Source organism: Carassius carassius, chromosome 49 (assembly GCF_963082965.1).
Source record: "Carassius carassius chromosome 49, fCarCar2.1, whole genome shotgun sequence".
NCBI lineage: Eukaryota > Metazoa > Chordata > Actinopteri > Cypriniformes > Cyprinidae > Carassius > Carassius carassius.
The window spans coordinates 16,625,158-16,678,152 of NC_081803.1; the positions used below are offsets into that span (position 1 = coordinate 16,625,158).

At 38.3% G+C, this 52,995-nt stretch overlaps 1 protein-coding gene across 2 annotated transcripts; it reads right to left on the reverse strand.

Annotated features, from left to right (window-relative positions):
- Positions 1 to 523: 523 nt before the first annotated feature.
- LOC132132898 (nuclear receptor-interacting protein 1-like) lies at positions 524 to 37,621 on the reverse strand. 2 transcript variants are annotated; one of them, XM_059545462.1, is made up of 2 exons: positions 37,406 to 37,621; positions 524 to 5,679 (listed from the first exon to the last, which is right to left on the reverse strand). In XM_059545462.1, the coding sequence occupies exon 2, from the start codon at positions 5,310 to 5,312 to the stop codon at positions 2,142 to 2,144; it is 3,171 nt and encodes a 1,056-aa protein (XP_059401445.1). In that variant the 5' UTR covers positions 5,313 to 5,679; positions 37,406 to 37,621; the 3' UTR covers positions 524 to 2,141. The 2 variants fall into 2 exon arrangements, with proteins under 2 accessions (XP_059401445.1, XP_059401446.1); XM_059545463.1 differs by lacking the exon at positions 37,406 to 37,621 and adding an exon at positions 37,195 to 37,349.
- Positions 37,622 to 52,995: the final 15,374 nt, after the last annotated feature.

The following is a 52,995-nucleotide window of genomic DNA, read 5'->3' on the forward strand; positions in this document are numbered from 1 at the left end:
TTGCTTCTATTGTTCCCATTTGTAAATCGCTTTGGATAAAAGCGTCTGCTAAATGATTAAATGTAAATGTAAATATATTGTGCTCAAGTATGTCTTCGAGAAAAAGAAACAGAGACGACTGTCATTATGAATGCTGCTAGTTTAAATGTTAAGTGTTGGTTTACCTGATTCACACATCTAGGTGGCTGGAGATGCTCGGTGTACATCTGAGCAGTTTAAAACATTGAAGAAAAATCCCTTCTAATAAAAGCTTGTTTTCAACAGGTTCGCTCATATTCATCTGTAAAACTGACAAATATCAAGGGCTAAAAACTAACTCTGGCCTCATGTAAGGTTATTTATTAAAAAGCTATGTAACCTTGCATATGTAAATAAGAAGACAAACCTTCATTCAGTTCTGTGCATTTCAATATTTTATTACGCCATCAGTGCAAATAAACACCAAAGACAGAACAAAGGAAAAAACTGAAAGGCTCCAGTCATCACAGGAGTATATGAAAACAAATATTTTTTTTTTTGGTAGTTATTCACAATGCAGAGCTACAACATTGCCGAGTGACTCTAAATTAAAATCAAAGCAATGTCGTTTTTAGTGTGTTTTTTATTTTTATTACCAAGAACAAACAAAACCATTCAGAAAAAAATATGCAAGTATTTCCTCAGGTTTGAACAGTCATGGACTGCATTTGCAGACAGATTATGGTTTCAGTACCCATCTCTCCATGATAAAAACATCTATTTTAAGACTTGACATTTCCCCATAATACAGGGACTCCCCATGCGTGTGCATGCTACAGGCAGCAAAGAGCCTCAGATAGAGCAGTAGATGTGAACAAAGATTATCGTAGGCACAACACAGACATGCAGAAAAGTGTCATCATCAAGTACCAATATTTACATTATAACAGTTTTTTTTTTATGTACAATGCAAGAAGTTAAAAACTTTTTTTTTCTCTTGAACAATACAAAATAGTCATCTTGAAAGCAATATGTACATAAATGTATCTAATTGTCAAAACATGAATCGTACAGAGAATATGGAATAAAATCTGCAATTTTCTTGTTGGATAATGTTTAAGACTAGAGTGATGTGCCTTTATATGAAAAAACTAAAGATTCAGACTGAATTCCAATCCCTTCTCACAGTAGAGCATATGATTCTCACAGTATCCTGAAACATTTATATTCCAGAAATATCATAATTACCTATCATGACTTTGGTGGACAAATTGTATCATCTCTTTCTATATTCAACTTCTTGTCGACACCGTAAATACGTGAATGCTTCATACAGGATATTTAGATAAGATACAAAACAACAAATTATACAAAATTGTAAAGACATTTAATTGGATAAAAATATGACACTCAGGTTTGTTCAGTTTTTTTTAAACTTCATGCCATTATCGCCACATAACAGCTATAGTTTCATTCCTGATAAAAAATAAAGCACTGTAAATCTAAGCTACGATTATAGAACATTCCAGTAAATCACGATCATGTGTGAAAACCCTCTTGACCTCAGCTAGCTTTCCAAGAAAGATACCCGATAGATTACACTAATGTTTCATTAAATTCCGCTGTAAGAAAATATACTTTATAACTGGACATTTCAATGCCAAAAATCCTATGTTGTGCTTAGACTATACAGTTTTCTTTGCCTCAATAAAATGGAAAGGGTCCTCATTTGGCTGTAGATTAATATAGTGTGAAATTAACAGTAACATATCTGGATTCATCAATAATACACATACAGTAATGGGATGTTCTTCATAAATGTTTCAGTTGTGGAAAAAGGAAAAGCTTTTGGTGATGGACATTTTACATAGTATGGGAAAAAGAAGTTAGCTCAGCATACATTCATAAAAAAAACAACAACATTCCAATATGTGCATACAAAATAATTATATCATGGAGAATCATCTCATTATGACATTAATAAAAATAACAAATCAAACAAATGTACAAATGAAATAATTGAAAAGCCAATATTTTAAACTGAATTGTTCCATGGTTAGATTTATTCAGTTTCTGCTTCAAAATGGAAAAAAATGACCATAAACACAATTCTTAAGCTTATCTCGGTCTTTGGCAGTTCATATCTACCATTTTTCCACAAAGCAGTTCAGGCTCTGTTTTCTCTAGCTGTGAGTCTGTCTGTGGACTGGAGAGTTTATCCTGTGCTCATAATCAATACGCGGCTCCACTTTTGCACCCATTACACGGTGGGCAGGCACCATCTGATCCTGCATCTCAGATCTGAGCTGACCGTTTCCCCTCTGAAGCATGTAGTAAAGAATCGGATTAGACCTGGTTAAAGGGGGTGAGTCTGGACTGGATCTCTCCTCTCTGCTAAAAGTTTCTCCATGGAATCCCTCAGGTTCATTTTTAACAGGTATAGGACTGGATTTGGGAGAGCCCTTAGCCCAAACTAGCGACCCCCCAGTGGTATCAACAGAAGCAGGTGCTGTCTTTGGATTTGTATTGAGATAACAGGGGTACCACGGTAAGTTCGACAACTCCTGAGGGAAACTAGACTGGGTTAAGCTTCCATTTGCTGCAGAGTTTGCCTGAGGGATGAAGGGACTTGGGGTCCCTCTGGGTTGGGATAGCTCTTTCAGACAGTTTTCTGACAGGAGGAGTTGCTTAAGAACATTGAAGCCTTGGCTTTCTCTGGAGAGAGGGGTTTTACTCCTAGGACTTCCCATTAACTCTTCTTCTTTTGGTTTTACCAGCCCTCTACCATTAAACTCAGGTGTTCCAGACACCAGATTGTCACTAATGATATCTCGAGATGTTTGACAGAGTTTATTACTTAGGTGCTCTGCTAGCTCAATGCAGAGTTTTCTTTTTTTAGGAACAGGGCTCTGAAAATGCACTGGCTCCTCTTTTATGGAGTTCCTGAGGAGCCTGGTATGTGGGTTTGAATGATAGGTAGCAGTCTGCTGTTTCAAAAGCTGGCTGAGAAGTCCAAATTTAGCAGCGGTTTCTGTAGGACATAGTTCAGATTTTGTGTGCTGTGCTTCAGCAGTGGGTGAGTGTTGTGATGATCGTCTCTGATGGTATAACCCATCATCGGAGCTATTGGATGAAAGATTTTCCTCTACTGGCTCGGTTTTGATCTTAAGGTCCGGAGAAGGACCATTTGAGCGGTCACAGTTGACCGAGCCCATCTGAGGTTTCTCCAATCCCCCCGAGGTTACTTCCAAGACTCTATGCCCACTGGTTCTTTCCTTCTGTGAAGCTGTTCCCAGCAGAAGCTGCAGCACAGTGCGCTTCTCGAGAAGGTTTTCTATATGTGTTGATGCAGAGGGTGATCGCTTACATTTGTGAGCTGGGAGAGCAGGAGGGGAAACTCCATCCAGCATGGAGTCTCTGTTCCGCTTGTGTGGAACAACAAGTCGATCCAAGAGGGCCTTCTGCTTGTCAAGCTCAAGTTCTGGGCTTTGCCTTCTGCTTGTCGGCTTGTGAGAGTGTAGAGCAGGGGGAGAAGGGGACAAGTTGTTTATACCACTCTGGGCCAGATTCTGTAGTAGCTTGCTGGCACTAAAAGGAGGCTCCAGCATCTTTTCACTTGAGTGAGCTTTAGACTTACACAGATCTAAGGGACTGGACTGGGCATGGGGTGAAGGGAAGGAGTATGAAGGGGAGATCGAGCTGTAGGTAGCTGTTTGGGGGTCCAGAGGACTCCACGTTCTGCTGTCCTCAGGTGTGCCAATCAGTTTAAGCGGACCTGCAGTCAAGCTGCTGATTATTGCGTCAGGCCGCAAACTAGGATGATCTGAACTTTTGTTTACCTTCTCGCTATTTCTGCGGTCCAGCAGTAACTGCATTAGAGTGACCTTATCATGGGATTTCATGTCCGGGCTGGTATCCAAATCTGTGGCCTCAAGGACCTTTGGCACAGAAGATTCCAGCTTCCATTTGTTTATGTAAGACTCTGTGAGCTTATCCACAGAGGAGGTTAAGGAAGAGCAGGCCTCTGAGTTTTGGCTAGGCGCTCTGCTTTTCATGGAGAGGTCGATGGGGGAACAGCTGGAGAAGCTCTCAGCATCACTGCTGTCTTTGGTCAAGCTGTTATCCTGGTTGGAGTACTCGCTGTCAGACTGCAGGGAGGAGGCCCGGCTCGGGAGGATGCCATTGTCATCCTCCAGATGTCCGTTCCTGGTGAGCTGCTGCTGGGAGTTGTGATTGTTCAAAAGTAGAAGCAACAGGTTGCTGCAGTTTTGCGGTGGTCGACCATGTCTGTCGAAGGGCCGTCTCTCTTTGGGGGTTCTCTTGGAGGGAGAGGAAATGGAAGGGCTTTTTGTGCTGGAGTTTACCGCTGGTGGGGGGAGTGTTCCGTTTTGAACATTTAAGGAGCTTAGCATGTCTAGGGCAGTTGTTGGCTGCCCCATGCTGGGGGGCCTATTATCCTGTGTTTGTTGAGTAGCCATGGCAGCTAGCCTCTCGCTGGCTGACCGGCTGGTTAATTGTGCTTTTACGGCCTGCTCTCTGGAGTACTGCTGAAGATGAGCCTCGCTGGACAGCAATAAGGCCAGCTGACTGCAGGCGACACTGGGCTTGGGTGAAGGGGCCGGACTGGACCTAGTCCATACCATATTGGCAACAGCCTTGAGTCGCTCTGTACAGGACATGGATTCAGAGCTAGTGGGCTGGGCAGAACTTTGAGAAGAATGAGGAGAATCAGAGCTTCGGTTCTGGTTGCTCTGACGACAATAAGGCACAGTGTTATGGTTGTGTTGCTTGCTTTTCCTCATGAGGCTTTTTAGGTGACCTGACGCAGTGCTGTAACTCTGGTAGGTTTCCTTATCAGCAGGAACACTTTTTCTGCTGTCCCTGTTGAGTGGTTTGTGGCTATGAGAAATGTGTTGTGACAAGTTGACACTTGTCCGAGAGCTGAAAGACTGCAGCAGAGAAGCCAGCAAGGTGCTCTCCCCCTGGCCAGAGCCATCCAGGCCTCCTTTGTAATGCTCCTTTCTCGGTCCATTCACTTCCACTACAGTGCCTGTTCGTTTCTGGCTGTTATCTTCACTCCATGTTCCTGAGCGAAGCAGCCTGGCTTTTTTAAGGTGCTGTGAGGCAGCACTAGGTGGGCTACCCTTGTCTGGCGAGGGGGAGCCATGTTTAGGAAGCTGGAACACCCTAGTCACCCTGTTGGCATTCTCTTCATTGTTGTGGACCGGTTCTGATCTCTGTGTAGCAGTGGCAGCAGGTCCAGTGGTGACCGGATGCATTAGCAAACCTTCCAGATATGTTAAAGCAGCAGAATCCTGGTGAGTTTCAGGGACAGACTCCACCCCATGAGTCATGTTCAACAGTAGGATGCCCTGATGTGATATTTTACAGCTAATGAAAATGTCTTAAGATCTGTGCCATAAATGAATAGAGCAGAGAACTCCAGCAGTACTTTGGATTTTGTTTCTTTTCAGTCAAAGAGCTTTACATACATGAGCAGTGGGCATTTTTGTAATGTCAAGCACGAAAACCCAGCTGGCATTACTGTGCATTTTATGAGTAAATCCACACTGCTTTAAAATATGTTGTAAGCACAGTCAGAGGAATGAAGTTTCTCTGTCATAATGAACCATAAGCTGTTTGGGAGATCTTCGGGGAGGAAACAAAAGGCTTAGTGATGCCTGTTTGGTCTTCTGATCTCAGATGTCGCCACACAGGAACCTACAGCACAAGAAAAAAACACTACATGAGTGACAGGCATCAACATCCCAGCATCATCAAAACAACCACTCAAACTTTCTTTGAGGTCTCTGTCAAAACCAATTAGCACAAAACTAATTAAATAAAAAATTAAAACTTCAGAGTGACCATAAACCTTCTGTTTGACAAACACTATAGGGACTCCAGCAACTGTCAATCAAACTGCTCTGACACCCAGCTGAGGCTATCCTTAAAAATATTCTTGTTTGCCGTAACCCGACCGACCTTGTCAATTTTAATTTTTTTTTGCTTTTAGTCCGACCGACTTGCAGATTGTAAATTTGCGTTAAGACCGACCAATTATTTTTTTACTCTTCAAACAACTAATACAAACGCAATAAAATACTATTAATTATATTTAAGTAAGTATTGTAAATATATAAATTGCCTTGGCCTACATACAAATGAAGGCTATCTTCTTTAAAGAGACTGTAAGTAGGAATTACTCCCATCTAGTGGTGAAATTGTATTTTGCATTCAAACTAATTTTGCTCTCCAGCGCCTCGCTTTTTCAAATGCGCGTTGCATCTACGGTAGGCGATATGTACCAAAAAGCTTTGACAGGATGTCTTCTAATAGCACTTCGTTTTGGCGACGATGTTTTCTTCTCCTGTGGCGCGGCATATGTATGGTCCATAATAAGAATGCAATCCAGACTTTTAAACTTGCCGGTGCAGTTTCAAGCGCCTCTCACTGCTCTGCACCTGCGTTTCTGGCTCTGACCGAAAACGCGTTGTGGAAACGCGTTGGCTTAGTACTTTTTGTCCCTCTCTGCTATTATAGTTTTGCAAGATGGCGGAACTACATGGAAGCCTCCGTCGACCTACCCGTCCCATGTATATAAAGATAATAAATTCTTCATTTACGAGGATTAGTTTAAACATTGGCATAGGTATTTGTACACCATTGAGGGCATATTTATGAATAAAAATATTGATTTTAGATAATAAAATACCTAAAAAGTTACTTATTGTCCCTTTAATTAAAAAAAAAACCGTGACGTCATCTGTGTTTACATGGATCTGGAAAAACTGTGCCCAGATCTTTTACCATCCCTTCTCCTCTCTATCTATTGCATGAATCAAGCACGATTCAACCAACACAAGTTTCGAAAACGAAAATAAGAAAATGATTTTAACGGCCTTTTCTCGGAGCGCGTCCAGGTTTTTTTTTTGTTTTTTTTTGAACAGGCGTCACACAGCAACTGCAGCTTCAGACAAACACGCATAACAGCAAATAATACTTCTGCACAATGTTTCTCTTTTTACAACAGAAATGTGAATTCATTAGAACAAATACATGACTGTGAAAAAACATAATATTTAAAATAATGTTTATGAACCAATTATTATTAATTAAGTTGCTTAAAGAACTATAAACAAAACAGCATCATGTATGCATGCATTGTTAAATAAATAAAAAGGGCGGAAAACCAGTCACACAGGATAAAATTTTTCATTTAAAAACATGAGATGCACGAAATATGCGTTCTGTGTGAACGGCTTGGTTTCAGTTTGGATGTAAACAAGATCTTCTCCACATTGATTTTTTTTTTTTTAAGTGGCTTCAACTGGATAGGCTAACATAACCTTATAATGCAATGACACATATATTGTCATCGCATCTCGTGCACGTACACGAGGTGAAAGATGAGAAAGCAGATGTCGAGCTCGTCCGCCTTTGAAAGTTGTGTAGACACAGCTGTGCGCGCGGCGAGATGGATTATGGAACACGTACCGGGGCTCATAAGGCAGCTTCATTAATGCACACCTAAAATTCATATGCGCATTCGAATGTGGATTTTTATTTTAAATTCGAAGAATATTCGAAAAATATTTTTTTTGATAGCCTAAGAAAATCGCCTATGCGATTTTTTTTGTTGTTGTTGAAATTTAATCGTAAACACAGCCATGTTGAAGCCTGCAGTAAATGTTTTGCATTATAGCAGTCCACTCTGCTTATTGTTTTTCGAAAATGTTGCGCTCCTGTTTGTCATTTTGCACGTAACTTCACGCCAATAAATCATCAGAAATATTGGTCTTTACCAATATATTGAATCTTTACATTCCTCCTGCCTGTTGTCCGTGGATTTACCTATATTTGGTGTTATTTGCCGTATAAAACTTTAGACATGCAAAATCGACTTCAATGAACACTCGTCACTCAAACAGGATTTTTTTTCACAAAAGTGACAACCCAAGAAAGCAAAGTAAACGTTCTCTCATTTGTAGGTTGCATTGATACGTAGCAGTGGATGCAAGTAAAACAGTACCTCATTTTTTTCTCACCTGAAATTCATGCAATAAACATTTTTTTGACAAAGATTTAAATTAGTTTGTGGTCTATATAGCCTGCATCAAAATGAGGTTTGCAATGATGCGCCCGAAGGCACGGGTTGAAGACCCAGTCAGTGACGTCACGATATGCTAAATGGTTTAAATTCATACCGACGTCATCACCATCACAAAAATGTACTTTTTTTTACATTGAAACTTGAAAAAAAAAAAATATAGACCGACCTACCGACCCTTTTTAAAAAAAAAAAAAATTTACTGTTACTGCAAACCAAAATATTTTTAAGGATGGCCTGAGATTCCTCTTAAAGGCCTCTAAATTTTTGCTCTCATGTGTAAAGAAGGTCTTTAAACATCCATTATTTCTTATTTTGCTGAACATTTATGATAATTATCAGTTCACAGATAAAGAACAGTCAATGGGCATCTTAAGGTTTCTTAAATAATGGACAGTGTTGTTGGTTCATACCATAAACATCCAAAAGAAAGATATGTGCTTAAACTTTGTTAGTATGATGAACAACTTCTTGTTTGCTATGCTTAAGCATTTTTAAATGACCACTAAAATGTAATTCGCAAAATGTTGCAATGACTAAATTCACTTGCAGCATTTAATACTGCTCTCTTTCACATGTGTGCAAATACATAAATACAAAAGTTACAAAAGTTACAAAACTATATGTGCAAATACAAAACTATTGTTAAATTCAGTACAATAAGACTACATCATAAATAACCCTTGCATAACAGGATTAAAGAAATGAATACCCATTCAAAAAAGGTTGTCAGCAGCCCCTCACGCTCAGGCCAGTAGTTGCTCAGCAGGGCTGGCAGGTGTAGAGGGGCACACATGGCACACCTGCCAGACCGCTCCTCCACTGAGCCACGGCATCAGATAGCATGACAGCACCGCTGGCTGCTCGCTCGACGGGTCTGAACCCTGTCAGAATTGCTTTCATAAACACTCCAGACTTCCTACTGTCAGGGCCACCACCACAAAGGTTAATTAATACAGGATTCCAGCTCCCCTAAAGCAGTGCTCAGCTGCCAGAGAACATCTTACCCTCCATGTCCTGCCCCTTCAGCAACAGGGTAACATGTTACAGCGGTTTGCTGAGGAGATAAGCTCGACCTTGAGCTGGGGATATCTTGGAATATCCTGAATGTGACGTAGTAACTTAAGATCCTTAAAATGACGTGACAGGAAAGTCTTGTGAGAAGCAGCAGAAGGTCAGATGCATTTAAATTTAATGCAAACTGATTTAAGTTGCAAAGGTCAGGTGCAAGAGGTTACGACTGCAGGGACGGCAATGAGGAAATCAAATTTATTAACTAATTCAGTCTCAGTTACATGAACGGGGCCATCCGACGTCCCCCGCTAATCTTAATGGGCCAGATTAAGATTAATTTCCCACCAAAGGAGGTGCTGCTACCCCACAATCTCAAAACAATTTTGACCGACAGAGGAAGATGACAAAAAGACAGGCTGAAAAAGTGGACCATAAAAACAATATAGTAAACGCATCATTCAAGGCAAATCAATACTGAGATACAATCAGATTAGACCTCATCTATTAAAACAAAAGGAAAACATTAAGGGATAGTTCATCCAAAAATGAAAATTCTGTCATTATTTACTCACACTGATGTCACTCTAAACCTATATGACTTACTTTCTTCAGAGTTTCAATCCGGAAATTAAAGTCATTTAGGTCCAAAACAACATGAGTCCAACAAGTAAAACTTATATGAACACTTATAATTTAAGTATTTCTTATTTCCTGAGAGTCTATTTTGGGAGGAAGCAGGGATACAAGGGACAGGAATACAGGTTTAAGGTCCAATCTCACAGAATACCCTCCATTTGCCCCTTGCCTCACATGACACAAGAAATACAAAATAAGTGATAATCCATTATATCTCTGACAATGTCAAACATTCACACAGCATTTTAAGTGAATTCACTAGCCAGTGGTCAAGGGAACAATGGCAGATATGAACCTTTATCATGGCAGGGTGTCTTTCTTTGCTCACCCAGACGCCACAAGCAGGAAGGTCAAACCATCATCAGTGGCTGAGAGGCAATTTCCCTTGAGGAGCTGAACAAAAAAATTGGCCTTAACTGCGAAACGCCAGACTTCTTGACACAAATGTCAGGGATTTTATATGAAAAGCCAATCCGGCGATGCTCACATGTGGGGTATGAAATTAAATGGAATACAACCAGTCCCACAAAGTACCCTAACAAAAGAAAAAAAAAAAGGTTAATGAATGATCCCCATTATAAGGAGCCATAATCCATTTGCACCATTTAAAATGCATGATTAAAAATAGGGTGAGCCGCAGGAACTGCGCTGCAAGTCAAGGTCAAGTACTCCTGAGTCTCGGTGCACCCAACAGCTGAAGTCCATGCAAAGCGCTCAGTGTTAATAAAAATTGACAACCCAGCCTTTGCTATGCATATCACTAATATCTGACACCAGACTGGCAGACGCTTCCCTGGCATTAAAGGTAAGCCAAGGTTAGATAAATTTTAAAGGAAAGGGAGCCGTGTGAACCACTTTTCATCATGTTATCGTAGGCAGCTGGTGTTCAGCCAGGCTACGGGAGCTCACTCAGATACACAGGACAGAGTTTGTAAATCCAATATGGCTCAAGAAAATTAAATAAGAGGACCGACGTGCCATCTAAACAAACACAACTTTAATGGCCAAGACTCCACACCAGTGAACTTTTGCTTTTTTGGAATACAGCGCAAAGAACAAATAAACAACTGCTGCAATGCCATGGAGCTCTGCAAACGGAGTCTGCTATAAATCTAAAACCAAGTCAATCAGAACAAACAAACTTAAAACAAACAGAAAATAAGAAAGAAAAACAGAAGTAGAAGACCAGGACTGCACAATAAAATTGCATGCGTTTATCATACGCATCTTGCCAGTAAAGCTGGTTCTGTGATTTGTAATAATTTATCATATACATTCATATAATCAAAAAATAAAATTCAAGTTTAAGATTTATGTTATATTATGTTATATTATATTACAAAAAATCATCATCACATAAGATCAATATTGCTTTTCAGCTCATTATAATTTTGCTGCTTGGCTCATAAGAAGATCCAGAACTTTAATATTTATAAACTTCAGTGTACAGCTAGAAATTACATTCAAAACGGAGATTGTATAAAAAATGTATTAATTAAAAATGCACTTTAACAATGAAAAGACAAAGCACCTGGGTTCCTCCTCTTGGCACATCATTTCAACTGGCAATAATGCTGGTAAAACATGCCAAAGAAATGCCACCCGAGCGTGATTACAACATCTCATTCGCTCTCCTCTCTTATCACGGGCTGTAGAGCATGCACACTCTCCTGCTACTCACAGAAAACACTTTGACTCCACCTGTAAAAAATTCCTCCATATCTACTCACCCACTGTCTTCTTAATCACAACACAGGCAGTTCCAAATCGATCTTACCCTGCTCCTCCTACTACTACACCACAGATCCTGCTACACCTCTAAGCTTTGAATTGATTTGGGCATTCCAACAAGTTGTTGAATTGTAATTTGAATTGCAAAAGATAGGAAGTGGAATTTACTGAATTGCAATTCAAAGAAATTTAAAATGGAAGAGGTCTTCCATTTTGATCCAAACATGGCCTTTAAACCGTCAAATTTTGGTAAACGTTTTCCCTAAATGTTCTTGACAAACATTTTTATTTATTTTTTGCTGTTGAAAATTTTGTTTTATTTTTTGCAAAGGTTTTTAACTCTACTATTCAAATTTAAATTTCACTTTTAGTTCAAATTTAAACATCAGTCCTAGTTCAAATTCAGATTTCAGTTCTAGGTCAAAGTCAAGTTGGAATACTGTACTAAATGACGTGCAACTCTCGTGCATTCAGGTTCATTCCTCAGCAAAAGTGTTTAGCACAGATGTGATTTCCCATGTTACTGCTGTCTTACTTCAAAAGGTCACCTAGACAGATGAGTCAATTTAAAGCACACGCAAATGCACAAACAATCTATCCCTCTGAAGAAAACACCTATAACAACCTCTAGAAATCTCCACTTGAACAAAGCCCTCAGGACTACAGGAGCAATCTTTACACTTGCTAGAACTACGTAAAACAACAGTGTCCCGACTATAAGCTTCATTTTTAATGACGGCTAATGAGAGCAGCCCTCCGTTACGGAGGCGAGGGGAGCGCAGACAGAACGGACGTCTTCTCTGTAGATCTCGAGGCTCAGACAGGTGAAGTGTGGTAAATAATTTGCTCTACCGGCAGGACTCCTCATCAGAATGCTAATAAATCTCTCTCTCTTCACACACTCACACATACAAAATAATCCCAGTCACGCTCTCACAGATTCACTCAAACACACATTTCAAATCTTTCCTTGGCTGGAGGGAATGAGAAAACAGCTGGGCTGATTACTGTGGTCTTCAAGGCTGTGCGTGAGCGTCAGAGTACAGATGATATGGTCATTCCACTCAACATTTCGGGGGGAAATGAGGTGAAAGTCATACCTGTACTACAACAACCCCAGCTGCACGGCCCCGTTTGAACACAAACACATGAAGGTGGACACATTTACAGTCAGGAATATACAAAACAGAAACCAAACACACACCTGCAGCTGCCACACACAGCTACAGATGCGTCTGGGGTAAACAGAAAGAAACACGTGAACAGTCACTCATATAAACACTCAAGGGGAAAGGTATGTCAGAGGAGAAAAACAATTAATCATTATTTTAGGGATGGATATGAATTTTTAAAACCCCACCTCCCAGAATCACTCTCTATCTGTATGAAAAAAAAAAAAATAAAAAATGAAATGATTTGTCATCAACACAAATTCACACCCAGCTCACAGCATTTCCCTGATCTCATTCCTGCCTTCTTTTCCCATCCTCTTTTTATAATCAAGACAATAAAAGTGTAAAAAATCATGCTGCTTTTATAATTAAAATAAGGGCTCTTTGGAATTCAATCATTATATAACCCTGATAATTCAATCCCTGATAGAAATGCACACAGATATTTTAAAGCTTTTTATAGGTCCACTACATTTCAAAACTTCATGAAATTCAAAACCATTCAAAAAATGGTTAGTACCATTTTTACTAGTACTATTTTAATACTTTTATTTATCATGCATATACTTTTCTTTCCAATAAATGAAAAAAAAAAATAAAAAAAATAAAATCATGTTAATCTACACCCCGCCTCTTTGCCTCCAAACGAAGAACGAAAACAAAAAAAACTTTGTTTGAAATATTATACATTCACTAACTGCCAGGCCATGTCTCTTATCGATATGAAAATGAAATGATGAAAGAAAATGAATGGCAGAAGAAGAAACAGGATGTGAAATGTTGACTTGATGTGCTGAGCTGGATTCAAAATCACATCACCACATGAGTTGTAGGCCTTAATGTGTGAGAATATGTAACAGATAGGCCATGGCTAGCCACTGTGCTGTTAGTCCCCTCTGCAGCGCGGTCAACAGGTAAGCGGTACAGTAAAGCCATCAGCACATTTTACATCAGCAGGAATAATTCACTTTTTACTCATAGAGTGTCATTAATCGCCTCTAACAAGAGGACACAACCTCACCTTGGCAGTTTAACACACAGCTGGAGAGTAGAAAGAGAAACTGCACAGGAACACACAGGAAAATGCCATCCTCTACGAACTGACATGTGAAGACAGCCAGGAGCTATAAAACTAGAGTGAAAACCTCAAAACGAATGAACAGAAAAAACAGGCTGTCGCAGCGTTGCAATGTCTGCGCCCTTGACACACTGACACTGTCATGTGACACTCTGTCATCCGCCACCTGGCTGAACCCCACCATCTCACTTCCTCCTCATGGTAACCCAACGGCGTTGAACTACATCACAACGACATCACAACTACTCCAACGGAAGCTAGAGAGGGTCACCATGTCCTCATCTGTAATCCTCTGCCATTCTTCAGCAGCCCGGCTGGAGGAGGCGGCACCTACCACAAGGGAAGAATACCCAATTAGGCAGCTGTCACGCAAGGCAGAGGCTCCAAACTCATCCCTGTTGAACTGGAGAGCAGCTGTGGGTGCCAATTACAGCGAAACATTAACCACTTTGGTTCCAGGAAAAGGCAAGTGCCTGGGCAACACATGATGTTCGACGCTTCCAGGTTTCTAGTCTGTGGGCACTGGAACCTGATTACAGGCATTCCCTGTTCATCCCGAACCAGTCACCAAGACCAACACCTTCTCTGAAAAATACCCAACATGAACGGGGCTGATCCAATCATATATCAATATATAAAAGGGTCTAAAAGGTTATTTTACATAATTTAGCAAAAATGCTAATATGATAGATATATATATAAGCTCCTTATATCAATATTTACTTACTCATTTGCTCATTCATAGTTTCTTCAAATAAGAAGCAGGTACTCTAAATGAGTGAAAACTCTGAAATTAGGCAAAATAGTACTGTCCAATAATATATTGATATATAATAGGGACTACAAGGATATTTTGCGTAATTTAATAAAACTATTTAACTACAATTTATTGGAAAAACTTTTTTTTAAATGTTTTTTTTAAATATTAAAAATGATATGTATCACATATATGTTTTTTTGTTGTATTACACATTTAAAAATTGTTTCGTAAAATGTTACTTTTTTAATTACTTTTTACATTTAAATTTTTGTGTTCTGTTAGATGTTTTATGTTCTGTTTATTTCCAGGTTTAAATGTGGAAAAACAATTGTCTAAATTAGTAACAACTCTGCTTTTCTTAGTTTGGCCAAAGACATAAGGTGATACAAAAGTGACATGAAATGGCCAAAACATACTTCAGATTTTATCCGTACTTTACAAGCACCACCTGATTTGGGTAACCACATGTAATTTGTAAGCGCAGGTCACACATGACGATTGACTTGGTTGTGCACTAATAAGTTGTTCCATAAGGTGGCAACAGTGGTCCAGGCCGTTGTTTCACAGTAGAAAAGAAAACAACAACAACAACAACCACAACAACAAATAGCGGAGACTGCAACAACAACAGCCGTCCGCATTGAGAGGGTTATAAAATAGCAGCATAATTATGATGAATCTCTCTCTAGATTGCATGTGTTAACCACCTGCATTCACATACACCTCAAATGAACTATACTAACTGAACCACAGCTTCACTTCCACACACATGCTGTGGTTTCGATTGTGATCCAATTATGATACTCTTAATCACTGTGATGCATTAAATCAGGATTTCTGTATCATAATACATATATTGTGAGGTATTTTGTGGTACCTAACACTAATGTGGAGGACCGGAGGGCCAATCATCTATTTACTTCCTCTTCAAACTTTCTCTGCCAAAAGAGCGACAGTAATGTACCATTTCCATGTTTAAATCAGATCTTCACAGGCCTGGGGCCTCCATAATCTCCCTACTGTTAATTAAATGACGAGGGAGCGTAGGCGAGCTGAGAGGAGAGAGGGACAAAGCTGCTGGGTCTCCTGCCACAGCAAGACTCATTAATATTAAAGATTTATGCTCATCCCCTGCCACATTCCTGTGCTGTGTGTGGCTGTTTGGGTTTGTGTGTTTTAGGACAATGCATTGCAATGCAACTAGATGATCGCTCTCAATAGTGTGTCAGGGAGCACAGAAACTGTTGACAAATTTGTTCTGATTGTATAATTTATAATCTCAAAACACATCTGTTTTGAGTAAAATGGAAACTAATCTGCAACTGTGAAATGAAATGAGCTGGACGCCAGCCGGTGGAAGACAGATTTACAACAGAGAGAATCCGGAATCATGACAGTGGTTATTTATCATTTGGTCTCCATGGTTTCTCGGTTTAATCGAAAAGTCGCAAAACTGTGATAACGGACGCTTGAGGGACAGATTAGATTACCATAGATACCTCAAGCACACAACCGCTGCTTTTTGATAGGCTCTTTCTCGAAGTCAACATCAGGTCAAACAGGGTTCACTCTAAAATTAGAGTGATTAGAGTTCTAAGAAAAACTACTCTGACTTATTCAGAACATATGACTTACTTCTGTGGAACACCAATTGAGAAATGTGAAATGATATACTGATCAATAAACTGAAGCTTTCAAACTCAAAAGGGACTAAATAGCATCATATAGGTAGCTCGTACATTTGTACAAATGCTATAATTAAAGTGCTCTGAAGACACACACAACTGGTTTATGAAAAGTACAAAATTAAGGCTGGTATTCACTGACTATCATCCGATACATTAGGCTGTTAACCTCTCTAACTGGATTATTGAGCTAATTTGTACGGTCCCATTTGTAATAGATTCATTCACAGCAGTTCTGTGAAATGGATCAAAAGATTCATTAAAAAAATACAGCTCAAAGAATGATTCATTCATGAATCCGATAATGCTACTTTTATTAGGAACTCTTATGAACATGGCAAGGCCGTTTTTCACACAAAAGCAATTGTTCGCTTTAAGAACATCAAAAATACAATGCACAACATTTATTTACAGACATATATATATATATATTTATATATTTATATGTGCATTAGTATGATCCCTACAGTCCAAACTACTTAAACAGTGGTGACGTAAAATGGGAATTTTACACTAAGCTTATGTGTGACCGCAGGGCACTAGGGCAGTGAGAATGCAGACTTAACAGAGGTTTAACCATTAAATCACCACAGATAAAAATGGATGCACGAGTTAAAAGCATGAGAGGAAGCAGTTAACATGCCCATTTGAATGGCTAAGTTACATTAAAATCTCTCCCACTCCATTTCAGCCCCATTTTAAAACCGCACACACTTTTACAGGATGCACCGGAATATGTGGCACTACAGATTAGTTTCAAAGCATCCGAGGATAAACGAAGACAGCCCTTGACTGGTGCCTCAACACAGCCACAATATTCGTGGTCACGGGAATTAAGCGGGGATAAGCAGGGTGGGGGTAAATGAAGGATTCTACAGTGCCCCTGATTCCCCCCGCTCCCCACTTTTCCTGTTGTGGCTGAGAGTCACAGGGTGAGCGCATGTGACCTTGAGATGCATCACTGGCACAGTCAGGGCTGCCTTGCCTGGAGGCGTCCTTGAACTGGATCTGCAAGACAAAAACCTTCACACTGCCAGATAGACATCTCAAATCCCCAGCCCCCTCACCCCAAACGTCTCTCTCTCTTTTCAATCTGCGTGCCTGTTATCTCCTCCCCAGCGGGGAAGTCTTATCTGAATGCTGGATCTTTAACCTTAACACTGAACTCAGACAGAGGCAGAATTTCAAAATGTCTCACTGGTGTATTTTTAACCTTCTTTCAGATTGTTTGTCTCAGTTTCAGGGGATTAGATGACTCTCCACGGCATTTGAGACACTAGCCAGGCCGACTTGGAACACAAGGGTTTTTTCTACTTGACGTTCCCAGAAGCCCCCCAACAAACTCTGAGATGTCATCCACCACAAAGCTTTCATCGAATTGCAGGTTTTAATCATCTTGAGTTCTACATGAGTGGATTTGTAAGGAAACAAAAAGTGTCCTAGCATGTTGGAATCCACAAAAGGCTTCTTACAGGAATATTGTGGGTTCATTACAGGTTAAGCTCATTTGAAAGCATTTGTGGTAGAACACTGATTACCACAAATTAATTTCGACTCGTCACTTGTTTTATTTCAAGAGATGTGAGGTTACAGTGAGCCACTTACAATGGAAGTGCATGGGGCCTAACTTTTGGAGGATTGAAAAGCAGAAACATTATATTTCTAAATGTTAAAAGCACTTATATTAATTGTTTTATTAAAATTATTATTTGAGCTGTAAAGTTATCACTTTTATGGTCATTTTTGGGTTTTAGGAAATATGTTTTAATGGAAAAAGTTTTCAATTCAATATAACATGAACAAAAATGTATTTTAACATGCATATTGTACATCTTTTGACTAGTATTTTAATCATTATATAGATCAACACTTTTACTTCAGTTGTAAATGTATCACTATAACCTATAGCTTTTTGCTTCTGTTATTTAAGAAAAGTAGCAGCCATATCACCCTGGAGCCCAAAACCCCTTTCCCACTGAAGCAAAGCAGGGCTGAGCCTGGTCAGTACCTGGATGGGAGACCTACTGGGAAAACTACAAAACAACTGTTTGTTGTTGGCGGCTGTACTGCGTTTGAGCTCCGTCACTATATTCTTTTCATTGACTATTTTTAACTCAAAAAACAATTGTATACATCATCGTTTCCGTTTATATAACGTGTGAATATATCCTCTATTGTATTCTACAACAAAAACAATCAGAGCGCCTCGCTATCACTAGTTTTATTTTGATCTCCCGGGTCCGCTATTAGCTTTTAGCCCGTTAGCATCAGCGGCGTGGTTGCAGCTAACTGCGCTAACATTGCTAATACTCTATTCACACACATTACCACTGCTGTACTCACTGTTACTTGCTTTAATGGCGGATGAATGTCTCCACTCTGTGCAGCTCGAGCTCGAGGCCGTGGGAAAGCAGATTCGCGACCTGGAGGTGAGGCAGGCCCAGCTGAGAGAGCGGAGAACCGCGCTGGAATCATCCCGGGCTGACGCTCACAAGTCCGGGGTAAGTATACAGCGATCTGTTAACAGTCCCACCACGTCTACTCCGTGTGTTTCTCTGCACAGGCCCGGTGCACCCAGGACGCGATCTTCCCAGATGTCCTTCACTGCGACGCCGGGACACCACTGACCCTGGGTGCATCCACAGCGGAGGACGCGAGCCGGGTCCCGGGCGACGACTTCTCCCCCTCCTGCCTTCGACATCTCCATCCGGAACCGCTTCGCTCCCCTCCGCGAGACAGGACGCGACGCTGTGATCATCGGAGACTCCATCGTCCGACACGTAAGTGCTACGTTAGCCGAAGGTAAAGTGCATACTCATTGTTTGCCTGGTGCTCGTGTTCTCAATGTTTCTGCGCAGATACCCGCGATCCTGAAGGTCGACGAGAGCCCCAGAGCGGTCGTGCTTCACGCCGGGGTTAACGACACCACGCTGCAGCAGACGGAGACGTTGAAGAGGGACTTCAGCAGCCTGATCGAGACGGTTCACAGCACGACGCCCGCGGCGACGATCGTCGTGTCAGGACCACTGCCCACGTATCGACGAGGACACGAAAGGTTCAGTAGACTTTTTGCTTTAAATGAATGGTTGTTGTCATGGTGTAAAGAACAGAAACTGCTATTTGTTAATAACTGGAATCTTTTCTGGGAGCGTCCTAGGCTGTTTCGCGCTGATGGATTACACCCCAGCAGAATCGGAGCGGAGCTGCTCTCTGACAACATCTCCAGGACACTTCGCTCCATGTGACTAGTAAGACAATTCTCTAATAACTATTATGATGAGTTTTGTTCCACCCGCTTAAATGATAAAAGTACTTGTGCTGTAAAAACTATTAAGACTGTGTCTGTTCCCCGAATAGTGAGGTCAAAATATAATGTAGGATCTAGAAAAAATCTTATCGTAATTAAACCAGAAAAATGTAAAGTAAATGAACAAAAACAATTTTTAAAGTTTGGGCTCATAAATATTAGATCACTCACACCCAAAGCAGTTATTGTAAATGAAATGATCACAGAAAATAGTTTTGATGTACTCTGCTTGACTGAAACCTGGCTAAAACCAAATGATTATTTTGGTCTAAATGAGTCTACTCCACCAAACTACTGTTATAAGCATGAGCCCCGTCAGACTGGTCGTGGAGGAGGTGTTGCAACAATATATAGTGATATTCTCAATGTTACCCAGAAAACAGGATACAGGTTTAACTCTTTTGAAATACTTCTGCTAAATGTTACACTGTCAGACATGCAAAAGAAATCTAATGTATCTCTTGCTCTGGCTACTGTGTATAGACCACCAGGGCCGTATACAGAATTCCTAAAAGAATTTGCAGATTTCCTCTCAGACCTTCTAGTTACAGTTGATAAGGCGCTAATCATGGGAGATTTTAATATTCACGTTGATAATGCAAATGATACATTAGGACTTGCGTTTACTGACCTAATAAACTCCTTTGGAGTCAAGCAAAATGTCACCGGGCCCACTCATCGTTTTAATCATACACTAGATCTAATTATATCGCATGGAATCGATCTTACTGCTATAGATATTGTACCCCAATGTGATGATATTACAGACCATTTCCTTGTATCGTGCATGCTGCGTATAACTGATATTAACTATATGTCTCAGCGTTACCGTCTGGGCAGAACTATTGTTCCAGCCACCAAAGACAGATTCGCAAATAACCTGCCTGATCTATCTCAACTGCTATTTGTACCCAAAAATACACATGAATTAGACGAAATTACTGACAACATGGGCACTATTTTCTCTAATACATTAGAAGCTGTTGCCCCCATCAAATTGAAAAAGGTTAGAGAAAAACGTACTGTGCCATGGTATAACAGTAATACTCACTCTCTCAAGAAAGTAACTCGTAGTCTTGAACGCAAATGGAGAAAAACTAACTTGGAAGTTTTTAAAATTGCATGGAAAAACAGTATGTCCAGCTATAGACAGGCTCTAAAAACTGCTAGGGCAGAGCATATCCACAAACTCATTGAAAATAACCAAAACAATCCAAGGTTTTTATTTAGCACAGTGGCTAAATTAACAAATTACCAGACGCCACCTGATTCAAATATTCCACCAACGTTAAATAGTAATGACTTTATGAATTTCTTCACTGATAAAATAGATAACATTAGAAATACAATAGCGAATGTAGATTCTACAGCGTCTAACACTTCAGTTTCATCCATCGCACCCAAAGATAAACTGCAGTGCTTTACAAATATAGGACAGGAAGAGCTAAATAAACTTATCACTGTATCTAAACCAACAACATGTTTATTAGATCCTGTACCCACTAAATTACTAAAAGAGCTGTTACCTGTAGCCGAAGAACCGCTTCTCAATATCATTAACTCGTCGTTATCTTTAGGTCACGTCCCAAAACCATTCAAGCTGGCGGTTATCAAGCCTCTTATTAAGAAACCAAAACTAGATCCTAGTGTACTGGCAAATTATAGGCCTATTTCAAATCTTCCATTTATGTCTAAAATTTTAGAAAAAGTTGTGTCTGCTCAATTGAGCACCTTCCTGCATGAAAATGATCTGTATGAAGAATTTAAGTCAGGTTTTAGGCCCCACCATAGCACAGAAACTGCACTTGTTAAAATTACAAATGACCTGCTTCTTGCGTCAGATCAAGGCTGCATCTCATTTCTAGTCTTACTTGATCTTAGTGCTGCGTTCGACACCATAGATCATGACATACTCATAGATCGATTACAAAACTATACAGGTATTCAAGGGCAGGCTCTAAGATGGTTTAGATCCTACCTGTCCGATCGCTACCATTTTGTTTACTTAAATGGGGTGTCATCTCATTTATCATCAGTAAAATATGGAGTGCCACAAGGATCCGTCCTAGGTCCCCTTCTATTTTCAATATACATGTTGCCCCTTGGTAATATTATTAGAAAATACGGAATTAGCTTCCACTGTTATGCTGATGATACTCAGCTATATATTTCAACGAGACCAGATGAAACTTCCCAATTATCTAAGCTAACAGAGTGTGTTAAAAATGTAAAAGATTGGATGACAAATAATTTTCTCCAATTAAATTCGGATAAGACAGAGATATTAATTATTGGACCAAAAAACACCACACAGAATCTTGTAGATTACAATCTGCAACTAGACGGATGTACTGTTACTTCCTCTACAGTCAGAAATCTGGGTGTTATATTAGACAGCAATTTGTCTTTTGAAAATCATATTTCCAATGTTACAAAAACCGCATTCTTCCATCTTAGAAACATTGCCAAGCTACGAAACATGTTATCTGTTTCTGATGCAGAAAAGCTAGTTCATGCTTTCATGACCTCTAGACTGGACTATTGTAATGCACTTCTAGGTGGTTGTCCTGCTTCGTCAATAAACAAGCTACAGGTAGTCCAAAATGCAGCAGCTAGAGTCCTTACCAGGTCAAGAAAATATGATCATATTACCCCAATTTTACAGTCTCTGCACTGGCTACCTATTAAGTTCCGTATCTGTTACAAATTATCATTACTTACCTATAAGGCCCTAAATGGTTTAGCTCCTGCGTACCTAACTAGCCTTCTACCACGCTACAACCCATCACGCACCCTAAGGTCACAAAACGCTGGACTTTTGGTAGTTCCTAGGATAGCAAAGTCCACTAAAGGAGGTAGAGCTTTTTCACATTTGGCTCCCAAACTCTGGAATAGCCTTCCTGATAATGTTCGGGGTTCAGACACACTCTCTCTGTTTAAATCTAGATTAAAAACGCATCTCTTTCGCCAAGCATTCGAATAATGTATCTCTTAAATTGTGAGTGTAGTTGCATCTGCATTTTTATTCTTTAGCTTGGGTTAAACTAATTTTACTTTGTTGGATCAGCAGCTATGCTAATGATGTCTCTATTTTGTTTCTATGTTTTGCCACGGGATTTACATCCCGTGGTAACTAGGATTTACACAAGCTCCAGTCTGGATCCAGAACACCTGAGAAGAGATGATGCTGACCCTCAGAGGACCCCAGATGATCCTAACCTTGAATCAACAAACAGAACTAACAATTATTGCTACATGTGTGACTGCATCATATAATTACTATTAATTAATAATATTGATAGTTCATCATCTAGCTGACTACGTCTTGTATTATTATTATTTTTCTAAAATCCTGTCAAACGTGCACAAACTACTAGCTACTACTAAATATTGTAGAAACATAATTTTCTGTAAAGTTGCTTTGTAACGATTTGTATTGTAAAAAGCGCTATACAAATAAACTTGAATTGAAAAAATTGAATTGAATTGAACTACAGTCGTGGCCAAAAGTGAGAATTACATAAATATTGGAAATTGGAAAAGTTGCTGCTTAAGTTTTTATAATAGCAATTTGCATATACTCCAGTAGGGCTGGACGATTAATTGAAAAGTAATCGAAACCGAAATTCAGAACCTCTAACCGACGTAAATTTTCCCATGTCGGTTATTTCGGTTTTTTAATCCTGTTAATACTTCCCCCTTAAAAGCATACTACCGCGTGTGTAGCCACATGACTCTGCCCGTCCAGTCAATGGCATAAAAGCAAAACACGGAGGTGAACGCCGGTTCAACACATAGTGATGGCCTTGTGTCTTCACTAAACTTTGTCAGTTGTATTTGTTTTATGGTTTGGACATTCAAGCGATTAGATGATCGGATGTGTATTATTATATCGAGCTACCATGTTCACGCTAGGGCTGTAAAAAAAATTAGAATTTCGAATATTCGTCGAATAAAATTAAAAAAAATTCCACATTAGAATGCAAAAATGTTGCATTCGAATTTTAGGTGTCCGTTAAGGAGGCTGCATTCGGGGTTCTGTTCTGTCTCACATAGCCTCATCCGCACAGCTTTCAGAAGGAAGACGAGCTCGACAAGCAGTACCACTTCTGTCATCATTCACCTCGTGCATGTGCTGTTGACAGCAGCGCACCCCGTCCGCGTGCAGGCACTTTTTGAGATCGCGTGGACTGATGCGCGGCTGTCTGCAAGCCCTTGTGATGACGAAAATTACATAAATGCGGACGGTGCGCGGATGCGGACGGTCGAATTCTACTTGGCCTTTATCAGTGGCGCACGAGATGTGATGACAATATAAAAGTGTCATTGCATTAGAATGTTTTCGTTAACCTATACAGTTGAAGAAACTAGATGCAGCGCTGCTGAGATGTTCTTTCAAAATATTGCGGAAAAAGAGAACATCAATGTGGAGAAGATCTTGTTTACGTCAAAACTGAAACCAAGCCATTCACACAGAACGCATATTTCACGCATTTCTAGAGGGACATCTTCTGTTACCCTTGCACTGGCGTCTCACACAACAGAGCCACATGTGTAGAAAGCCATGTAAAATTAAGGTGGGTTCAATTTTTTTCAAAAACTTTATGGTGGGTTTTCCCCATCCTACTGCATCTTGTGTTTAAATGAAAAATGTACTCTGTGTTATTGGCTTTCACCCCTTTGAATTAAACTATGCATGCACACATGGTGCTGTTTTGTTTATAGTTCTTAAAGCTACTTAATTATAATTGGTTTATAAACATTATTTTAAATATTATGCACTTTTTTCACAGTCCGATTTTCTTATGCTTTGAATAAACGTGCATTAGTAATATTTTGCTCAATGCGCCCTTTTATGGCCACAGAAAAGAAGCCAAAAGCTTTTCTTCACCCTAACTAAAATTATGCACTTTAAATTTGAATATAATTTTGATAATATTTATCCCTAAAGTAGCTTAGAATCTCAAAACTTATTATAGCATATTTTTCTACCTTTGAAGCAACTAGGCTATTTACAACCCACAGCTTCACAATAATATAGAGACGGTATGACTAATTCACACACGCAATCACTCGTACTGGTACTGTGCTAATTTATCTTTATCTGATCTTTATTTATCTCTTACACCGAGCAATAATCTGTAAGAAATGCTACGAACATAGATAAAATAACTGCTGATAGTGAGCTATGATATCGCTTTTTCAACAGGAAAAAATATCTCACCTTTAATAGTCAATCATATTTAGAGTACAAACCTTGTCAGTAAACTATGAGGGCAAAAAAACAAAACAGAAACAAAATAATCGTTCATTAACCGTAATCGAGGTAAAATGTTCAATTAATCGAGGTTTTGATTTTAGGCCATAATCGTCCAGCCCTATAATCCAGAATGTTATGAAGAGTGATCAGATGAATTGCATAGTCCTTCTTTGCCATGAAAATTAACTTAATCCCAAAAAAACCTTTCCACTGCATTTCATTGCTGTCATTAAAGGACCTGCTGAGATCATTTCAGTAATCGTCTTGTTAACTCAGGTGAGAATATTGATGATCACAAGGCTGGAGATCATTATGTCAGGCTGATTGGGTTAGAATGGAGGACTTGACATGTTAAAAGGAGGGTGATGCTTGAAATCATTGTTCTTCCATTGTTAACCATGGTGACCTGCAAAGAAACGCGTGCAGCCATCATTGCATTGCATAAAAATGGCTTCACAGGCAAGGATATTGTGGCTACTAAGATTGCACCTAAATCAACAATTTATAGGATTTTCAAACAATTTTAGAGGATTCAGCTGCGGGATCGGAGTGCCACCAGTGCAGAGCTTGCTCAGGAATGGCAGGAATCGCATCTGCACGCACAGTGAGGCCAAGACTTTTGGAAGATGGCCTGGTGTCAAGAAGGGCAGCAAAGAAGCCACTTCTCTCCAAAAAAAAACATCAGGGACAGATTGATCTTCTGCAGAAAGTATAGTGAATGGATTGCTGAGGACTGGGGCAAAGTCATATTCTCAGATGAAGTCCCTTTCCGATTGTTTGGGGCATCTGGAAAAAGGCTTGTCCGGAGAAGAAAAGGTGAGCGCTACCATCAGTCCTGTGGCATGCCAACAGTAAAGCATCCTGACACCATTCATGTGTGGGGTTGCTTCTCATCTAAGGGAGTGGGCTCACTCACAATTCTGCCCAAAAACACAGCCATGAATAAAGAATGGTACCAAAACACCCTCCAACAGCAACTTCTTCCAACAATCCAACAACAGTTTGGTGAAGAACAATGCATTTTCCAGCACGATGGAGCACCGTGCCATAAGGCAAAAGTGATAACTAAGTGGCTCGGGGACCAGAATGTTGAAATTTTGGGTCCATGGCCTGGAAACTCCCCAGATCTTAATCCCAGTGAGAACTTGTGGTCAATCCTCAAGAGGCGGGTGGACAAACAAAAACCCACTAATTCTGACAAACTCCAAGAAGTGATAATGAAAGAATGGGTTGCTATCAGTCAGGATTTGGCCCAGAAGTTGATTGAGAGCATGCCCAGTCGAATTGCAGAGGTCCTGAAAAAGAAGGGCCAACACTGCAAATACTGACTCTTTGTATAAATGTCATGTAATTGTCGATAAAAGCCTTTGAAACGTATGAAGTGCTTGTAATTATATTTCAGTACATCACAGAAACAACTGAAACAAAGATCTAAAAGCAGTTTAGCAGCAAACTTTTTGAAAACTAATATTTATGTAATTCTCAAAACTTTTGGCCACGACTGTAGGTTGCTGATTGAGGAGGTGAGGCCAGCAGGGGGTGCTCACCCTGAGGTCTGTGTGGGTTCTAGTGCCCCAGTGTAGTGATGGGGACACTATACTGTCAACAAGCACCGTCCTTCGGATGAGACGTTAAACCGAGGTCCTGACTCTCTGTGGTCATTAAAAAAAATCCCAGGATGTCTTTCGAAAAGAGTAGAGGTGTGACCTCGGCATCCTGGCTAAATTCGCACATTCGCCTCCAACCATCATGGCCTCCTAACAATCCCCATGTCCGCTGATTGGCTTCATCCCACTGTCTCCTTTCCACCAGTAAGCTGGTGTGTGGTGGGCGTTCTGGCGCACTATTATTATTAGAGATGATGATTTTATTTTTATTGTTTTATTTTTGGGGGGTAATCAGTATTGCTATTCCTAACTAAAACTATTAAAAATGTTTCTGTTAACTGAAATAAAGCTGAAATAAAATATACACATTAGATGAAAACTTAAATGAAAATTTGAAATATTGCCTTAGCAATTAACTAAAATAAAATATGCTTACTGTAGAAGTTGAATTACTAATATTACTAATAGTGAGAAAATATAAATTAAAGCTAAAAAGAAATTAAAAAAAAAAATTATAATTGACAAAACCAAAATACTAAAAATGTAAATAAACCTGAAAATATAAAATAAAAGCTAATTCAAGTGCGGTCAAATCAGCTTAACCTGTTTTGGACTGGGTATATTCCTTTAAATAGCTAAACCAATCCTTGGTGAACATGCATGTTTTGCTGCTGAACATCGTGGCTTTGCTGGTCCACCAGCGAGATCTGCTTTCTGGTATGTGTCATTTCACTCCTCTTCTCCCCATCACTTCATATCACTATCATAAAAGTGCAAAACAGGAGAGCATGAAGCGCCTTTTATCATCATGCAAATGCAGTGCCCTTGGTTGCACAAAGTTCATCACTTTAAACAAATATTTGGACTGTCCTCTGTACATTGACACCGAGGTGGGGGAAGAGGGGAGAAATGTCATGTTTAAACACAAACCCTGCCTCGCAGCTAAAAGGAACACAACGTGCACATGCATCCCACTGCCTTCCCGGGAACGTGTGGATCGTGTCCTTCGCTGGAGACACTGCAGTGCCTTGCCGACATGCCAACTGACCTTTCCTGACTGTAACGTTATCGAATGTCATATGTGATCCTGCTGGAAACCATCTGCCATGGACTCCTCTGACAGCACGCAGGAGTCCGAGACGTCACTGCTCTCCTCACCTTCGCTGGAGTTCATCAGATTACCACGGGAACACCCACCTGGCCCTGTTTGGGATGTGATCCTTGAGGAACACGATACACTCAATTAGATCAAAGGTCATTCATGCCAAGGCATCAGTCCGTGGGCTATTATATCAGACTCAGAGAAGGGAAGTGTGCATTGAAGCAATATGTCATGAGAGACATTATAGTGATTATACCACGGTTTAACAGTGCTGAGCCTGGCAACATATACATGATAAAAGACACTCACTACAGATATGGACGATGGAAAGCATATTATTATATATATATATATATATATATATACACATAAAACTACACTGAATTTTTTTTAAACAATTCTCACTCAGAAATTGCTAGAAACTTTACAAATAATTACAAAGAAACAGCAAGTAACACATTGAATTAAACATTAAATTAATAAGTAGAAATACGAAGATTTTATTAAATGTACTCCAAAAATCTTTTAAAACTTTAAACATATACATATACATATATATATATATATACACATACATATATACATATATATATATAAAGCAGCTAACAAAATCTGTCTTCAGCTAGATACAAGATATTTAGGATAAAATCATGTTTAAATCAAAGAATTTCTGTCAATTCAATTCAGTGTTATGATTGCTCCCGACATGGATAAAATTAAATCCTGTACTGTATGTAGCAGCAAAAGCCCAAGTTGTCATTCACGTTAACTTTTAACCAACAACCTAGTATATAACAAATAATTAGTTCATTTTCAAAGTTTTTTTTAAACTTTGCACTGTCTATAAACTATAAAAACCAGAAATAAAAAACAACAACAACACCCAAACATTTTTTTTTTTTGTCAAACATTTCTCACAAAGTTGAAGGAAAGAGTTCTTACAGAGTCATTTCTGGAGTAATGTGTCATTACTCTGAAACTACTATTGAGGTTGTTGCATTTGACATGTTTTACAGTTGCCCCCTACACTTCCAGTGCAAGCCGACCTGCTTTCCATTACTCACAGCACTCATGATAAGAACGGAATCTCAAATACTGAAACTCTGGGTCAGGTCAAAGTCTCCCTGTGCCTGTTAGATGCAGAACAGTTCGCCTAAATCAAATATTGAATTTTCTCTCAGCATGCTGAAGGATCCGTTGACCTTTTAAGTTCCACAAAAACAACAATCCATCATAAAAGGCCACACCCACTGGGATCTGTGTCCAAGAGTGTAATGATGATGCAGTGAATCTCCCATGACTGCTGGCTTTCACCAGTGTGGTGCTAATGATGTCATCTTAATTACCCTGTGCCGTGGAAAAAAAACCTCGACCAGTGAGAGAACAATAATAAATAATACAAATAAATGGTAACACTTTATTTTAAGGTGTCCTTGTTACATGTTACATGTACTTACTATTATAATAACAATTAGTTTCATGCAAGTAACCCTAAGCCAAACCCTAATCCAAACCATATAGTAAATACATGTAGTTAATTAATATTACGCAGTACTTAAATGAATAATTTAGGGTTGGGCCAACAGACGATGCTATCGTCCATCGACATACATATATATATATATATATATATATATTTTATTCCACGTGATTAGAGTGATGATGACTATATTTAGCCGTGATGCATGTACACTATGCATAGCCACTGTTTCTGAACTGTAACTGAGTATATATTTTTTTTTTTTTTTTTAGCTTTTGTCCCAGTGGAGGCAATGGGTGTGAAGGCCCCGAGAGATTGCAGACCTCCATGGACAGGTTTGGGCGTATAATATGTGCTTCCTTTGCAGCTTTCTCTACTGTTCGACAAGCCGTTCACAAGACACAGCCCCTGCCACTGACCCACTTCTGTGTGTGTGTCTGCGTCTGGTGACAGCCCCTGCACCCCATCTGACTGACTGCAGCACCGCAACCCTCGGCCTCCCTGAACTGTGAGAAAAATAGGTCACCATGGCCCACTTCTCTTTCTTTTTTTCCTCTCAAAGAGAGTGTATGAAGACTGCTGCAGAGTCTGATCAGGCAGCTCAGCAAATGGAGAGAAAACAGTAACAGAAAAAAAAGTTTACAGTAGGTTTATTAATCCCAGTATTCAGAGAGTATGTGCTCCTTACATCAGTAACATACGAGGGTCTTATCAGACGATGGGAGCACATACATCACATGCCTTCATTAAACATGGATGAAAAAGAAAAAGAAAAGAAAATAATACTGGAAATTATTTGTAACAATTAAAATAAGTAAAAAAAAAAAGTTTGGACACACCTTCTCATTCAAAGAGTTTTCTTTATTTTCATGACTATGAAAATTGTAGATTCACACTGAAGGCATCAAAACTATGAATTAACACATGTGGAATTATATATGGAATTAGTCATGCACCGAAATGAAAATTCTGTGCCGAAACCGAAACTTTAGGATGCACTAGGCCGAAAACCGAAACTGAAGCCGAAAATGGCTTCTTTTAAAAACGTATATATATATTGCTTGGATTTAATGGATCTGAATTGAAAAATCACAATATAATAATCAAACTTTTATTAACAGTTACATAACAAAACATAAAATATTTTTTACAATAAATATAAATAATAATTATTCTTCAAGTTTTATGTTCCATCAAATAAAATAGTTTTTTAAAAATTTTGCAAAAAAATCCAAAATTTTGGAGATTTTTGCAGAACAAATGTTACATATTGCAACTTTGGTGTCCTCTCGTATAGGGCTGTCACTTTTGTGAAAAAAAAATCCTGTTCGATTTTTGAGACATAGGCAAAGTGTTCAATGAATCGTTAGTAAATTGCCTATATTTGGCGTTGATCCTTTTTTCAACGCCAAATATAGGCAAATCCACCGACAACTAAACAGGCATTAGGGCGAACGTAAAGAGGGCGCTTGAGACGCGCACAAGTCAGCAATGTGGACTGCCATAACATTAATGAAAAACATTACTGAAGGCTACATTGATATTATGCACTAATAGGCTCTGTGTGTGTGTGTGTGTGTGTGTGTGTCAGAACCTGCAGTTGCTGTGTGACGCGCGTTCGCTGCGAGCGTATAGTGACGAGCTGGACGCGCTCCAAGAGAAGGCCGTTAAAATCGATTCCCTGTTTTCGTTTTCGAAACTTGTGTTGGTTGGTCCGATCGATTGTGCAGCTTTTGGGACAAGCTTTTTTTGATTGTGACAGCCCTTTGACATGCTTAATCTTTGATAGGCAGACGCGTGATAACAGCTCGACCGTGAGTGAAACCTAAGCGCTTGCTCACGGATGGGAGGGGCGGGTGACATTCATTTTCGGTTTACGTTTTCGGCTGTTTTTTTTTTTTTCGGCCCGAAACCGATAATGCCATTCCGGCCGAAAATTTTCGGCGGCCGAAATTTCGGTGCACCCCTATATGGAATTATATACATAACAAAAAAGTGTGAAACAACTGAAAATATGTCATATTCTAGGTTCTTCAAAGTAGCCACCTTTTGCTTTGATTACTGCTTTGCACACTCTTGGCATTCTCTTGATGAGCTTCAAGAGGTAGTCACCTGAAATGGTCTTCCAACAGTCTTGAAGGAGTTCCCCGAGAGATGCTTAGCACTTGTTGGCCCTTTTGCCTTCTGTCTGCGGTCCAGCTCACCCCTAAACCATCTCGATTGGGTTCAGGTCCGGTGACTGTGGAGGCCAGGTCATCTGGCGCAGCACCCCATCACTCTCCTTCTTGGTCAAATAGCCCTTGATGCCTTCAGTGTGACTCTACAATTTTCATAGTCATGAAAATAAAGAAAACTCTTTGAATGAGAAAGTGTGTCCAAACTTTTGGTCTGTACTGTATATATATATATATATATATATATATATATATATATATATATATATATATATATACACACATATATATAGTTAGTAATAGATCAATTATGTAATTATTTATTATATAATATAAAAACAATCTTCTTCTTGCTCTTTATATATATTTGAGATATATACATATTACCAGTATTTTATGAAATACAAGAAACTATAAAATTGCTAAATATCAAATAAATATATAAAATAGAAAATTATTTTATAAAAAGTATTATACATACTAAAATATTTATTTTTATTTTATACCATATCTCACTGGAAGAACTTGGAGAGGTGTTGTGCTGACAGTGGTGTGGAAGTTTTGTCTCATTACTGCAAGGCGAGAACATATTTTCAAACACATACATATGATATCATAGATATCTCATTGTGAGTGAGCCCACTCCCTTGGATGAGAATATCACATAGATATCGATCAGGCTCACAATGACAACAACCCAAGCTCGAGTTTGCTCGTCTCTGACACAAACAAACAGTTCTGCCAGTTTTAAACTCAACACCCTAAACACATCTCATAAAAACCTGTAATCATATTAAATGTGCAAAATTGCTGAAAATTGCTCAAAATGTTAATGTTTATCCCCCATTAACAATTATTTGCCTTTTTCTGGTAATGCCCTCCAAAAATAAAAAATAAAAATACTGGCCTGCCTAATATTTTGGTCCATTACTACAAACCACCACCTCAAAAGAAAAAATGCTGCCCATAAGAATCACTCTAGAAATCATATAAGCACTTTATGATGGCTAAGCATTGCAAGAGCTTAAATGAAAAACTATGAAATCACATTACATCAACACACATTCACATAAACAAATCTAAAAGGACAACAACAAGCAGCTGATTCAAACTGATCACTCACCTTTATTAAACCTGTTTAATTGTATTTAGGGCAAGCTATACCTTAATATAACCAACAAGGGCAGCCTTGGACACAGAGACAGGTGGCTTAAAGAAAAGATCTGCTCTATTTGAGCCGTCTGGCCTTTGCGAACGAATCAGCCATGTAAACGTACTTACACAAGCAGAGCGTAAGCACGTGTAAACATCGACCACAGGTCAGCGGCCACAGGTGAACCAGCTTCTACATGACCCTCATCCAGGCTCAGGACAGACACACAAATATCCAGCATTAGCTGACTAAAATACTCAATTCTGGCTTCAGCTCTAGGTCCACTGAAGCAGAAGTGATTTTGTTATAACCGGATGAAAAATACCAGCTCTCACCACAGCAGCTTTGTGAAAAAGGCAAACTGTGCAGATCACAGTGCGCTGGGAGTACACGAACCTTATACCAGATGCAGCAGCAAAAATGCTGATCGAGTCGGGAAATTCAATGCATTTCTGAAAGTTTTTCAGGCCATATCAAAAAAAAAAAAAGTTCTAAAAGGTACTTTAAATAATTCAAATAATTATTAAAAAAAATTATTATATTTTTTTTATAATAATATATTTATTATTTAACTTTAGATTAATAATATGTGTGTCCATATATTTCTGGGGGTTTTTAAATGTTAAAATTATTATATTTATGTATTATTGTTAATAATAATAATAGTAGTAATAATACTAATTAAATTTTATAAAAAAATATTGAATTATAACCACATTTAAAATCAAACTAAAAACTTTATATCTTACATCATACTTTGCAACGACTATTTAGTTGAAATGGCAATTCCTGTTATAATAAAACATTTAAATATTATAATATAAATATTTAAATATTATCATTAATTATTACTATTAATGATAATATTACTGTTAGCAACAACAACTACTACTACTACTACTACTAAAAATACATTTTATTTATGTAGCACCTTTCAGATACTCAGTGGCAATTAAAAAACTAAATATATATATATATATATATAATATTTCCAGACTTGCAGGCTTCATGTTGCATAAACAACTGAATTATGTTTAACAATATTTCTTTCCACCACACCAGACTAAAACAAGGCAAAGTCTTCATCCACCACAATTTGTTTTTTCTGTGTTATGCAAAATCATTCACTGAATCAATATTCATCATGCACAGCGGTGAAGCACTTAAATCATAATGTGAATGAAAAAACACTCACCCACACCTCCAGTCAAGTGTGACACGTAAGCCCTGCACATGGTGTCACATGACAGAATCCTGTTTTAGACAGTTACTTAAAAGCTTTCAGGTCAAATCAGTCAGGTCAAGGTCAGAGCGCTGCGCCAGGAAAACAGTCACTGCCTCCATAAGCCCCAAGCGGTCCGCTAGGACACAAGGACGTCTGTCCAAGGGCATCTCCCAAACTTCTGAAAGAGATGCGCTCAAACTCAGCTGATCAACAGCCCATGCCTGAATGGGATGTGTAGAGCGTGAACGTGAATGCACGGGGATTGCAATTCACATGGAGAAGGTCTTAGTTTAACACAAAAATGCAACACTTTCCACTTGTGTCTACTACTTGTGGCAGGAGTGCATACAAACAGCAGTCTATAAAATATATATCCCAGCATGCCTTGCTGCATGAAGCATTAGAGTGCTTTGAGAGCAGGGGCATGCAGTGGGAATCTTTCAACACTTTCACCGCTGGCTGTGCATGAGGGATGGATAGCTACACGCCGCATCTAGTGGCTGCCGAGGTGTCCCTTGTTGCCTGGCAACAGCTCAGCTCATTTTAACCCCTTAAGTAAGTCTTTAAGTGATTCAGCAGTCTGAGGCCAGTGACAGGTGGGCTGCTCCGAAAATGACAGGACTTTATTACTTTCCGGTGTTTTAGCGTGCAGCTCTGTAAATCTGTAAATCTGCTCCACCGTGTTTGACCCCTGACCTCTGCATGAAATGAGTCTTAGCAGAAACAGCCCATATGACAAAGGCCCCATGACACCTACAGAAGCAGGAAGCTATTAGTTTAAAGCTGAGATAAATACAAAGACCTGGTTTACACCTGGTATTGACATCCATCTCAAGTGATCCCATTACAAGCAGTCACTGCTTATGCCAGTCACTACTATTTTGTCGAGGGACCCACCCAATTCACCCAAAAATGACAATATTGCCTTCATTTATTCAACCTCATGTTTATTCAACCTCATGTTGCTCCAAATAATTTGATAGATCGATAGATAAATAGAGTAAAAGGTTCCAATATTTACCTGAGAATCCTAGTACAAGATAATTTTAGTACAAGACAACAATAACAATATTGATAAAAACTGTTAAGACCTTACTAGATGTCTCAAAGCCAATTTCTTTTAAATTAAGAAAATTATGTCCATGTAAATGAGTAAAAGGCAGCTGAAATTAAATATTGACCAGTATTACACCAATTCTATGACCTGGCTCAGGCCCTCAGTTTGCTTACAAACTAAAGTGTATTAAAAAATTTTCAACCACAAGCACCAGTCTTCATAACCCCCACACATCCATTTTTAATTTATAAATTCTGAAAACTCCTCTTTAGTTAATTGCTTGGACCTGTGCAATCTGAAAGCTTTTAGATGACAGAAATAATGAAGCAGTGTTCATTCCTGTCGCTAGCTCTGTCAATGTCGTACAGATGCCCTGATTGCAGATCATTCTGCGAGTGTTCATCTCTTCAGCATTACTGCAGGATTTGTGTCCTTCTCAGGGCTTTGAAGGTTTCTGAAAGGACAGGCCACTAATACGGTGTGAAGGACAGCTTGGCACGCTGCGACCTTGGACTGCGAAATCTGCATGTATTCATCTCGTGGCTCAAAGAGACGAGAACGACTTAAGCCTTACAACTCCAGAACGACTGGAAAGGACTGGCGTTTCACTTAGCACAGCATAAACTGCTTAAAATAAAACACCATTAGTAACGTCCTCAAGGAGCAGTAAAATCTTCCTGAACCCAATTGCCAGGATTCCTTGACCTACAGGTCCATCTCGCCTCAGGACATAAGGGCCAATACAAAAATAGAGTTAGAGGCAGTTAGAGGTTAGCTGGGTAATTATATTAAACTAACTTGTGTCTTATACAAGTTGTCGATATAATTTTTCTCAGGTTCAGCATTTGCCTGTTTTAGAGGTGCTTACAGATGACCTACATGCTTTTCATCCACTATTATTTGCAAAATGTTCATGGTTAACTGCTAAATGGTAACAAGCCCAAATTAACATTTAGTTACAGACAGATTTAGATGGCATCTGCAAATCTCTACCACATTTAGAGTTAAATGTGTTAAAGAGTGTAGTATACTGCATAAACTTAATTTACTGGCCCCTAATCTAACTATGCCAAAATATGTATACAAAATGCATAAGGGGACATGAAGTCTACAGACTAAATTGTCCAAAAATGCATTGGCTGGTCAGTTGGTAGATGTGTTGAGGTCATTGACGTCTGTTCGAATGTGTGGTGGTAATTTATCAGAGTTGCATCTCCCAGCAAACCTCCACCGCGAATTCAGCAAACTATAAATTGTTTACAGTAAATCAATCAGCAAAAATCAATCCATCGCTATAAATGAAAGCCCTGCCTCTGTCTCAAGGCTGAGGGGAGAAGAATCTGTGCCCTGTATTTCATACGGTCTCAGCGTTTCAACTCCCTGAGCCAGACAACAGTCTTCATCACTTCTTTTGGTGTACAAGACCTCTTGTATAATCAGCATCAGTTCCTGTTGATTTCCAGCCTATTATGATATACCCTGTATAAAACAAGATTCATTGCACGAGAAACAAACACGCAACCACTTTGTCCCTGAGCCGTCAACTGACCTGTTAATGAGTGTAAAGCGCCCATGGCTTCTATGGATTTATGACACGTTACATCATGCAAGTTTATGTTGTACTAGTTAAAACCATGTGCTTCAGTATTCCTGTGAAAAATACCACTTCCTGATAATTACTTTGATAAAAGTATAACAACATAAAAAGCCAGAAGGCGAATGAATGTTGAGGTTGATGTGTAGGATACTATTTTAAGATGATGATGACCCAGCATGGTTGTAACCGCTCTGTGTTCATTGTATTGACATTCCCTCCAAGAAATTAGGTCGCCATGTGTTCATTTTAATTTCTCTTGCAAAGATAACATCATTACAAGTCAGTATCCAGTTTTACGAAGTCAGATAACATGTCGCATAGTGCTGTCAGCCTGACTCTATCCCATCTCTTTAAATGTCTCCAAATAATCTCCTGACATTGCAACAAATTATTTTAGATCTAACAGACAAATGTCTGATTCTTAAAATAAATGTCTGATGATGAGACTAATGAAGATGCATGTTTTCTCTTGGTAGAGATATGAGAGTTGCAGAAAACTAATGGATCGAGTAATAGGCTACTAAAATGAAATCTACAACATATTTCTCAATCCACCTCAATCCTGTTCTGACTTCTTCATAATACATGCACATGCTCTTTGGACAGACGATGACAAACACTTTTCAGTAACTGGCCTTTTCCTTTACCAAAGAAAGCCATCTGAACCAACACTGAACACAAACTATGATCTCTAACACCTTTAAACTTAAACCCTTGACCTCCCAATTTTTTTGACTGAAGCCACAGGAAACCTTATGAAAACTAGGCTATAAACAATGTAAAATCCAAAACGTGTGTCAGGTAAGATCTTGAAGAGATTAACCTCGAGTATTATTGACTCTTATGACTATTAATGGCTCTTAACTATAGCAAATAGCATTAAATAACTTTCTGGCAAGCACTAATAATAACCAAGACAGATTATATATATATATATATATATATATAGAGTACAGGGAAAAGTACAGATTATAAGAGAGAACCAAATGTAAGGATTCTTACACTGCATTAGCCTACATATTATAAAATTATAAAATATAATAAATGATATGACTTGGAAACAGAAATATAAATAACTAGTTAATTACCCGTGTATGAAGAATAATTCAGCAGATAAAACAAGCGGTAAAATCGCACTGACTGTAACAGAGAAACAAAATGGAAACTAAATGACAGGAGCGACCAGTGCGATCCACACAGCATGCGTTTTGGCGTCTTTGGTCTCGCTGTAACGTTTATAAGACGCCGTGTCAAGTTACAAAATAGGAATACAAAATATCGAGTGGTCTGGACACATACCTGATTCCGCTACCCGAGCTTGAGCGTTTCCTGCGCGCAGACGTGCGCCGTGACCCGCGCCAAATGGAAGTAGAGTCCAAAAACTCGTCGTGCGCTGTCGAGTATGAGTCTGAACTGTATATTCTCGGAATCCCCGACAACTCCGCAACGTTCACACTCCTCCTCTTGCTCCTGCTCTCTCTTGCCCTCCCTCCCCGACTAGCGAATGACCGAGCGCAGTTTAAAGCTACAGGAGACGCTTTGTGTGTACGTACGTGCGTGCGCGCGCGCACAGCGAGACGTGCTTTAACTCACCTCTCACTTTTAATAATCTGGAGTAATCTGGGGAAAACAGGAGACTTTATGGCTTCAGATATATTGTATTTATTAGAGAAAAAAATGATAAACATTTGTATTGCAACTTATTTGACAGAATAAAACAAACAAAACACTAAAGCCATATCACAAGACCAAAAGTGTAATTACATGGAATCTAACCGTTCTAATATTCAGTCTAACTGCATGTATAATAAGAAATAATACATTGTTTAGACTTGAAATTGTCCACTGAGGTTAAATGTTGCTTTTTTCCCCCAATATATATATATATATATTTTGCATTGTTATAGCATTTCACCATGAATCTGCTTTTCTTTTTCCAAATGTGCTTCAACTACAAGTTCCTGGATCCCAGAAACCCGCTAGATCAGCAATTTCAGTACTACCTCACCAAGATGACCTTTGAACTTAGAGGACCTTTCATCTTTGAACTCTGACCTCACATGCCACATGAATGGAGGTACAATATCCGCCCTTCATTCCTTCACCATCTCGAGCCGGTAAACTGTGGTCCAAAACTTTTCACAGAACCATGGTTCACGGAAGTCCAAACTTTGACCTCAGAATAGAGACGCATATGTGTTTAAATATGTTTTTGGTTCAGTCATACTGTACATTGGCCTCCATCCTAAACATATTCTTTATGGACTACATCATCTCCCATACAGCCTGTTGATTATCATCTTTAATGCATCACAAGTATTTTACAGATTTTGGAACGTGTACTAGCAGGTTTTGCATTCAGAGTAAACATACAGTATATTTATAAGGTCTTCTGATCAGTGTTTTCATCTGTTTTTTTTACATGAATACAAAACCTATTTAAGCATGTAACCCCATGGAAAGAAAAGTCACAAATTAGATAACTGTATCTCAATTATTTCTCCCTAACAGCATGAGAAGGAATGGAGAGCAGCTGGAGATTTTGCTTAAAGTGTCCTAGGAAGAAACAGTAATCCCAAAATGTTTCCTCTAGAATTTCAGAAGAGATTTTGAATCAGAACACAGAACATATTAAGCAGCACAACTTTACTGATAATGATAAGTAGTATTTCTTGAGCACCAAAAGCAGCATATTAGAATGATTTCTGAAGGGTCATGTGACACTAAAGACTGGAGTGATGGCTTCTGAAAAATCTGCGTCACCATCAGAAATAAATTACATTTTATATTAAAAAGTATAAAAGTTACAAAAATTATGTATAGTTTTAGCCTCTTATAATATTATCCACCAATTGTCACAAGTGTCTCAGACTGAATGAAAAATGACTTTATATTCAACTTCATTCTCACTCACTGTCATTGAAGTGGGGATTTGAATCTCTGGCAGGTTTATTCTCTGGTTCCACAGGTCCAGCAGGTCTCCCAGGGCTTCTGAACTCAAGACGCCTGACTGTCTCAAGGGGAAGAGACCGCTGTATCAGAGGATATTAACCTTTGACCTCTGGCCCTACCCATGCATTAACCTGTGTATCTTGTGGCCAGAGAAGAAGAGAGACCAGCAAGAGCAAAAGATATGACATGAGATCAGACGACAAGAAAATAAGCATGCTAGCAGCAAGACCTCACTGGTCAAATGCATATCGATACATCTTGTTAGACAAAGTTCTTCATCCTTCAGAAACATGACAAACTACACATACAACTAATTAAACTGTGTCATTTGAACAGCTTACCTTTGTATTTAGGAACATAAGAGGGTAGTCACTGTAAACACACTTAGGAGTGTATTTATGGAAGTTGTTTGCACCATCAGTTCAAATGTCATCAGATCCAAATTTACTTTTTGATTTGTACAAAAGAGAAAAACATAAGATAAAATAAAGACTTCATGAACCAGGATACAAAAGGCAATAAAATAAATACATTAACAACTTATTATGGTACAAGCATCGGTATATAAAACATAATACGATCTGGCATTCTAGTAAAAAAAAAAAAAGGTGCAAATGAAAAAAATACAACATCATGAAATGGGATACAAATGCAATAAATACATAAAATGTACATCAAATTGTTGCATGTGTGGCATGAAGTGGTCAGGTAGGGGAGGGGACCCACTAAAAGTGGATATACATCAACTACGTCACCCGGAATATACCAGGACATAACAGCCCTACGAAAGGGCACACAGGTTCGTGACCAACAGCCAGGGTGAGCATGGAGACAGAATAAAACATTTGCAATTTATTTATATACAACTGTAATGGTTCAAACATTGGGGTTTTTTGGATACAATATAAAACATGCCTAATACACAAGTCTACCAGTTACAAAGTGACCAGGAGGAGAAAAATGACCAGCAGGGGCCTTTTGGATTATCACCTCACACCATACCACAACAAACCACTCAATTGTGAAAGCAACACAATTGGCCAAACACCACACTACCCCAAGTGGACACACTGAAAACATAAAACCCCCGCTTTAAGAGTTCATAAATCACATAATTAACTGGTATAAACTAAGACATTCATATCACAACAGTTAAACGGTTACACAAACACTAAAAACAAAGCAGCAGTGCAGTCATACTGATGTACATTCGTCTTCAACCAAGGTACTGGAAACCCCTGGAGGTGTAGTTACACCTGCGAGACTCGAGAGAGAACTCCAATGTAGCAAAAAACGCATGGTTGCTTACCACACGAGACCACGGCTGCTAGCATGCTGAAAAAGGCCTACTTGCGACACCAACAAACCCTATCCTTTGTCCATGACTTTCCACAATGATCTAGTACCCAGGATGATGCATCTTGAGTAATCAAACCATTCCCTTTTTAATAGGATCAATCCCAATACTGATAGGTTCATTGGATTTAAACCATTTTAAAAAATGACGAAGGAGTAGGAACACTGATAGGTTCCCAGGCTGGCATGACGTCAACCAATCATATCTGGGCTAATACCTTACCCTGCTACACATGCAAAAGTATACACAAACACAACGCAACCTGGCATTTTATTAAAACACACACACACACACACACACACACACAAATACATAAAGCAACATGAATCAGGCTTTATTAAAACCATTCCTTTAAAACAGAGTAAATGACACAGGTGATCACAGCATTCAAAATCATGACCTAGATAAAGATGTATTCATAAATAATCAGACAGGCATGAAGGCATAAGATTTAATATTCTGTTTTTACAGGGCTCCAAATATACATCTAAAAATAGGCCTCATAGGATTATACTATCTTGAACAGGAAGCTTTCAGAGTGCTCAATGACTGATCATCGCAGGTATTAAAGCGAATGTAACACTCGCAGGGGTTCAAAGTCTGTCTGAGCACCCGTCAGCCTCTTGATATCTTCATGATATGTGTCAGAAAGAGGCAGGAGGTGATTTCATCCTATTTTTAAAATCCTTTTTCGCTCCCTTAGGCTCAAAGACGGAAAAAAACGGGAGAATCCAAAGGTGCAAGACGAAAATCTCTAGTGCATTCGCGCCATAAAAATGGTTTCCAAAAATGACGTTCCCTACGTTAATCAAAAGTGATGAGTGATTTGAGCTTGTCGTTTCACTAATAAATAAGTTTAGCCTTTAATAAGTTAAAGCTCCCCAGTGACTGACAGGGAAAAGAGTATTTACTCTAGATGTCCCTCTTTACATCTTCAGCATTTAACCTACATTCGCAGGCTCTCAAACACTTTGGCTGTCACTTCTGTGTCTTTGCTCAAATTTGAAATCTAGGTTGCTGCTGGTGTGTGTACGTGTGGCGAAATCTAACAGAAGGACAAGTCCCGACCTGTCACAGAGAGGTGGTTTGCAGTCTATCCTTCCTCACGCTTTCCGAGCATGTCTTCTTGACCTACTTTGTGGTCTTTGGTTAATCTGGGTAGGAGAGAGAGAGAGAGAGAGAGAGAGAGAGAGAGAGAGTGGTCTGGGAGGGGCTGCTTTGCTTTTCTTCTGCTCATTTGACTATCAGATGGAAAGGACAGATCCCCTTGTAAAAACATTTCCACACAGCCATGGGATTTGAATGTGCCATCACAGCACTCTCTGCCGTTGTTATTCTTTCCTCTCTGATCTTTTCCCTACTGCGATCCAGAAGATCTTTTTCTCAGAGGAGGCATTGTTACTGACACCAAGACATGGTTCTCATCAGGTGACAAAAACATGCTCTGACATCTTTCTTGTCATGTTGCGTCTGGCCTTGTTTCTTACTTAACACACCAGTCTCTGAAGAGGCCACTTTTTTTTTTACTTATTTTTGTAGGGCAGGCTTTTGTACAAGAAGCACACTTTTCCTTGTGGACTTCTGGATCCTTCCAGATTGAGATGAGCACATTCTAAAAGACAATGTATCAGCTTTCTAAGTGACACAGTTGGGGGAGATTTTATTACTGAGCATTAAAGGATCGAGTTATTGTCGTCCTGGTCTGTGTAGGATTGGTGATTTTGTGGTTGATAAGGTATCGTGTTTGTATTTATGACATGTGTTATAGATATCAGCTTTATTATGGATGTAACAGAAGACACTCTGTATGTAGGTTTCTACTTTTAAAAGAACAGGTCACCGCAAAATTAAACCTCATCGATATTAAAATGTTGTCATGTTAATAGACAATAACTGATACAATCTTTTTTTTATTATTATTTTATTTAGAGGTGTATCGGCACTGATATGATAATGAAAACTGTCAGTGTGTGATGAAGCACAGCTATTTTTATTGCATTTGTTTAAAAATTTCAAAGCATTCAATTAAAGTCATTATTGTTCATTGTGTAATGAAGTTCATCAGTAATTATCAATCAGTTTAGGTTGGTTTAGTTAAGATGTCATTCATACAAAATATTTTTTTTTTAAACTACTGGTCCATTAATTGTTCATTGGCCAGATGTCTTTATTACTGGCAAGATCCAATATCAATCGCCCTTTAATATTAATAACGTTACTGTATATTTTATATGAAAGAATAAGATAAAAAAATTATATTCTATAATATTGTTTTATATATAAATATGAAATATTATATATAAAAAAATATTTGGTCTAAATGTTAAAACAAAAAAAAGTGAATTTGATCATCGCAACATTATAATGAATAATATGAAACAATAACAATATTTATTCTAAGATTTGCCAAATACTGCATTTAACAGTGTTCATAATGTTTAAAAAATACTTTGTCAGCTTTAGATTAAAGTAAAGTTCATCTAAAATAACCATGCACAAATCGTTATATAATAAATAAATATCGATTAACACCCATTTTTAACATTGGCCCATACAAATATGGAAGTGATAAATTGTGCATCCCTTTTTGTGTTCCACAGACAAAATATTAGCATCCATTGACATGAGGGTGATTACAAAATGACAGAACTTTCATTTATGATTGAAATATTCCTTAAACACGTCTATATGGTAAACCAAATTGAGGGATATGGAATATGTCAACGATTGTCTAGAATGATAATTACACCCAAAGGTCACATCCTTATAAAGTTCTGGAAGGTCAAAATCAGCCTTTGACTTTAAAACAGCCCAATCTGCATTATTTGCGTGAGGCCCACCTGTGGGGGAACTCAGCTTTCAGCGAGACCCCCCCCCCAACCCAGTGAACTGATCAGAGGACAAAGAGACAACTCCGCAAGGTTACACTGCATCTTTCTCGCTCTAGACCGGCCGCTCAGGGGGAAGGAGTGGGGAGGAGGGGAGCAGCCATGGCCCCCCCAGGACACATTTCCTCTGTTCCCACGGGGGCATTGACATTCAATTGCCCCTGTTTGCTCAATATCAGAACAGTCTGTGGCCGTTATAACAGGCTGTATGTAGTAGAGATAAAACTCCCTGTTCAAGGGGGAGACTGCAGTCCACAACAACCATCTCCCTTTCTCTCTGTTTTTCACACATACTAACTTTATCTTTCTCTCTCACACGTGTCTATATTGAAAACAAGCAATACGATCCAACACAATAAAAATGCTTCTCAGGCATTCACACTTTAAAGTTTGACCAAAAAATGTAAACAAAAAATAATTTAAAATCTAGTCAGGAACACTTTACTGCAATACTGTTTTGTCACATAAATCAACTCATCAGAGTGCACACCCGAAGAGCAGAAGCAGTGATGTCTGATTTATGAATAAATGACTCTTACAAACCAAATCTTTTTAACAAGTCAAAAAGATTCACGAAACAGCCCTGGTCTTAGTGTGATTTAGCAGTTTGGATCAGACTCACTCAGGAAGTGAATCATCTCACTCAAATGACTCTGAATGATTAATCATCAATAATCCAGAGTCATTACTCAAATGACTTCTTCACTGAACTGCGAGTCTTTTTTTTTTTTTTTTTATAGCTATGTCCAATTCAAAATGAATTATGTGTGATTACAAATATGCATACAAGTTCACAAAGTAATTTTGTTCTTATCATAATAATAATAATAATACAAGTATTTAAAAATCATTAAAAATAATTATAATTCTATTAGCCAATCACTTACTATATGTGGTGCAATTTTGAGTCTGATTTGACTGCAAGAAGTGCGTTTGGGTAAGATTAAATTCACTTTTTACAATACATATTGATTTAATGCAGCCATATTGATAATTAATGTTTCAATGTTACAATAAGGAATTATTATCCTCAGCCAGATATTATCATCTCAGTAATATACAGCTAGATAAAATGTTATATGATTAGTTAAGTCATGTATCAGTTAAGCAGACACAGTGTTAGGCAGATTGTGTTCTTAATGATTACAATTTAGAGATAATATCTGGAGATCAGCTTATAAGAATAGTATCATATGGACATGTTGGAACCATAATCGTGCAATGTATTGCTTACATTAAATGTAAATCAAAATAGGAGAGGAGCTCATGTTATATTCCCTATGTTATGGTCATTTAATAGTTCCAATCTAGTTGTGTTGTGTCACATCACTTACTTGCAGTATGGATATGGCGATACTAGTGCACTTGGACAGCACTGCAGTCCCAGATGTATTTCGGGTCTGTCTGAGTCAATAGCAGCCGTGACCCTTCTTTGGACCCCTCATTGCCCCACTGTTATCTGCATCCAGCAAACAGATTTAGCCTTTACTGTGAAGTCCATGTGCACTGTCTGGTTACAAGACATCTGGTCATATACAAACATTTTGCTATTAAAAAAGGAAGACTGTAGCTCCCCTATTATTTATGCTGCTAACAGATCAAATGTTGATGTAAGGATGACCTCTACACGGCCGTCTGTGATTAAACAGTTTCCAACTGCTGAAAGCAAATTATGGAGAGCAGAGAGATAAAATATTCGGTCTGACCTTCAGATGGCCCTGAAACACAATCTCCTCTGAATAATCTACGGGTCACTAACTTTGTCCTTCACACTGTGAAAATTTCACCCGCCCCTCACACACGTACTCCTCTCTCACTGTCTCGCTCCGTCTCTCTGTATTTATCTTCCTCCTTGGACTTAATAGGAATAGTTCATCCAGGAATGAAAATTCGGTCATCGTTTAATCACCCTCATGCCGCTTTCTTCTTCTGTAAAACACAAAAAGAATTTTTTAGTAATGTTCATGCTGCTTGAATACTATTAAAGCATATACAGTATTGACCTGGGTCCTGTCAAGCTCCAAAAAAAATAAAATAATAATAATAATTAAAATTAGTCTAATTTCTGCAACAAATAACACTATTCATTATTCATTTATATACTTTTGAACAATGCTTTGTCAAGCTGATGATCCAGTTTAGAAATATATGTATACAGTAAAGTAACACTGTCTTTTGAAAGTTCAGTATTTATTTACACTAAATTTAATTTAAAAACTAGAATATAAGTTAATTTATATGACTGAGCTAAAAACATACTGTAGTAATCAACAGCAAAAGTAAACGATATTCCACTAGGAAAAAGATCCAAAATGTTCTTTACAGATTTAAATGGGTGAAACTTTCTGTGATTCATTTGAAGAAGCTGCCTGAATGAATCAATTCATTCCCTGACTGAATGAGACATTCTAATGCTAATGTGTTAATTTTTCCTAAACGGGTTTAGTGCGAACCCTTTTCCCAGATCTGATTGCACTGGTTAACCTAATCAGTCACTTGCCAAGAAAAGTTCATGGATTCAGTTCAGAAAAATCATGGATGGATCCAATCATAATACACAGTAATGCTAATGAAATGAAATCTTTACTAATGTAAACCATTACCATTTAGATCTTCAGAATTGGTTATGGAAAAGGGGTTTCCTCTTGGGGTTTGAGAAAAAAAAAAAGATGCATTGCTGCATATTTGAGAGAAAACTGATTCACTAGATAACCTGGATGAACTGATTCACTAGAATGAGTTTCATATTAAAGTACTTCATAAAGAGAACCATTTAGGTTCACCAGTTCAGTTAAATCAATAAGAGGTTTTTCCAACACTACGTGTGAGACAGATCTGTTTAGGTAAGCACTTTTCTGGTGTCATGACACTTGTGCATATACACATCCTCCCAGACATCATAACCATTAGATCCACAGTCAGTCAGACTTGCGTCCAGGAGAAATGTCCCGCAGCACGCTGCCAGGTGTGTACAGCTTTTGATGCATGTACTGTAACAGCTACAAACCCTCTGCATCTGCTGGAAAATACTGATGTTTCAGCAGCTTTGAGACATCAGTTATGCAGTGTATGATTTCAGAGTGGCACAAGGCCAGCGGAAACACTGAGGCCATCCTGACGCAGATGGGAACTTCATGGTGACATCTGAGTCCATCTAATAAACATCTGTGAGGAACAGTATCATGATTTAGTCATTATGTTGGAGACCATATACTGGCTAAGTCATATGGATGTATCTGCCTTGACATACCTAGTCCAAGGGTAAGTAAACATATTAAATCTTTAGGGAGTCTCAGTGCCATATGGAAGCCAGCGCCTGTTTTATCTAATCTTCAGACAAACCCCACCTGCTGGAGTTGGCCAGGGAGATTCAATCATATTATTACACTACACCTTAGTTATATCAAAACAAGGTTGCATTAGGACCCACACAAACCACAGCTCTTGTTTAAAAGAGTACCAAGACATTTTTTATTTGGAATCACTTTCAGAACAATTATTTTTCCAATGGATGAACAATAAAAACATTGACACCAGAATCTACCTGCACTTTTGTACTGTAATAAACAATATGTTATCATATGCTGGTTTGCAAATAATGTATCTATCATTATTTTTATACTTAGCACTCTTGGTGCAAACAGGCTTTTAGTTTTGCTTTAGTTGCATTTAGGTGACCCTACTGATTTAAATAAATAAATAATCTAAGATACAGAAGTTATTTACCACTCAGATATAACAACTTGCTAGACATGATAATAAATTATCGGCAGTTAACACTAGCAACTGTGTTTTCTGTCCTAGTGTGAACTGCTGGCACATTTTCATCTCTTTGGCTACGGCGGTTGATGTTTCCATTCTTAGTGCAACCTTTAAACCATGACGCTTGACTCTCTTACCTCATGCATACTGTATGAGATCGTGTATAAACTGGAAATGCTCGCAGCTGTAGACTGATAACTTCAATGATCATAATTTGTTGGCTAGGACATCAGTGCCAAGCCTCATATCATCTCTTCCAAATTTGTGAAGTTAATGTACACATCATAAACTCCCTGTATTATCAAATGCCACTAAATGTTTCCCATCAAAGTCATGTTTAAATAATTCATGAGGTGCTCATTTTAGGAGTCTGAGAGGGCAAAGAAATCAGGCGTATGTCCTATGTCATGAACATGATTGAAACTGGATCAGTGCTATGAACCCAGTCCAGCTGCAAAGGAGTTAACAGATTTGTTGTGCGTTCAGCGCAAAGCAAATAACCTTTGTGAATTATTTAGTTTATTGACCTCCGAAAGGTTGTTTCCTGCTGGTGGAGAGAGCGCCAGCTGGTTTGCAGGTGACACGTTCAAGGTCGCACGTTCCCCTCGGTTCGTAATACATTTGTCAGTCGCCGGGAATGAGGGTGGCAAATCGTTCACTTGATTAGTACGACCAATAAGGCCTGCCAAAGATAATAAAGCACACAGTGGCTTAAGGAGATGTGTCAAATACCCCCACTGTCTCGCTCTTTCACACACACACACACACACACACACACACACACACACACACACACACACACACACACTCTGCTGAACAAAGAGAACGGGCCAGACCCCGGGCGCAGGAGGCTGGCTGTGCAGGATCCAGGCGGGTCTCGTGCCTGACTCTGTTTGGGAGTGTCAGAAGACTGACCGCGGGGCGCCACAGGCACTCTGTGTCTCTCAGGGGGTGAAAGTGAGGCTAATTCCTGACCAAGCTGTCACACATAATCATCAAGGAAAGCTATGAACATTATTAGTGCCAGTGTTTCGTCAGTATGAGGTGCGGCGTTGAGAGAAGGGCTGGATGAATAATCGATGCATAAGGAAGAGAGAGAGACAGTGCACTGGGTTTTGTGATCTGGATATGAGCTCTATATGATTGAGGTGTCACTGGAATGGTTCAGGCAAAAGGGAACATTCTGTCATCATTTACTCAACATTATGTCGCTCCAAACCCGTGTGACTTTCCTCCTTCTGGGGAACACAAAAAGTGGTTGTCAAGCTCCAAAATGACAAAAATGCACCATAAAAGTGACACAGAATTAAAGAAATGAATAAAAGAGAAATACAAATTCATATATTTGTTAAATGCACACTATTGATCTTATTGTGAATCATTAATTTGTGCATAATGACTCTCAAAATCCAATCAACAAACGATGGATAGAACCAAGTCCTTCTGAAAAATTTTGGTTTGATTGTTACATATTAGTCTGTTCATAACTTAAAAATATCATGTAACTTTAGAAGACTTGAAATATAATGCATGAAATGTATTGTTGTATGGACCAGTTTCATGATACTTTTTTGTTGTTGTTGTCATTTTGGTTCTGGACAGCTGCAGTTATTATGACATTTTACATTTACATTTATATTTATGCATAAGGCAGACACTTTTCAAGATTTACAGTGCATTCAGGCTATACATTTTTTTTTATCAGTATGTGTGTTCCCTGAGAATTGAACCCATATTTTAAATGGGTAAATTAATATTTTATTGCTTTATATTATTAAAAATAATTTTCTTAGTATTTGTTTTACTATTTTCTAGAACAAATATCATTCTTAAATTGTAAAACATACTTAACATCAAGATAGTTAAGAAGCAAAATGACATGAGACATTTGGTTTTCTTTTCTAAAAAATGTATAAGAATTAAGCTAAAAACAAAACAAAAGAGCTGAGTGTAGAAGCAAAATGTTTGAAAAAGATCTGAATGGACTTGTAATTGATTGTAATTGGGATCTGAGACAGAGAAATAAACATACTGTGATGATATCTTTTTTCAAATTCACTATTGATTTTATTTGCACCTCAGAAGTTTCCCGAACCCTACAACATGCAACGACATTGTTGCAAACAATGCAAACAGATATATTTTACAAATACAACATCATCTCAGAAAAAAAAAAAAAACTTTTATTGTTGTCTACTTCACAGACACAACTGTTCTCATCTCAGCCTCACAAACTCGTACACAGAATCCTGATGGATCTCTTGAGGGGAAAATGATCTCGTCTCAATGAAGGGTATGCGTTAAAGGTCACTCAGCTGGAGCTGAACTCTCTGACTGCAGTTTGATTCATGAGCTCACGACACATTGACATTTCATTTGATTTAGAGGCAAGATGCCAAAAGAAAATCTCATTTCAATAATTTAAATTTTATAGACTTTTTGATCCGGATGCCATGTTGTCTTGAAAGGCTATAAAATCTTTTACTACATGATTTATCAGTGCACAAGAAAGTTTATCAAAATGTAGTCTGAAACATTTTCTTTTCTGCTGACATTCTGAAGGTTGTGTATGTAAAAAGTAGCTAATGTTACAACAACAATAATAATAAAAAAATAAAATAAAAAAATAATATATATATATATATATATATATATATTTTTTTTTTTTAGACTCCATTTTGCAGTTTTTCACTCAAAAATACAGTATGCAGTTCACACGTTTGGGGTCAGTAAGGTGTTTCTTGAAAGAAATTTATACTTCTGTTCAGCAAAGATGTATTAAGTTGACCAAAAGTGACAGTACAATTTTTTACATTGTTACAAAAGACTTCTATTTCAAATAACAGTTCTTTTGCGATTTTTATTCAGCAAAGAATCCTGAAAAAGTGTCACGGTTTTCTCAAAATAAGCAGCACAACTGATTTCAACATCGTTAATAATAATAAAAAATCCTTAAGCTCCAAATCAGCATATTAGAATGATTTCTGAAGGATCATGTGACACTGAAGACTGGAGTGATGATGCTGAAAATTCAGCTTAGAATCACAGGAATACATTTTATTTTAAAATGTATTACTGTTTTACTTTATATTTAATGAAATAAATGCATCCTTGATGAGCAAGAGACCTTCAAAAGCATAAAAAATAACCCCCAAACTTTTGAACAGAGTATGTTAAATTACAGGAATAAAATTGTTGCAAACAGCAATTCGTGTTGATTTGAATGTTTTCTGGTCATATCGTTCATTCATCCTGAACAATGAAACTCAAAGAGCAGCAAACAGTGAACATAATGACCTTTCTCAGTGCAGACGGCAGCAGTAATGGAAGCTGTTGACCTCTTTATTACTCTGAACTTCTGCAGGTTGCTCTGCTTCGACATCTCATCCAGACAACTCTGTTTCAGAGCTCATTTGCAGCAAGACAGCCCATTGTAATAGCAAAGAAAACTGTATTGATTTTGCCACTAACAGAGCAGTGGCTCCCATTGATCAGGACTAAAAACGTATTATTTAGAGTTCCCAGAATGCTCTGCTGGCTGACACAAGCTGCAGTTCTCACTTACGGGCTGTGAATGTGGCCTGTGTCCTCATTTTACCAGTGGATGTACCTTTTAAAATTTGTAGGAAAAGAAAATGAGAAGTCAAATGGATAGTTCACCCAAAAACATTGAACTGAAATCTATTTGACTCAAAACAATGTTTTACCCGAATATTGTTATATATTATATTTTAAATAATATCAAACACTTAAAATTGAATATTATTATTATGTATTATATTATAATACATTTTTTTTGAATATACAAAACAAAAAATAAAATAATGATAAAATAAAACACATTAAAATACAAAATAAAATGAATCTTTTTTTGGGGTGACTTTGAATTTAAATCTATTTCCAAGTGTAATATAAAATAAATGTTATAATATATTATAGAACATACAACATAGTAAATAAATACCGATTTAGAAAATATAATAAAATAGAAATAAACGTTTGAATTCAAATCTGTTTGACTCAAATCCGCTCTGCTGGTTTGTTTGTGTGTCTGCTGGTCTGTGTAATGTAACACTCTCTGCATGATGTGTTTCTGAGGGTTTAAACTGTCAAACGTCAGGCCTCTGTCTGTCAGCTGATTCATTCTGAGCTTGTGAGAAACAAAATCAATGCGCCGGAGTAAAATCACTCAGTGGAAGACACAAGACAGCCGCGGGCCCCCACGCTTACCTGAGTTCCATTTCATGCCTCAGCTGTCTTAACACAAACAGAGTGAACTTACACACACTCACACTCACACGCACACTTATGTCTCAACAACACTGTTCTGTACAGCTGCGACCTGTTCTGGCCCTGAGGGAATCTCCCAGTTCACAGAAGAACAGCAAATCCACACACACACACACACACACACACACACACACACACACACACACACACACACACACACACACACACACACACACACACACACACACACACACACACACACACACAGACCCTCAAAGCATTTTCTAACCAGTATCCTCTTGAGTCTGATTGTCTCAGTCTTGGATCGCCCAATGTCAGTGCAGGGACTACACAGGAAGCTGAGCGGACAACTGCAATACAACTGTCCAAATAATAAAAGCTGGACCCAAATTAACCCCTCATATTAACTCTACCAATGCTGGATACACAAACCCTTCCCTCATCTCCGCTTTGAGATCAAACTTAATGCTTTTATGGCCACCCAGAGCAAAAATTGCATTGTTCAGAGTTGCCTTTTCAGACCTCACAAGAGACGTCAATTATTTAAGTGTGAATTTTTCCAGAAATTATTAAGAGAATAACCACAGTCACAAATGAGATACTTGCTGACATACAATAAGAGATTTAAAATTAATGTTTATATGGCACAGAAATTGCATTTTTTGCAGAATTTTTTGTGATCTCAGAATTAACAAATCTGAATGTGGTTTCAGGATTTAGACATTTTTCAGATTACTGCAGGGTTAGATTTAAGCAAAGTATTTGTTTCCATTTAATCTTACATGAAAAATAGAGATGTAAAAATAAAAAATAAAAATAAATAAAATAAAAATATTTTTTTCTTGGTAAAAGAACAGTTATTTAAGCTCATTCAAAATAAAAAAGCAAAAAACAGACCCATACATCCATAGACCCACATAATTTTCATTCAGTTATATAACATGGTGGATGAACAAATACTTAACAAACACATGTATATATATAAATCAATTTTCATGCTGCCTTAAAATTTTGCCTTAAAAGTGTAGTCGCAAAATTATCCCAATTGTCAATTAATCCATTTTAACATTTCAAGTTGGCTAAATTTTTGAGCAAAAACTTTTTCTTGAAATATTTTTTGTTTTGTTGAAGTTGAATCAACATTTTGGCAACAGTGTATCAGCGAATTCAAATATTGCAATTGTTTCAGCAATTCTATTAAATGGAGAACAAGCTGACACTTTAAATCTCCTGCTTTCAGAAAACTAATACCCATTATCCTGCATGTTACCTTAACAAGATAACTAACTTGTGAAATTTGGCAAACTACCAAAGCATGCAAACAAAAGCCTGATTTCTCATCAACCTTCCGAGAACAAATTCTATCCACAATAATTTTAAGAGCATAGAAACAAGGTTTATCTGTAGTACAACCACCTCACTTTAGCTTCTAAACAGAGTCACTTTGAAACATTAAAATACGCTCTAATGATATATGGAAAGAAGAGTCTTGCCTCATTTAAACTGCCCACTGAATTTACCTGAAAATTAGCTACTGAAAGCAGACAAGTAAAATGAAGTTTAATGAGACAAACAATTCATTTACATAAACCATTGCAAAACCTGCGTCCTTGACTCTGTAATATCTATCTATCCATAGTATCTATCTACCTTCCAACCTACCTACCTATCTCTAGCAT

Bases quoted from the DNA above. Each gene is read 5' to 3' on its own strand.
- LOC132132898 (XM_059545462.1), bottom strand. From the start codon at position 5,312: ATGACTCATGGGGTGGAGTCTGTCCCTGAAACTCACCAGGATTCTGCT.